The sequence below is a fragment of the Dipteris shenzhenensis genome, chromosome 19, assembly GCF_047967505.1.
Source record: "Dipteris shenzhenensis isolate YYH24624 ecotype China chromosome 19, Dip_SZ_1.0, whole genome shotgun sequence".
NCBI lineage: Eukaryota > Viridiplantae > Streptophyta > Polypodiopsida > Gleicheniales > Dipteridaceae > Dipteris > Dipteris shenzhenensis.
Genome location: NC_141614.1, coordinates 21,506,165 through 21,578,253, shown reverse-complemented (window position 1 = coordinate 21,578,253; position 72,089 = coordinate 21,506,165). Strand labels below are relative to the sequence as shown.

The window sequence follows — 72,089 nt, the reverse complement described above, 5'->3', positions numbered from 1 at the left end:
GGGCTAATACTTCAAAGGTGATGATACTAATGCAGTTATGCCCATAACCTACCAAAACCAAAAGGTGGATGCCATCCTGGATGGGGGAGCGGGTGTGAGTGTATGTACCCAAGGAATGCTAGGAGAGGTGGGGAGAACCTACTCTTTTGCAAACCCACCTGGTAGTGTAGTTAGCTAATAGTGGAACTTTTGAACCCTTGGGAGTCCTCATCGGTATTAACATTAAGGTATTCGGCTTCACATACCCCATTAGATTTGTAGTCATGGACTTTACCCAATAGCTGAGATATGAAGCCATCCTAGGTAGTGAGAGTGCTCTCAATGGAAGCAAGAACGGAAGAGGGAGAGAGAGAAATAGAGAGCCACACAAGTTTTGGTGGGTGCAGAACCACCCTAATCTTCTTTTTCATTCATTTATATATGTGCTTGAGTATTGTACATAACCAGGGTAAAGGCACAATGAACTTTAACCCCCACAACCTCCCACTTAAAGGACAATGTGCCTTTAAGGGAGAACAACCAGTGAGCATACTATCCAATGCCCATCAATACACGACAATACTCAAACCGCTGACTAGGTAGACTCTTCATCAGCATATCTGTAGGGTTATCATCTGTATGAACCTTGACAAGCTCTATGCACTTGTCCTCAAGTACCTCCTTGATGAGATGGTACCTAACCTCAATGTGTTTGGTCTTTGTATGAAAGATCGGATTCCGTGCTAGCTGAATAGCACTCATGCAATCACTATGCAATGTCGGTACACCTGTATGAATCCCCAAATCTCCCACTAGCCGATCAAGCCATATAGCCTCCTTGCAACCCTCTGTGGCTGCAACATACTCATTATAAGTCCAAGTGTAAGTAGCTCGATAAGTATTTCGAATAACTTGTGAAATGAAACTATAGGTGTAAATTGGGCAAAAGTAATCTAAATGTGGTGTCATACAAGAGACAAAGAGAGCCTCCATATTTAGAGAGAGATACCTAACAAAAGACAAAAGCTTTAGGATAAAAGACAAAAAAACATTTAGGACCTCCACAAGCAAACAAAAACCTTAAACCCTAAACACATTAGAAGCCCTTAAACTTCTACTAATCCACATTTAAGTCTAGACAAAGCAACACACTTCTGTGTGCGAGACATCCATGACACTGCACCACCTGCAAAGGTGAACACATATCCAGAAGTGGATCTCCTACTATCCACATGCCCTGCATAGTTTGAATCTGTGTACCCAAGTACACGCATATCTCCTCTACCAAATAGATGCACATCTCCTTGGTTGATGCACTTAACTACCTCCCAATGCCTCTTTCCTAGATTAGCCATATACCGGCTAACAACTCCCACTACAAATGCAATGTCTGGTCTAGTAGCTATCATAGCATACATAAGACTCCCAACTGCTGATGCATAAGGAACCTTGGCCATCATGGCTCTCTCCTCATCTGATTTGGGACTATCTGTGTGACTCAGTTTCACATATGGAGGCAATGGAGTACTCACTGCCTTCCCTCCCTCCATATTGAAATGCTGCACTACTTTTGTAACATACTCTTTTTGTGAAAGCCAAAGGAGTTTCCTACTCCGATCACACGTGATGCGCATACCAAGAATATGACCTGCAAGTCCCAAATCCTTCATATCAGAGGCCTCATGCAGCTTGGCCTTTAATGCATCTAGCTCATAAGTATTCTTGCTAGCCAATAGCATATCATCCACATATAGTGCCAAGATTATCAGGCTATTATCCTTAGCCCTTTTAGTGTAGAGGCAATCATCAATTTCACTCCTTTTAAAACCCTGGGACTGAATGAAAGCATCAAACTTCTAATACCATTCTCTAGGTGCTTGCTTAAGACCATAGAGACTCTTCTTCAGCTTGACAACTAAATGCTCTTTGCCCTTTTCTTCAAAGCCTTCCGGCTGCACCATGTAAATTTCCTCATGCAAATCCCCATGCAAGAAAGCTGTCTTGACATCCATCTGCATAAGCTCCATATCCTCTGGTGCCACTAGTCCAAGCATGCATCTAAGTGTGGTCATCTTCACAACCGGAGAGAATATCTCATTAAAGTCCACACCCTTCTCTTGCTTGAACTCTTTAGCGACCAAATGCGCCTTGTACCTAGGCACATCATCACCTGTGACTTTCATTTTTTAGACCCATTTACATGGCAATGCTTTCTTTCCATGTGGCAAAGAAACCAAGTCCCAAGTCTTATTCTTCATAAGTGAACTCATCTCTGATTGCATAGCATACTCCCACTTGCGTTGATCCTTGCGCATCATAGCCTCTCTGTAGCAAGAAGGCTCCCCACAATCAGTAAGCATCACATAGTCTACCCCTGGAACAAGCCTATCAAGTGGTCTAGACACTCTAGATGATTGTCTCAAGGGCATTTCAACTTGCTATCCCACCTGCATATCAGCCACATTTGGCTCATCATTTCCACCAATAGATGATCCATCATCTACCCTTGATTGTATACCTCTGGGAGTATTTGGTGGTACCATTTCTTACACATCTGGTGCATGGACAGCTTGCTTCCTATCGACATATGCAGGTGGATTCACATCTTGGAAAGTGATTCTCCTCATTTTCGCATCCCTCATGGGTACCTTATGCATCTTCTTCTCATTGAAGACTACATCATGGCTGCGTATGATCTTCTTTGCTTCTGGATCCTAGAGACGATAGCCCATCTGTCCACTTTCACCATAATCCAGAAAGATGCATTTCCTAGAATTAGGATCTAGCTTCTTTCGAAGCTCTTTTGGCACATGTGCATATGCCTCACACCCAAATATACGCAAATGAGAGTAAGAGGGCTTCTTGCCACTCCATGCCTCTTCAGGAATACCACCATCCAAACTCTTACTAGGTGATCTATTAATCACATGCACTGCAGTCTTCATTGCCTTAGCCCAAAAACCACTAGAAAGACTTGCATTGGAAAGCATGCATTGTAACCTTTCTTGAATGGTACGGTTCATCTTTTCTACAACTGGATTTTGCTCGAGTACGAGGGGATGTGAGCTCCCTCTTAATCCCACATGTATCACAGAAATGCTGAAAGTCATGAGAAATTTACTCTCCACCATTGTCAGTCCATAGGCATTTAAGCGTTCTACCTGACTGATTCTCAACCAAGGCCAGCCATTTTTGAAATACTTGGAACACATCACTCTTCCGAGATATAGCATAAGCCCACACTTTCCTAGTTGCATCATCAGTGAATGTCACATAGTATTTAGCCCCACCTAATGACCGTGTAGGCATGGGACCACATACGTCTGAATGCACCAAATCAAGCTTTTCAAACTCTTTCTTTCCCCTTCTTTTATGGGCTAATTTAGTCTGCTTCCCATAGAGATAGTGCTCACAAAATTCAAAATCAGAGAAACTCAAATGTGGTACATAACACAAATGGCATAAGAGTTTCATTCCATTCTGGCTCATGTGCCCCAACCTGCAATGCCACAAAGAAGTGCTTGGCTGCTCGGTTATTGCAACAACATGATCAAATACCCCTGATACATGTAAGGGATACAAAGTCCCACACTTGGCACCCCTGGCCAAAAGCATAGAGCCCTTCTAAATTTTCCAACTCTGAAAGACAAAAGTGGTGAAAACGAGCATCATCTAGGTGACCCACTGAAATGAGACTCTTGGTGAACTTAGTCCCATGTCTCACATGTTTCAAAATAAATGTAGACCCATTTGCAAAAGAAAACTTTATGTCACCTACTCCCACTATGTCACATGCATAGTCATTTCCAAGATGCACACACCCTGTCTTTCCACCGTCATAAGTGGAGAACCATTCCCTATGGGGAGTAACATGGAATGAAGCACCAGAATCCAAAATCCAATCTTGGGAATATGCATCATCTGAAGTGGTAAGCAACTCTGCAGATAAACTAGACATGAAGAGAATGTCATTGTCACTATCATGTGTGACTGCATTGATCTCCTCGATCTTCACTTTTCCTTTGTCCTCCCTTGGACTCTCTTCCTTTTGATTTGCACCCCAATTTGCATTCTTTTTCTTATCCTTTTGCTCTCTTTTCAGCTTGTAGCAATCCTTTTTCATATGGCCCTTCTTGCCACAGTGGTAACACTCAATGTTCCGTGCCCTGGATTTGCTACAAGACTTCCCTCTTTCTTGAGACTTCCCCTTGAACTGTGATCTGCCCCTTTGCACATTTAAGGCTGCATCCTGCTTGTTGCCATCCATAGACTTCCGTCTAATCTCCTCAGCCAACAAGCTACCCACAACATCATCAAATTTCAGTACTCCACTAGGTGCAGAGTTACTGACAGCTGTACGGAAGGTATCCCATGAGGATGGCAATGAACATAAGAGAAATATTGCCTTAGCCTCCACATCAAAATTCATCTTCTGAGCCTGAAGATTGCTGAAAATAATATTGAATTCATTCAAGTGAGAAGCAATGGAGACCCCTTCCTTCATCTGTAGCTCAAACAACCTCTTTATGGGGTAAACTTTATCAGAGGTAGTTTCCTTTTCATAAGTGGCACACAGTTTCTTCCACAAATCTTCTGTAGTCTGCTCATTTACTACTGTGAAATAAACTGACTCTGCAAGATGAAGTCTAATAGTAGATTTTGCTAATGCATTTAACTCATTCCAATCATCCTCAGACATATTTGCAGGCTTAGCTTCAATCCCTGCCAAGGGTTTAATCTACTTCTTTTGAATAAGCACATCCCTTATTTGTTCTTTCCACAAAGAAAAGTTTGTCCCATCAAACTTTTTAATGCTAAAAAACTCCTTTTCAGACATGGAAGAGGAAGCCATGATGCAAATGAAGCAAAAATACCAAATGCTAGTGCCTACAAGAGAGAATCACACCAAATACCAGGTGCCCAAATGTGTATGCCACAATAGAGTGAAATATCACCAAAACTCATGTCTCAAAGCATCTGACTCATGTGCATATACTATGCATCCATATGAGCAAATCTAGCCCCAAAAGAAAATGCCAACTACGATGGCAATCTAAAATGCCAATAAGTGCCAAATGACTCAAGCATAAACACTGTCCACTAGCATATGCATTAATAATATCTCATCCAAGAGAGCATAGCACTATCAATGCATCACCTGCAATGTGTCAAAGCTATCCGTCAGCATAAAATAGCATCCATGTGCAAAGCGTCCATAAAAATAGCATCCCACAAGACAATTTGAGCCTATAAGTGCATCCAATAAGGACGCAATGCATCCAAATGGCCTATAAATCATCCACTGCAACCCAATGCTCACCACGAATGAGCGCACACTGCTCAAACTCACTGCTCAAACTGTAACCAGAGTGATCTGCATAAGGTATACTCAAGAAATCGTAGTCCCACGGTAATGACCGCTACTAAAAATAGAACCTGAGATGCCTCAAAACATGGGTGCCATTGCTTAATCGGACTCAGCAAGAAAATCTGCAAATATCTCTCTTCTGCCGGAACTCCAAAATCCCAACCGAAATGGGAGTCAATACTTATCCACTGCCATGTGGCATAAATCTAAGGTTTCAAAACCTTAGAATGAAAAATGTATAACAGAGAGACGAAATCGAATACACAGAGATCTATAACTCTGAAAATCCTCCACCGAATCGCATAAGAACTCATAGGTAGGGGTTTTTGGGCGTCTAAAACGCAATGGGACAGACAGTTTTGGAAACCATGGTCTCAATCACTAGGTCCAACACACGGACTGAAAAACGTTTTTGGAAATAGAGCTGTTTGTAAACTCCATCGGAGTGCAAATGATGAGCAACATAGAAGTTTTAGGACCTCCTGAGTCCACTGAAACTGAAGATCTGCAAATGGTTGCTCCAAACTTGAGTTCCAACACCCGGGCAGAAAAACGCAAAAACTGACATAGTGAGTCAGAAATCCAATGAAATGATCCTAGATTCAAGAATGAAGGCATTTCCAAGCTCCTAAAGTGAAGTGGACACCAAAAGCAAGCAATAGTTGCCTCTACAAGTCAATACGGAGGCTCTGTCATCGACGGCAGAACCGGGAAAAGCTCAAAAAAACGACCTTTTTTTTTAAAAGACTTAACAAGCTCTCAAAACCACTTCGCAAAGCCAAAGTGACTTTCCAAAGGTTCCTCCAAGGTCTTTGCACACTCGGATGCAAGTAAAGTCACCCATAAAGCTTCGCATAGAGCTTCTCCTTCCTCCCACAGAGAGCTGCTAAGCTTCAAGCATTCACGCATGCTCAGCTAGATCACCCAGGCTCTGATACTAGTTGAGAGTGCTCTCAACAAAAGCAAGAATGGAAGAGGGAGAGAGAGAAACAGAGAGCCACACAAGTTTTGGTGGGTGCAGAACCACCTTAATCTTCTTTTTCATTCATTTATATATGTGTTTGAGTATTGTACATAACCGAGGTAAAGGCACAGTGATGTTTAACCCCCACAGTATGCTCAAGAAATCATGGTCCTACGGTAATGACCGCTATTGAAAATAGAACTTGAGATGCCTCAAAACATGGGTGCCATTGTATAATCGGACTCAGCAAGAAAATCTGCAAATATCTCTCTTCTGTCAGAACTCCAAAATCCCAACTGATGAGTGAGAAATGGGAGTCAACACTTATCCGTTGCCATGTGGCATAAATCTAAGGTTTCAAAACCTTAGAATGAAAAATGCATAACAGAGAGACGAAATCGAATACACAAGGATCTATAACTCTAAAAATCCTCCACCGAATCACGTAAGAACTGACAGGTAGGGGCTTTTGGGCGTCTGGAACACAATGGGATAGACGGTTTTGGAAATCGTGGTCTTAATCACTGGGTCCAACACACGGACTGAAAAACGTTTTTGGAAAACAGAGCTGTTTGTAAACTCCACCGGAGTGCAAATGATGAGCAACATAGAAGTTTTAGGACCTCCTGAGTCCACCGGAACTGACAGATCTGCAAATGGTTGCTCCAAACTTGAGTTCTAACACCCGGGCAGAAAAACGTAGAAACTGACACAGTGAGTCAGAAATCCAATGAAATGATTCCAGATTCAAGAATGACGGTGTTTCCAAGCTCTTGAAGTGAAGTGGATACCAAAAGCAAGCAATAGTTGCCTCTACAAGTCAATACGGAGTCTCTGTCATCGAACGGAACAAGGAAAAGCTCAAAAAACGACTTTTTTTTTTTAAAACACTTAACAGGCTCTCAAAACCACTTCACAAAACCAAAGTGACTTTTCCAAAGGTTCCTCCAAGGTCTTTGCACACTCGGATGCAAGTAAAGTCACCCACAAAGCTTCCCATAGAGCTTCTCCTTCCTCCCACAGAGCTGCTGAGCTTCAAGCATTCATGCACGCTCAGCTAGATCACCCGGGTTCTGATACCAGTTGAGAGTGCTCTCAACGGAAGCAAGAACGGAAGAGGGAGAGAGAGAAACAGAGAGTCACACAAGTTTTGGTGGGTGTAGAACCACCCTAATCTTCTTTTTCATTCATTTATATATGTGTTTGAGTATTGTACATAACCGGGGTAAAGGCACAGTGACCTTTAACCCCCACAGGTAGGCCCTTCTTGTGAATCTCTAGACTCATACAATATTGGTGCACTGACAACATCTATTTGCGGCATGAGGAGCAAATTGTGCGAGTGGACTTGTGCACCTACAAGAACCACCCACTGTCAAGACAACTATTTGCTACAGAATCTAACACAACCAATCGAACCGCATCTCTAAAGCTTTTCCAAACTTGTGGGAAAGAAGAGGATGAGAGGAAGGCAGATGAATTTTGGTATGCCCTCTCCTTGAGCCACAATTCTCTTAGAACTGGATGCACATTCTGGCAAGCATTGATGTCCTAGAGAGAATAGGGTTTTAGGATCTTTAACATGCTCAAACCCTATGAGGTGAGCAAGGGGACAATAAGGGTCAAATCAGACCTCCACTGGCTAATGTATGTTGGTGCCACTACCGCTCACTATGAGTTCTCCTCCAATTAGGGAGCACGGGTGAGCAAGGTTACCTCCCCAGTTAGCTCCATAAGTGCCATGAAGGAGCCCCCTTCAGGTCTAAAGTTCCCAACATCCAAAAGCCCGAAGGCTCCTACTAGGGCTAAGAGGAATGTCCCCCAAGGAGGAGTGGAAGAAGAGGGAGAAGAGAAGGAGGATCTACAACAGGTACCTACCCATTACAAGGCCTACACGATCAAGGATCGCAAGATCTTATGCCAGTAGGCCAAGAGAACTCAGGAAGAAGGCAAGGATATGATGGCCCAGCCAATAGCAGATAAACCTAGTGCTGGAAGGTTAGGGCCCCCAACCAGTATTCATCTCTTAGACGATCTCACCCTAATAAGGAGAATGCTTTAATAGCCCTCCTTCAAGAGTACAAGGACTACATGGCATGGAAATATGCAGACATGAAGGGTGTGCCCACTAAAGTCGTGCAGCACATGATACCCATGCGTGATGATGCCAGGCCAGTGCAACAACGTCCCTACCCTATGAATCCCAAATATGCGCTCATAGTGAGAGAGGAGATCCCAAAACTCATAGATGCAAGATTTATCTATGAGATTTAGCATACAGACTGGGTGTCACCCATCGTGATAGTCCTAAAGAATAATGGAAAGATTCCAGTATGTGTGGATCAGAACAAAGTTTGAAGGGGCAAATTGATGTGTGTGTGTGTGTATGCCTATGGGCTTGGAGTCCTATGCAAGGAGTGTGTGAGTGTAGGTGTGCTAGAAGGTTCTAGTGACTCATCAGTTAGGTGTGTCAGGTTGGTGTGATGAGTGAGTGATCATAGGAGGTGATTGATTGAGATAATCATGGAGATGATTGTGGATCTGGGATCTACCTACATGGAGGCAGTTTCCTATATATGTAGACACTTTTGGAATAAATATTGACATTTGTTCCTTATTGCCTCCTCTATGGATTCATACGTGGTATCAGAGCTTGCTGAAGATCCTAGTGCCTTTGAAGAGATTCTTTGAAGATTCCCTCAAGATTCTCTCTTCTTCCCCAAATGGAGTTTTCTTCTTTCTTCCTTCCATGAATTTCCTTAAGCTCATTCTCCTCCTACAAGCCACCATTGCTCCATCCCTTTTAGGTGTAGATTCCCCTAGTTAGGGTGCCCTTCCACCTGAGAGAAATTGAAAGATTACGGCCTCTACAACCCATGCTTACACTTGCCCTATCTCGCACCATTTTTGATGATACAGCTTGCTGGAGCCACCATTTCAAAAACGGTCTGAGGTGCACTTAGAAACCCTATGGGCTACTTGTTGGTGAATTTTGAGAGCAAATGGACCAAGGAATTAGGAGAAACTACAGAAAAACCAATCGCATTTTTCAAGGAGACATGTTTTTGGAGGTGGAGAAGATGCTACCGCCCCTGGAGGTGTGAAGCTCTTTTTGGTCTAATACTTACATTGAGTCTTCTACTCCCAAGGATCATTAATTGCATAGAAAATGCCCTCTGGTTGATGCCCTATGGTGTGAGGTAGCAATCCTCCAAGGTTACTCTATTTCTGCAAGCATTTCTTAACTATTTTTTTGAAAATAGATGCTACACTGCTCTTTGAAGTTCAATTGATGTTGATTTCTTAACAAAATGCCAAACTCTCAATCTTCTTCTTCAAGTGCCAAGAAGACTACAAAGACAAAGTACAAGATAAAGAAGACCCTAGTTAAGAGGTTGTGGGAGAAGCCAACTGGTTATGAATATGCCAAACAATTAGGATTTTCAGAATTCTTATCTTGCAATTTGCATCTATATGGTGAAGGTGATTTTTTTGTTCAAAAAGATTGACCTTTTGTAAAGGAATTAGACACTGCCATTAATTTGGTAAGACCTTCCCAAAATGGCTTCCAAACTAAAAATAGATAAGTTTGAAAGAGAGGGGTTCCACACTTGGCAAACAAAACTAAAGTTTATTCTCATGAAAAAGGGAATATGGAAGGTAGCGAATGGAAAAGAAAATAAACCTACAACTAGAAAAGGAGAAGCTTCATGGCTTCCAAAAGATGAAAAAGCACTTGCTATAATTGCTCTTGGTTTGAGTGATTCCTTTATTCATCACATTGATGGATGTGAGACTGCTCATGCTGCATGGACTCATCTTGAGCATGTGTTTGGAGCACAAAGAAGATGCTCTAAGTTTAGCTTTCTTATCAAGTTCTTTGACTTAAAATTGGATAGAGGGGAGTCCATCTCTTCACATCTAAATTCAATGAAGAGCATTTTGACACAGCTATCTGGCATCAAGTTCAATCTTGATGAAGATATTGTAATTGCCATCTTACTTAGAAGTCTCACTGAAGAATATGGCACTATTGTAACCACACTCACCAATATTCTAGAGATAAGTCTGGTAGAAATTGAAGCATCACTCTTGGAAGAGGAGAGAAAGATCAAACAAAAAAGTGATTACACCTCATAGGACCCATGAATGTTAGTAGTGTCAATATGATTCGATACAATGGAATGGCACCTACCCTTTTAATGGGTAGGTGCAAATGATTGTAAATGCATTAAGTAGTACCCACTACGAATGTCAAAAATTTGAGTGAGCTTTTAGCTTCACTTGATATTGAAACCCACTTTCTCTTCTTCAATATGTGTGACAAAAGAAAAACCCCCAGTTTTGTCACATCTTTTGGTGAAGACACTAGGTAGGTTTGCTTAGAATGCTTCTATCATAACCTCATTGTCTTACTAGATTGAAGGAAGGGAGGACATATTTGGAAAGAGAAAAAATCATTTATTTCTACTCATGTTTTGGTGCAAAATGTTCAACATTCTAGTGTTCCATGGATTACAAGGAGAAGACTCCGAGAGTTACCTTTGGGAGTTCAATTGAGCATGCTACTTGATAGATGGTCTATGAAGGAGTGGACTAAAATACTTCTAGATTTCTTGGAGGGCATAGCCTTAACTTGGCATGAGGCTTTACTAGAAGAGACCAAGGGTGATTGGAAAAAGTCTATTGGAGCACTAAAGGAGAGGTTTGGGACAATGGAGTCACCAAATGCCTTACTTGCAATTGGTTCAAATTTTCCAAAAGAAAGGAGAGTCAATTGCTTGCAATTGGTTCAAATTTTCCAAAAGAAAGGAGAGTCAATTTCCACATTCTCAATGAGGTACGAGGCTTTGTTCCTTAACTATCAACAGGCTGCTTTACATGTTGTTGCATCTTCTTCTTCTTTTTCTTCTTCTTTTATGGGGAAATATAATAATTCTTTGGCAATGGAGCACATTCAGATGAGCAAGTTTGTCATGGCTTTGGATCATGGCTTTCATGGAGAAGTTCTAGAATCTTGGTAATTTTAAAGAGGCCCTTTGTGTTTCTATGAAGAAAGAGGCTGGTCTTTGAATTGAGTCTGCATTCCACCCTTCTCCAAGTGTGCCGACTTCATCACCTCATGTAGAGGTAGCTTTAACATCTCAGGTCCCAACCCCATCATTAGATCACAATGTTGCACCACTTATGGAAGAATTTTCTTCTTTGAAGTTGCACTTAGTCAATGTAAGGAAACCTAGGGTTCCATGGGATAAGGATTAACCTAGGGACAAAATCACATGTTATGAATGTCAAGAAAAGGGGCACTATTTTGTCGATTGTCCAAATTGAGGAAGAGAGGGGATAAAAGTTTAACACTTCTAGAGGAAACTTGTTCCGAAGGGAAAGAAGAAAGCTTGATACCCTTAATGGAGATACCATTCTTGGACACTACGTGGCTGAGAATCATGCCATGTTTGACCTAAAATTGGCACTTGAAAGCCTAGCTACATTTCCACTTTGCTCCAAATGCCACTAAGATAATCAATTTGCATTCTACATATTGCCTCCCACTTGATTCCTCCGCTATTTTTCTCATCTATACCATTTTTGTTAAAGTTGATTTTTTCATACTATGGAGAAGGAAAAATAAGCTCAAAATGTTCCTAAGAAACCCCTCAAAGGCTATGAAGATAGTGGGAGAGAGGGAAGGAGTCTCACTTGTGGCTTTCTCACATACACAATGGGGGAATACACACAAAGGTGGAGGCTGAAAACAGTTTTCCTCTTCTCTTAGTTGTGTAAGCCAAAAGAACTCTAGTACAAAGAAATAGAAGAACCCTATATGTGGGTCTCAAACCAAACTCAACTAACTAAGGTGGCATACTAACTGAGCCACAAACTAGAGTAGATAAGGATAGCTGTCATCCAGCTATTATTCGTGGGCGGTGTACCAACCGCGTCTGCAGCTAACAAGTTGGTGACATAAATGCACAACGGTCACCCTGGCATATCGCGAGTGGAGCTCGATATCTCAACAAAGGCATCACTATGAATATCATTAAGGAGGGGACCCCTTGTCTCAATCAAGAGGGAGCATTAGATAAAAAAGTTCCTCCCAATTTATTGGTTAGAGTATCTCCTTCTTGTCCCCCTTAGTTCCACGTAGGGACGAATAAAGGTAACTTGACCAAGACTCTAAGGATCCAATAAAAGGGATCATGAATTAGAGCACTTGCAAGCCCATTTTCAAGGGAAAATACCCCCTTCTACTAACAAAGTTGGTGTTAAAAAAGTTAGAAAAATTAAAGAGATTTCTCGGACAAAAGAATAAGGAAATCACTTTTCTATCCTTCAAAATGAGATCGAGTGATTATGGTCTTCTAGATATTCAAGAGATTTGTTAGATGTACATTAAACTATTAGTTCAATCAAGGAGAAGAGAAGATAAATGCCTTTAATATTTTGTTTCATCTTCTAAATCTTTAAGTCTTTGCTCAGTAAGTAACCAAAAGGCTTGTTCTTTGGATCGCATAATAAATAAGTGGAAAGCTTGTTTTCTAGCTTTAAAAAAATTAAACAGGTAATACCTAGATAGGGGATTAATATAGGAAACTATGAGGATGTTTGGTTGAGAATGGCTTTCCTGAAGGTCCAAGTTTTTGTTCACAATCCTTCCAGCCACTCAAGAAAGTGGCTACCCTAGCTTCCAACAAATTCAAGGCTCAAAATTCTTTCCATTATAGTGACAAGAGGGTTCTTATTTGGTCACCACAATTTATGCCCGTAATAGGTTGGAGTAGTAGGCCAAAGACTAGGACATGATTTCCTCCCTTAAACTCAAGAAGAAAAATTTGGCAAGAGATTGGAACACGGTGGAGCAAGTTGCGAATTGCTCCCACCCAAGAATAAACCAATCCTACTTAGGATCTTCTCCTTGGAATATGCTTTTGGACTGTGTAGGCTTGTCTACTTGTGTAGACTTCCTTCAAAAAAATGCATGAAGGAGTTCACATGGAGTGACAAGCAAGATGCTCCTCTTTTCAAAGCTACTTGTATTGAAATTTACATGTCACTGGTGTGCGTGGAAATTTTTCCTTCCAAGCGATCTTTACAATCCCTCTAATAGCCCCTTTTGACTTAATATTTCCCACTTAGGTAGTTCCATCTTTGATGAGGGTTGAAAGTTTTCCAGTCATGAAATTGAGGACCGTTTGCAATGATGGGATGCTAACATGCCAGTTTCAATTAGATTTGCTTCTCACTACTACAAGAAAATAGCCAAGGGTATGCAAAACCTCTCAGTTCATCTTCCTAAATTCGATTCTTCTCTTCTATTGGTTGTTGGTATAAGTTGGTGTCATGATCCTTGCGAAAGAACCACATGCTGCCCATTTAAACCAAAGAAAAGGCCAAGAAATGCTTCACTATAATAATATTTGCATTCCAACCTAATATCTTCCCCTCCATTTGGCCTTTTTTTTTTTGGGGAATATAAGTTTGGATAGAGGAACATATACACCCAAAGTAGCTCCCAGATGCCTAAATATATGAGTCAAAGGTATCCAAGTGAAACCATATTTAATTGAGCTAGCTAGGTTGAGAATCCTTAGTCAACCAGATCGCATTACACCTGGAAAGGCTATATTCTTAGCTAGTATCCTATAGAAGAGGATCAATTACCACCTCCTTTGCTGCAAGGAGATGGTGTCATCAACAAGCATTTTCATTATGAGTTGCTTCTTAGAAGGAAGCCTAAGACCCTCAATTAGGGATGCACAATCCTTATTGCAAAATCCTTACACCTAATAGAAACAAGATAAGATTCTATTTTTATAAGAGTAAAAGCAAGGACTTAAGGGATGTCCTTATCCAACTGACCTTCTTAGGTCAAATGTCCAACAATACTACCATTAACTATGACAGTAGTAACATTATTTGAGAAAAGAGCCTTGATGGTGTCAACAAATCTACTACCACATCCCACATCCTACAACATCCATTTAATGAAGTCCCATTGAACCCTACCATAAAGGTCAAGGTTCAATAATAGTGATTGCCCTAACCACCTAAGAGCATAGTCCACTGCTAATTCAAATATTTAAAACATTTTCAAATATATATCAACCTTGAATAAATTCATGCTGCTCAGGTCCCACAAGCCCATAAATGATCCTGTTTTCTAATGAGGGGTATATAGTCTCAGACATACATTTTGTTTGGCCTTTTAGGAATAAGCTTAATCAACCCCAGATTGACCTTATTCAAGAGAATACCTCTCTTAGATGCTATATTAACCATTTTTATGAAATCTGTAGCAAGAAAATCCTAGATTGACCTTATTCAAGAGAATACCTCTCTCATTTCATTTGGCCTTTTAGGAATAATCTTAATCAATCCCAGATTAACTTGATTCAAGAGAATACCTCTCTCAAATGCTATATTAACCATTTCTATGAAATCTATAGCAAGAAAATCCTTAGGAAGGCCATCAACCCTAGGGACCTTCTCATCCTTTAGTTGCTTAAGAGCCTCAAAACCTCTTTTTGGTAGAAAGGCTTGTTTGACCTACATCTTTTAGATGGGGTAATATTTATTTCGAATTTCTCAAAAGAGACTGGACCCTGCCTTCCCATTCTTGATCCTAGGGAGGAGCTTGCCCTAGTATACCCTTTACATGATTAAGATATTTCCAGTTTAGTGAGGATTGATGTATCATCCTCACTAATTCTATCCACTCTTTCCTACATCTACCTTTCTTTCACCCCTTGAAAAAAGACTTTAGAAGAGTAATCTTCTACTCCAAGCTTCTAAGCTATTTTGGCTTGGACCTTTGGAAAGAGGGCTCAACATGTTTTAAAGGATGGAAGAGCTAGGTTGTAGAAAGATACACTATGTGCCTTGGGAAGATATAGCCGTGACCAAGGACAATGGAGGTCTAGGTGTCCCCTCTCTTAAATTCAAATATTCTTCACTAGACTACATGGTTGATTAGGTTGCCCTTTTCTAAAATGCCTTAGGCAAAGCTTTCTCAATGGTTCCTGGAAGTTTTGGAAGAAGAGTTGGCTAATGGCATAGGTTGAGTTGGTAGGGCATTCCTTTCTCTCTTCTCCCTTTAAAGGAGAAATATAAGGAACTTATGGTATGCCTTTGTTAGGCTTGGAACCTTCTTGCTTTAAGACTACAATGGAAAGGAAGAAGAGCACTCAAGGTGGATGCTGCACATAGCAACGCGATATTTTAGGGAACAAAGAGTTGTGGCATACATGCTCTCATCTACTGAACAAGACTATTGGATGAAATTACAGATTTTGTACCACACAACTAGGATTCCAATGTGTCATTAATACCAGAGGGTGGGTTCTTAAGGGCAAACAATTCTGCAAAGTATAGGCTGCTCACACTATTAATTTAACTTCTGAGTCATGTGGGTCCTTGCCTTTCTAAAGATGTCCATGCATTTGGGGATGCTCTAATGCTCCTAACCTATGGAGAAAGAGATGCAAAATATTTGGAAGGGATGCTTCATCCCTTGGTTCCGCCTCTTGATGTGGAAAATAGTCATGCAATGACTACCAATTTATGGGTGGTAAACTTGGGAGGTTTCTTGACTTTGACACAGCTGACCCTGTATGTAGAGGAGCAATTGAATTCATGCTTCACTTATGTTAGCATTGCCAATTTAGTAGGAAAATGTGGAGCATTATTAGTGTAGTCATTTCTCTTTCATGGTGGATGAAACATTGCAACATCAGATTTCCTAATGCCTTATTTGGGGATGCTCACCTATTTAGTTCAAATCTTTGTCAAATATGGCTTGTAGTTACAAGAGATTTGCTCTACTCTTTACGGATTGTGAGGAACAACATGATCTTTGGTTGGAATCTATCAAGGAGATGTTAGGACCTTTCTTACTAATATCAGCCTAGTTTTTGTAGGCAAGCAGAGTGATTTAGCTAGAGGCTCTCTAGTTGAAATTATTAAATACCTAGTTTAGCCCCTCGAAGTTAGTTTCCAGTCATCAACCCTATAGGATTTTGCTTTGTTTTTTGTAAAAGGGGTATTTTTTGTCTGAGTCTAACCAACCCCTAATAAAAAACAGCATGTTTATTTGAAAGAACACAACAAAAACCATATTGATGCAGCTTGGTAGTCATACGTTGTGCGGGTAATGAATTTCTTGAGTTCAAGTCCCCTCATTGAATAAAAATTCAAAGCTATCCCTTTAACCTTAGATGAATCGGGTTCTACCTTCACACCTAAGAAATCATATGTTGGGACAAATTGAAGTAATGGGATTATACCAAAGGTTGCAAGGTCTATAGTTATGAGTGTGATCACATGAGTGAGTGTGTGAACACATGTTTGTATAGGTGTGCCTGAGTTAGGTGTGATTGAGTGAATCTAGGAGTGTGGTGTGTGATTGAGAGATACTGGGAGAAATTTGTAGATCTAGATGCTCTAGTGAGCTCACATATTATGTGATACGTGGATGTAACGAGTGCCTATATATTGGCCATTTGTCTTATGAATAAACATACTTTTTCTTCATCACCATGTTTCCATTGATGCTCCAACATGTGGTATCAGAGCTTGGTTACCCTCCTTGAGCCATGTCATCGTCTGCCCAACCTCTCTTCTTGTTCATCCCTTCTTCCTCTTTGCCCATTTTTTGCTTAAGCTTGTTCTCCACCTTTGATGTATCATTCCACGAGCCCTCTAAGCTAAAGATTCCTCTTGATTGGGCAAATCAGTTGTCTAGAGGAATTAGAGAAAATCCCTGCCATCTGGCCGTGCATTCACTTCACTGATCATTAAAATTTCACGCAATCCTCTCTATAAGAATCACCATTCACAAAATGGTTCAAGCTACTATTGGGCGACGTTATGAGGAGGATGATGATGAAGTTTGAGCACCAATGCTCTAGAATACGAGGAGAAATCACAAAAAATCCAGTCGACAATGGCACATTTCTCTCAAACGAGCTGACACGGCATTGCACTTCCTTGCTAGGGGCTATTATTTGGTAATAGAGCTTCCATTATGTTGCAACATCCCTCACAAAGTCAGTTCAAATTGGGAAAATTTTAGCCTCCAATCTCTACTTGTTGCTAGATTCAACTTTTGAGAGTTTTGTGGTTTTGAGGGTTGACCAAGTCAACTAAATTTGGGTCTTTTTACTTTGACTAAAAGTTTTTAGTATTGATTGTTCTTGAGTACTAGAATTCAATCATTGGACTTGTGGGAGTCACATTCACTTACAAATACTCTACTTGATGTATTGAAAGCCTTGATCATTGATTTGACGACTACCTCTTGTGAGTCATCCAATTTTAAGCATATTAGTGTGAAGAAGCCCATCAAGAAGAAGGAAAAGTTTGTTAATAGGAAAGTTACCAAGCTCCAAGCCAAACCTTAAGTTCCCTACTACTATTAGTGTGCAAAGAATTTTCATATTTTCTTGCTTGCAATATGCACTTGTATGGTGATGGTCCTTTCTAAAGATTTGTAAAGGGATTAGACATTTCCCTTATTGGTAAGACCTTCCCTATGGCTACCAAAACAAAGATAGACAAGTTTGAGGGTGAGGGATTTCACACATGGCAAACCAAACTCAATTTTGTTCTCATGAAAAATTGGATTTGGAATATTGCTATTGGGAAAGAGAAGAAGCCTACCACTAGGGAAGGAGAATTATGGTTACCTAGATTGAGTGAATCCCTCATTCATCACATTGATGGTTGTGAAACTGCACATGCCGCATGGAGGCACCTGGAGACTGTCTTTAGAGCATAGGGGAAATGTTCCAAGTGTAGTCTACTCATTAAGTTCTTTGACCTAAATCTAGACAAAGGAGAATCAATATCCTCACATCTAAACTCCATGAAAAGTATATTGACTCAACTAGCTAGCATCAAATTTGACCTTGATGATGATATTGTGATTGCTATATTGCTTTAGAGTCTACCTAATGAGTATGGTACCATTGCGACTACTCTTACAAATCTACCAGAATCCAATTTGGTAGATATTAAGTCATCCCTCTTGGAAGAAGAAAGAAAGATCAAGCAAAGGAATGGATACACCTATAAAGAGACTAAGACATATCTAGTCAAAAGCAACTTCAAAGGATCTACAAGCAAGAGCAAGATGAAGTGCAATTTCTATGGAAAGCTTGGTCCTTTTGAAAAGGAGTGCTACACAAAGAAGAAACTATCAGCAAATCTTGTGGAAGAATAAAAAAAAGAAGAAGAACCAGAGGATATTAATGCTCTCATTGCTTTCACCACCCAAGTGAACCTTGATGAGGGTGATGACCCATTTTCTTCTAAGTTGTTTTGTGTGTGGTCAATAAGGGTTCTCTGCCCTGGGATGCCCTCCTTAAATGATTGTTAGTCTTATGTGTGAGTTTTACCTTGTCAAATTTATGGGAATTTCCCACACATAGTCATTGTCCATTCTCCCAGTTGTTGTAAACCAAGAGCCATCATAGGTTGGGGTCATGAGTGTTGTTACTATGTGTGAACAAGCCATGAAGCTTCTCTCATACTATTCTAAGGCGAGGTCATCGATTTGTGGGGGGGTATGTTGGGACAAATTGATGTAATGGGATCATACCAAAGGTTGCAAGGTCTATGGTTATGAGTGTGATCACATGAGCAAGCGTGTGAACATGTGTGTGTAGGTGTGATTGAGTGAATCTAGGAGTGTGGTGTGTGATTGATAGATACTGGGAGAAATTTGTGGATCTAGATGCTCTACTGAGTTCACATATGATGTCATAGATGGATGTAACTAGTGCCTATATAATGGCCGTCTCTCTTATGAATAAACACGTTTTTTCTTCATCACCATGTTTCCATTGATGCTCCAACATCAAAATTGAATTTCTCAATTGAAAAATAAAGGTCTTTTCTATTACATTTCATCTTAGGTTAAGTTATATGTATGAAATAATTTATTGAGATTAAGGGAATTTACAATAGGTAGATGGGAAGTAAACATGAGCAAACTAATGGAGAATTTAGGTGATACCATTAGGCTATATGAAGACATTGTGAAAGGAGTATAGCAAAAGGGTTTTAAGTTCTTACCCTCCTAAATAAGAGGGGAGGGGCCCCCTCACTTCATAAATAGAGAGACATCCTCATTAATCACTCTCCTCTTTAACTCTCCCCTTGCCTTTCCACACTGCCTTTTCCTAGTTATTACATTTTTCTTTTCCATTTTATAGATAGAGAATCCCTTCTACCTATTAACCATAGACCAATTTTTTCCACGTGGTAGCTTGAAGAGTGTTAGGAAATGTTGCCATGTGCCACCTTCGACTCTTGGACTATCACTATCTTCTGAATTACCACCCTTCAACACATGGAATTTTACTAACTATAATAAGCTCTTGGACTACCACCCTTGGGCTCTTGGACTACCACCCTTGGGCTCTTTGACTACCATGCATGGACTCTTAGACTACCACGAGCTCTTAAAATCCTCACAAGGTAGGTGGGCTTGGCCTAAATAAGTCTCTTAGATAGGAAATTCCAAACTCTAAAGAGGCCCTACATCAAAGGGGAACCCTTCCCTATGAGAGGGCTCTCTCAAAAATCCATCTAGGTGACGACTACCACTGTCCACTTATCTACAGGGTATCTTGAGAAGGCCTCATTGGAGCCAGAGCTTCTAGGGCTCAGAGTCTATGGTGAGACACAAAGCACTAGCTTGCCCAAGAGGCTCTACTCCACACTACTAGGTCAATGGTACATCCACCTAGGCTTGTGGCAAAATCACTATCTATCATGTCACCCTAGCTCTAGTGTATTGAGTGCCATCCGAACCTACCTAAAGGAAATTGTGCACCAAGAACCTAAGTTGCCCCATGCATCCCAATGCACCAACATGAGGCTATGCACTAGGCTATGGCCAAAACAATCTAGTTGGTGACCAAGGTCCTACCTTCTAGGGAGAGTTTGTCCAAGCTCAATAGACACGTTTGCAGCTCACACTCTCCAGTACCAAGGGCAATCTACTGCTTTGCTAAGATGTCCATGTCTATCTGGAACTCAAGGTATCTCACTATCTATTCCCTTGGTATCCACCTAAAACCAAGAGTAGAGAGCCCAAGTCTTAGACCTCTTGGACCTCCTCAATGTCACTATAAGGAAGCCCAATGATTTGTTTCAGGCCCTCAAAGTCTTGTAGTTAGTGGCTAGGGACCTCCTGACTACCTCAAGGCCCTTTGTCAAGCACTCCATGTAAATCATGTTAGCACGATCTTTATGCTACATTAACTCATCGCCTTGATACAATGTTTCTCTAACACATCCCGTTGTGAGCCAGGAAATGAAGCAAGCACTCGGGTGTTTAATAGTACATGATCGAGTCAAGTTGCTTAATCAGACACGATGATAAAGGACTAAAAGAAACATAGTCAAACATACAAAGACAAGGTTGGAATCCAGAACACCAACATGAGGAATCTAGTGCTTAAAGTTCTTTGGGGAGTACTATAACTCAACCAATGGGTATAATTGAGCCAAGTCATTTATATATCAAAAGTTTGGAATCAACAACTGACAAAGAGGGGCAAGGTTTCCCTTATAAATCCTACTTCTTGCCAATGGACTACTATCCTTGGACTCTTGGACTACCACTGTTGAATTGTTGGACTACCAACAACCCATATACAAGCACACGCACCACATATACGTATGGATGTGTGTACATAACACAAATATGTGCACATGTATGTATGCACATAGAAACACACACATGCACGCTCACAAATACACATACGCATGTGCACACACACACACACACACACACATTTTTAAAGGTGAATTCCATGGATGTTTATATTACAAGAAGCAGTCTCTAAAGAGGAGACATACAATTACAATATCAAAAGATTTGATTGTAAGCCAAGTAAATAGAGTAATCTATCTGACGAATAGATAGGAAATCATAAAGGGATTGCCTGAGCAACATCCAAAAATAGTGAACCATGGAAAAAGTAAAATCTCCAAAGACTCTATGATTTCTATCGTTACATAGAGTGTAGAGTGCCCAATATCGACCCCAAGTGATAGAAAAGATCAAACTCATGCAAAGAGCCAAAAAAGATTGCTAAAACAAGCAGTAGAAAACCAAGCTCAAAGACGCTATTGAAGAAAAAGAAGAAAGTCATGAGTCATAGGGCAATGCCAGAAAAGATAGAGCAAGGATTCCCTTGGAGCCAGACATCCATGACGGATAGCAAGAACAATATGTCTACATGCCAGGAGCTGGCCAAAGGGAATAACACCAAGAATCACTCACCATAGAAAAACATATTGATAAAGAAGAAGTTTGCAGGACCAAAGCTGGTGCAATCTTTTACGCCACCGTTTGGCATTACGATTTATAGACCAAAGTTGATTCCCCTGATGTGGACTTCAGGGAGTAGGCATTGGAACCTTGTACAAATTGGCCATGGGGACATTAGCCATCTATAAGGGGTTTGTGGTAGAACCTTGGCAGTATAATTCCAATCGGTAAGATGTAAGTAAGCTCCAGCTTTGGTACCGGTAAGAAGCAATGAAGCATCTAGGAAAGATAGTGTCAAAGCGGCCGATAATGCATGCCCAATCCATACTGCTTGGTTTCCAATAGAAAGGATTATAAAATACCATCAACATGAAGCACATCATGTATGAATCGGATCCTTTTTTATGAAATAAAGTAACAGCATCGTGGTTCTTGCAATGCAAGGGGACAATCAAACGCCTTTGACCATGCAGGCTCTTAACACACAAGGAATTCCCGTCAAGAGAGTTGTGACCATGCCGTTTGAGATGAGAAAGAACTTCTTTCCAAGATAAAAACATTTGAGAAGCAAAAGGGCATCCTTTAGTCAACCATCGATATAGCCCATAATGAAATCCCATTCAGTGGGATGCCAGTGGCCATCAGTAATCTAATGGTCTTATGGCCATGCTTAGAGTGCCAGAAAGTCTCCATAAGTGTAGACATGAAAGAAGTAATATCTTTCTTATCAAACACCATCAAAGGCAAGAAGAATTGAATGTAGGTAGCCAAAATTGATTGTATAATGCAAAGTCGAACATGAAGAGTCCAACTCTATATTCTAGTTTCCTTTTGAGCTTTGCAAGCACCCAATCCATTTGTTGGCATCGAGTGATCATCCATTCCAAGGGATGACCAAGATGACAGACAAGTTGATTAGGCAACAGGAATTTCCCTAGGCCACAAAGAGCAATGCCAGTCTTTGGAATGCAAAGGCAGAAGCTTTGATTTTTGAAAGTTTACATGCAAACCAACAACATTCCATACAAGGATAAAGCACTCATGAGTTGCGAAAGATCCCTCTTAAGGACTTATGACATGGTGGGAGTTTTGTGGGAAATGGGAACTTTAATCCCAAGATGGCATGTGGTCCCCCACCTTTTTTCCCCATTTTTTCCCCACAAAACCCGGGAACCCTTGAGCTCATGGGAAAAGAAGCTTTTAAAAGTTGAAAATGACATCTACTCCAAATTTCCACCAAACAATATTATATTCATAATAGGGAATTGACTTTTCCCACTAAAACCTTTTTCCTACCATGTCATAAGGGCTTTAGTATGCATTAGAGTGAAGAGAATCAATATCGTAAGCTTGCACAATCATGGGCTTTCTTTTGTGTATCTCTAGACCATGCAAGGCACAAGATGATCAATATAGCAAAGCATCGGATGAGTTGCTAATGCATAGAGCAATAATGCATTGAGAGGGCATCCCTGTCTCACTAAGTGATATAAAGTCCACTAGAAAAAATGTAGGCTGCTTTATTGCCACTATACAACTAATAAATAACATGCTACGTTCTATTACTAATCCCAAAGATTACATGGTACAAGTACACATATGTATACATGTGTGCATATAGGCATGGGGTTCGCAAACAGACACACACAAGTGTGCAAGCACACACATATACATGCATATCTATACACAACACACACATAGGTAAGGGTGCACACACATGTACATACACATACACACATGCAAGTGCGCACATACACACACATTTTAGTGTGTGTGAGCAAAAAAACACTATATAACACATGCAGATATGAGCGCGTGCACACACATAGGTGCATATGCACACATGGACAAGCACATACTCATGAAAGCGCACATACACATCGCATACACTTTTTAGCACTACTTTGCATGCTGTGCTCTCCTGACACTCTTCTTAAAAGGTGTCTCTCTAATCATTTTTTGCCACGTCTTCCCTTGCCCATGCCTTTCTATTCTAATTTTGGATCTCTCTCTCTCTCTCTCTCTCTCTCTGCCCCCCACCCCCCCCGGTGGCCAACTCAACTCATGAGCATCCTCCTCTATCAATAGGGCAGTGCTATCGAGCACAGCATGTGCTCTCTTGTTTTTTTTGTAAGAACATGCATACATACATACACACACATGCATACACACTTTTGTTTGGCATGCCATAGGTAGGTCTAAGTGAAGGCGATTCAAGAAGCAGCGAAAATCTCCATTTTTTATTTTCCAAAAATCGCTATTTTTTATTGGTCCACTTGCTATTTTTTCCTCTAGAAATCCTCCACATTTTTAGCATCTCTTTCTCTCATCGCTCTCAATTCATCATCTTCTCTCTCTCTCTCTCTTTCTCTCTCTCTCTCTCTCTCTCTTTGTCTCCCTCATTGCTTTCAATTCATCATCTCTACCTTCTTTCGCTATTTGGATCTCGGGCAGGCCTTATGAATGATTTATTATCATTCACCTTGTTTTTCTTAGTAAAAGCGCACATGCGCGCGCTCACATACACAATTCCCCACATGTACATGCATACGGACATGCATACATACACACACAACACACATACATAAGTAGTTCTGTGCTTATTTGATCAAACAATCTTTGATTCAATCGATCTAATGCAGCAGCATCGAACAGCAGATAGATTAAGAAAAACGTACTATAACTTTCAAGTCATGATTACTTGCTCGGGAGCGCTCTCATTGCCAATAGATGAGCACTTATGAGAAGATTGCACGATTCGATTTGTCATTTCAAGTGAATGGGAACATTGTGGCAGTTCGCGCAGAGATTTTCTATTCGGCTTTCTTATGGTGGCTTCAGTTCCTCTGCGAACAAAGCCCCTGGCCTTACCAAGTTCTCCCTCGTTTCTCCCCACATGGTAGGCACGTCCATCCGAAGATTTCCACAAACCCTCTTGTATTAATATGTTTCTTATTGAGCGTACTTTTCATGACGATACGTTTGCTTTACCGGGAACCATAGGAGCTCATTGTGAAATAGCAATTACAGGGTTAAGGAAACTTGTGAATAAACCGCATTGAGCAAAAACTTCGAGCAACTTTGATACCACGTCGTGGGCCGTTCTACGGTTCCTTACAGTTCTTACGAAACACAATATTCTCTATCTTTATGAGGTACCAAACATTCCAATTTATGATGATGGAATAGGGTTCTCACTCAATAGGTTTATTTAGCTCTCTGCTGACAATTATATTTACATTCAACATTTCATGGATGTTTTCATAGTCTTTGACCTAATCTAGAGAATTCCTCACATTTGCTTTACATTTGTTTTGTGGAAGTGCGCGCATCCACATATCTATATATACGTGTGTATGCATTCCTGCATGTGCATGTGCATGTGCACGAGCGCACACGTGTGGAATATGAATTGAATGCGTGCTGTAGCAAACCCGCGTAGCAGAATGTTGGATCACACTATTTCCGAGATCTCTCAAGGAGGTAGAATAAGCACTCACAGATATGGAAGAATACAACAGTATAGGCTCCAAATATATTTCTTTATCATGCTCCTCAATAGAGGCCTGGAGCAAGTACAAAAGTGAGTCGAGGTATACGCCACACCTACAGCCAGATGGCTAACTATTTGCAGGCTAGATGCTGCTCAAACTGAGTACCAAAAGGTGGCCTCCAGCTCTTTCGACTGGTAGATCTCTTCCTCTCTGCTGTGTGCCCTTGATAGGGGCATCAGTGGATTCCCTGAGGATTAATCAAATGGACCAACAGGGCCTTTTATGTAGGAGAGGGCAAAGTCTGACCTCTGCCCTCCTGCAGATCTAGGCCGACCAGGCCAGAATGCTGGCATACCTGCCAGCTCAGCCGACCTTAATAGGGGACAAGTACTTGCTGATTGGGCTGACCAACTCCTGGATCAAACCCAAGCTCTTATGGTGGCCCTCAAATCTCCTCCAGCCAACTTGTCCCTGGTTGGGTATGCCTGGCTGACCCTTGGTTGGTCTCCATCCGAGTGTCTCTAGTGTGGCTGTATAAGGCCACACAGCCCCCACTCCATGCCACCCCCCTCGTGGTCCCTTCCATGGGTTGTTTTCAGAACAGTCCCTCGTGGGACATTGCCTCAAATCTGGGCATCCAAGCAAATCTCCTGCACAGCCCAATCATGGACATGTGGTCCACCTCTTGGTTTCATCTGCCCACATGGATGCCATGATTTTGCTGCCCATGTAACAGATCGCATGCAGCTCTATACCTTCCCTTACCTTTTACTGGTGTCAATTGTTAGAAATTACCCAACAAAGGATACACACAGCGGAAGACTTATAGTAATGCCCAGGAGCTCACACAGTGTGGGTGTGGGTATGTGGAATCACAAACTTCTTTACTTAATGTGCGTCACATAGATTAGCAGACTCATCAATAGACAATGAACCAGCCAGATAGAGAAACCACCAAAATAATATTTCCGTCCAAAACTATGGACACAATACAAAAGATATAGATCCAGAGTCCCACCAATGGTGTGGTCCTCTGATCTTACCACAAGGTCCTCCTATCAGCCAGTTATCTCTAGACTCGAGCCCGCGTGCTCCACCTCGAGCGTCTGTAGACTATCCGTCTAGTGTGTTCTTCTCCACCTTACTGCCTGTGAATCAGCCTAGGTGGGCAGCCCTTGCCAAGCTTTGTCTGCAGCACACAGGTCCCCTTGGTCCTTGTGAACGTAGGCTCCAAGATAACTGTTCCACTGCTCCAACCTGCTTGTGAATGGCTGCTCCAGAAGATGATGATCTCAGCACCTTGCTGCCCTAGAAGACAGCCAAGGTCCAGCCCTTCCTGGCTAAGTCTGCAGCCCTTGTTGCACTCTCTCACCTCCTGTAGATAGGCCCAGAGAGTAGGCTTCCTGCTGCTCCTTTCTGCCCTGGAACTGCTGACTGCTGGATATTGAATGAGGCCAACAGCCTCTCCTTATATAGGCCCTAAGGCCTGCTGAGAAAACCGACCAGTCTGTACCAATCTGGGCCGACTGGACAGACCAGGTTGGCTGGCCCAACTGACCTGGTTGGCTCAGCCCAACCAGCCCCAATAGGGCCCTTTACTGGCCCCACAAAATCGCCCTCCTGGGCTCTCTTTTCCAGGGCTTGCTAGGGGCTGAGCCCTTGGCCAGCCCTAGATAGGGCTTGGTTGGCTGGCTTTGCCCAGCCCAGCCAGCCCTCTATATGGGCTGCCATGTGCTGCCCCATCCCCCGCCATGTCAGCGCTTATTCTCCCTGCTGGTTCTGCCTTCTGCCAGGCTCTCTCCAGCCACGTATGCACCACCGTACTGTTCTGTACATTGCTGATGTTATCGCGCCTTTTACCTGGGACACCTCGCCAACCATGAATGCTCCAGATCTGCTGTCCCAGATTCACACATCCAAGTAATCTCTCTTTGGGCGCATCCTGCCGTAAGTCTCCCTCCCCCACGCTCTCCTCATTTGGGGGCTTACACATGGGGAGGTGACCTTTCCAACATCAATTCCTGTTGGCCTTCTCATATGGGGGGGCTCACGTGTGGGGAATCAACTCTCATACTCTAACAATAACCCAATGTGGGCCAGGCTTGCCTGCCCCATCCCCCGCCATGTCAGCGCTTATTCTCCCTGCTGGTTCTGCCCTCTGCCAGGCTCTCTCCAGCCATGTATGCACCGCCGTACTGTTCTGTACATTGCTGATGTTATCGCGCCTTTTACCTGAGACACCTCGCCAACCATGAATGCTCCAGATCTGTCCCAGATTCACACATCCAAGTAATCTCTCTTTGGGCGCATCCTGCCGTAAGTCTCCCTCCCCCACGCTCTCCTCATTTGGGGGCTTACACATGGGGAGGTGACCTTTCCAACATCAATTCCTGTTGGCCTTCTCATATGGGGGGGCTCACGTGTGGGGAATCAACTCTCATACTCTAACAATAACCCAATGTGGGCCAGGCTTGCCTTCTCCTAAACAATATAGGCAGCAAACAAATGTTTTTATCATGCTTTTCAATAAAGGCCTGGAGCAAGTACAAAAGTGACCCGAGGTATACTCCACACCTACAGCCAGATGGCAGAACTATTTGCAGCCTAGATGCTGCTCAGACTTGAATATCAAGATGTGGCCTCCAGCTCTTTTTAACTGGTATTTCTCTTCCTCTCTGCTGTGTGCCTTTGATAGGGGCATCAATGGCCGCCTGAGGGCTAATCTAATGGGCCAAAAGGGCCTTTTATATAGGAAAGGGCAAGTCTGACCTACACCCCCCGTCAAGAGATGCTCCATCAACTCTCATGAGAGAGCACTTACAGACAAATCAAAGGGTCCTTTAGTATCAGTTTGCACACTCGCACATCTTGCTCTTCCAGGTACTGCTCTTCGATGATGTGGCACAAAACACCAGGTCCTTTGAAAATGCTCCATCTTGTCTGAAGCCTCTTGGAAAAGCCATTGGATGGCTCCTGATTATAGCAAGAAACCTCGTCTTGGAACATATGACCAGCTGGCATTGCAATCTCTAGCCCAGCCAAAACCACATTACTTAATGCCTATCGCACTGCCAGCATGAGGTTTTTTGTGTCCTCATCTCTGCTCATTTTCTCAGCAATAAAGCTATAATTCTCACTTCTTTTTTCATGCAATTTCACACTGGCTTTTTTTAAAGAGGTCCATGATACCTGCAAAAATGATCTCTCTATTGTTTCAAAGAATGTTTGGCATGTGATTGTTAGAAGATGAACAATGGAGCAATAATACGGCAAGTTGCTTTGGTCAGCTGACTTCATGTTGTTCATATCAAACAAATAGAGACACGAGAATTGGATGGAGTTTTTGCAGTTCTAATTAAGAGTTCATAGCAAATGATCAACAATGAATAATCAAGCAATCACATAGCATGGGCTTTGGAAACATATATTGCCCTGATTGCTTGTGGTTTGTATCAATGGATATTGAAGCAAGCAGAGATAGAGTAGCTAATAAAGTCCTCATACTTCTGAATAAATGTCCTGGGTGATTCATTTAGGGTCTGCAAAATGAATATTTAACTATTCTATGTGGGCTTCTCTCTGAAATGACAAATGTACTATCAAGGCAACTGTAATCATGTACCTGGTCAATAAAATAAGGGGTGTGATCCCCCATTCAACATTGTGGGCAAAGTGTAATCAGGCAACTGGTCTTGGCATGATGGGTGTGGCCCTCAGTGTGGAAAAAGCATGTGATTAGGTTGTTAGGAACTCATTCGCAACATGTGCTGCACAGGAAAAATTGATCCGAATGTTAGGTATCTCCCATTTTTAACTCCCACCCCCAAGTCCCTTTTCTCCTCTTCTCGCTTCGCAACATTCGCTGTACTGGAACACATTCACAACATGTGCTGTAGAGGAAAGAGTTGATTTGGAACGTTAGGTATCTCCTGTTTTTAACGCCCACGCCCAAGTCCCTTTTCCCCTCTTCTCCCTTGCCATAAAAGGGAAGGGGCATGGGAAAATCATACATGATCGATAAGTCTCTTTCTGTGCTGCCCATATGCCTCTCATGAACTCCATTGCCTGCTTTCGGCACCATTGCCTAACCTCCCTTTATTTCATTGTATTGTCTGTGCAGCTGCTGTCTGTTTGTACTTCCCAACTCCCTTACCTGAGATTTATCATCTTGCTGACAATCGCTAGTCACACAGCCTTATATAAATTGGCAGCTTCTTTTTAAGTTAGCTTTTAATTTTATGCTTTGTACATGCCAACCTTCTGGTATGAAGATCTGCATTTTTTTGGGGAAGAGTCTTTGGGGGTTTGCAGCTCACTACTGAATCAAGGTTGTCTGAGCTTCGGGGTTTTGTCGCTACTGCAGGCAAAAATGGAATTTGATGATGGCAAGACATTTCACCTTTCTGCGGAGTTTCTTAGGGTGCAATCCCCTGCTGCTGATGCTAAACGCAGAACTGTATCAGGAGAAAAGGTAGACGAAGCGCTATATGAATATACTTTTCTGAAGTTTTCTTTTGACTATCTATGCACAAAAGGTGATTTGGAAGCTCCCGAGTCTTCTGAGTTGTGTGTTTTTGAAAAATTCCAGGCAATGTTATCCATCTGAAAATTGATTTTGGAAGGTTCTGAAGTAAAGTGGATGCCTGATGGGTGGCCTTAAACAATTCTTGGTGTGTATAATTTGTGCATGTGAGGCTTATTTATGTGGACGCTCCATGCTGCTTTACAAATGTGGCTGTCCATGATGAAGTTTTTACCTTGACCATCAGCTGCATTAAACCTTATACGTTTAGACAGATAATAGTCAGAGAGCGGGGGAAATGGAGCCCCACAATCATAAACTTCATCAAGATACCACCTCTTTGGGAGATGGGAAACACCTTGGCATCAAAGAACGAATCATCAGTGATCAAGATTTTAGTGTCTAAATTCTACCGTTCATTCTTGATACCATTTGAGAGAGAGAGAGAGAGATTATTAATGTCTTCTGAGACTCAAGAAAAAACTATATACAATAAAAGCTAAGGGGTGGGGCCACTAAAGTGGGCATCCACACCCAAAGGCTGATGTCTGAGACGAGAATATCAATAGAAGAATACACCATGTGTCTCTGCGGAAAAGTGCGCAAAAGACTGTTCGTATGAGAACCAAAACACCAAACAAGAGGAGGAAGATCTCTATTAGTGGTCTAGTCGGTCAGCTAAGCATTAGAGTGATAGAACCTATGTATGCTGTCAGGGGGGCCAACTCCGTAGGGCGACTGAGGATAAAACAAAACAGATGTTCTTAGTCGACAATGGCTCTGGGGAGGGCCAGCCTTGTCAAGGAAGTCAGTCAATAATAGAGTGGTGTTAATGCTCAGCCTGATCAGCCTGTCTGGGCCCCTCTCAACTCCTTTGTGGTCATCGAGAGGTAGCTTGTCGTCTAGTGAGTGCCACCATCAATCTAGTCTTCTTCTCTCCAAGTCAAATAGTAAAGAGGAGATATCTGCGGTCTTTATGTGTGAGTCAACTCGAGGGACGAGTCTGTCATGCACGCTTTGTGGGCCCCGGTGGAAGAAGTTTGTGATCATCCTTTGGTTGGGCTCCAACGGGCCCTCCTAGTCTTGCCTCTGCAATCGACGGAGTTTGTCTTTATGTTAATGGGCCTCGAGTAGGAAATTTGCCAGGCGTTGTTGATTGCTAAATGGCTAGGAAATTTGAGAGTGGTCCAAATCCACTCCTGAATAGACAATAATACCGTCACGGATCTCATAGTATACATGGCGTTTGAATGCAAAGTGCTCCTCTGTTTCAATATCTAGCATGCTGCATAGAGTGCAAATTTATCTCGTGCATGGGGTACCCTCTGCTTGTCCTGCCTCAATACATCGCTGGTGCTTGGAACCGCCCAATTGAGAGTATAGCCAAGGAGATCGACAAAACCCTCCTTTGAGATCTGCAAGCAGTGATCTTTGTAACAAGCTGAGTTTTACTTAAAGCCCTTGGGATGCTAGCTAGGTCTTGTAGGTAGAGCTGTAGGAGGTCCTCTGTCATGTGCACGGATCGGTATCTGACGTGTACTAGGTACACAGAACTAGCTCAGGTTAGCCTGGGGAGGCTTAGAGCTAGGCAGGCTTGATTCTCGGGTTGAGTGGCAAGGGTACGAACTATTTATAGGTCTTCGCTATTTTTGGCGCCGGGGCCCGAGTCTATAAAAGAGGCCCAGGGGGTTCAGTTCTCAGTGTGCAGTTGGGAGCAAGTCTCGTTCCCAGGTGCTAGGTCTGATCTTGGATTGTGTCGCGGACGCGCGCCTGCATCTTAGCGTAGCCCAAGGCCCAGTGGCAGATCCAGGGCTTCACAGCGCCACCTGGTGGTATGGGACACCAGGCTGGTTTGGGATCTGATTGGGAGTTCGTGCCAGTAGCTCAGCTCGTGGCTCGGGGGGGACATCTTCTGATTCGGGAGCACATCCCGTAGATGTCACGGTTGGGTGGTGAGCAGCCTGCTCAGTTCTGATGTTGTGTGTGGTTATTTTGCAGATCAGGGGTTTCAGGAGTGCTGGGATGTGTCAGTTGGTATCAGAGCCAACTCCTGAGGTAGGAACTTCTGATGCGAGAAATTTGACGGATTTCTCTTCCAGGTATGCCCTGAAATTCGAGATTTCCTGCTGCATGTTTTGCTGTCTACCTGGAGAAGGAGGGGTGAAGAGATATCTGGAAAAGGCAGGAAGAAGGAGAGACCTGATTACGAAATTACTGAAGAGTCTACATGAGAGAGGGAGTGAAATTCTAGCTAGGAGAGTGTGGAAGAGAGGCGAAACAGGGCTGATAAGTAGGCGATGGAATCGAGATCCTGGTCAGGGCTGCACAGAGGTAAGTGCCGCTGGTAGGAGAGGCTGAGGAGTTGCGCCATCTGATGGTGCAGAAAGCGGCCCAGGCAGGGGGTGCGTCAAGCTGAGCAGGGTGCGGTCGATGGCATCTAGGGGTGGCTGAGGTGCGAAAAAGCACCACCTTCCAAGCTTGGAAGGTGGCGCAGGAAAAAGCATCGACCCTCCAAGATTGGAGGGTGTGCATGCTAATTTTAGCCCCAAGCCCAATTTTGGGAGGCCAGCTTTTCTGGAAAGCGTGGCTAGGCTTTTCTAGGAAGCACAGCCTCCAGAATAGCTGGGCTAACTTCTATAAAGACTGGCGAGACCTCAAGTCCAGCCATAGCCTCAAGCCTGACAGCGCAAGAGCAGCCTGCCCCTACCAGAATTCCGCCATCTAGTTACGGCTGCAACAGCAGCAGCCCTGCGACCTGCCTCTGCCTGAGATCCGCCTCCACGAAACGGCTGCAACAGTAGCAGCTGTTCCGTACTGTACGGCCTGCAGCGGACCTGCAACAGGACCTCATCCCCTACGCGCGCTGATCGTTGGTGCACGATATCTTCTTGTTCCAGTCAGCTTCTCTGATTTCGCCATATCTTGGAGGGACGGTTTCTTTCCTCTACTCTTCTCCTTCCAGTTTCGATTCTCCCAGCTATTTCTCTCAGCCTGTAATCGAGTTAGTATTCAGCCATGTCTGATGCTCCGAATCCCGAGTTCACTATGGGAGAGCAGGAATTAGATTACACTCCAGTAGGAGAGGATGATCAGGGTCTCTATGACGACCTGATCACTAAGAAAGCCTTCAGTGAGTTCACGACTGCTCTAGATGGTAAATTTGAGCAGGTCAACGCTAATCAGTCGGGGTTGACACAGCAACTCCAAGGGATACAAGCTACCTTGACTCTTCTGGCTAGCACGGTTCAGGCACTCACGCATGTGGATGCCATGGCCTCCGTGCTAGGCCCGAATATCACTCCGGATCCCTTCCCAGGTGACCAGAAATCAAGAACAAAGGAGGTGGTTGACACTTGGCTGCACAAGTGGCAAGTACACTTCCAATTTCACCCCTATCCAGACGAGAAAAAAGATTCAGCTAGCAGCAGGGTTTATGTCAGGTAAAGCCTTGCTTTGGTGGAAAGAACTCCAGCCTAAGCCTGACACTTGGACAGAATTTGAGGGTATCTTCAGGAAGGAGTTCCTGAAGAAGGAAGATGACTACGATATCGTCGGCAAGCTCAAAGCCCTCGATATGTCAAAATTGAACTTAACTTTTGAAGTCTATCTTCAGAGATTTAGGGATCTGCAAACCAGGGCCACCAAAATGGATCCTGTAACCTTGTTAGGTTTTTTCGTGGATGGTTTGCCAGACTCCTATAAGTTACAGATTAAGAATAACAAGTGCACAACATTGCAGGAGGCCATGACATATGCGCGCATATATGATGATACCATGGCCGGAACCAAGGCAACCACAGTTACCGAGACCAGCGGAAAGAACAAACGCAAGTTCTTTCAGCATGCGACTGGTATTGGGGAGACGAAGTCTACGGACAACGCCTCCAGGAAAAGCTTAACTCCTGCGAAGAATGGTAAGGCCCGATTCCTTTGCACTCTCAGGCTCAAGAAAGAGGGCCGGTGTTTTTATTGCGAGGAGCGGGGCCACACGAAGAATGAGTGTCCTAAGCGGAAGAACCAGAGATTGGTGCTAGGACCGAAGCTCCAGGCAGGTCCGCGTACCGCAGCCAAGGGAGCCAACCAGGTTACGATGACAGGTATTTCAGTAAATGTCATTACCTGCCCCCTTTCTTGCAATTGTACCTTTAATACTTCGTTGTTTGGTTCCCATGATCTTTTTCGAGTTTATGGAGAAGTTAGGGACCAACGGGTTCACATTCTCTTTGATCCGGGCAGCTCTCACAATTTTGTTAATTACAAATTTGTGCAGAAGATGGGGCTGTCCACAGTACCTAGCGACCACACCTACGAGGTGCAGCTTCCAGCCGGGAAGCAGTTTTGGGATCGCAAGGTTGAAGCGCTTCCCATCCGGATTCAAGCCTACACGGGAGCTCTCACATGTTACGTTATGCATCTAGAGCATGTAGACTTGCTGATCGGGATAGAGTGGTTTAAAACCCACAATATCCAGATCGGATGGACGGAGCATACGCTTTCTTTTGAAGACAAAGGCACCCAATTTTGTATTCAGTGTGATAAGATTATCCCTTCTCAGGGACCTATTGTATCTGCGATGCAGCTTCGGAATATATTGAACACTTCTCATTATGATGTCTATCAGTGTGTTTTGATTCCACTTTCTTCATTTATTGTTTCTGTAATTAACAAAAATGAATTAAGTGTGTTTGAACACCAAGAATTGAGAACGTTGTTAAATAATTTTAAGGACGTATTCCCAGCTCAACTGCCGGAAGGGTTACCTCCAGAAAGGGCAGTAGATCATCGCATAGACTTAGTCCCAGGGGCTCAACCTATCAGTGTACCACCGTATAGGATGAGCCAGTAGAGGAGGATGAGTTAGCTATCCAGCTTCAGGATTACCTGAATATGGGCTATATCCGCCCAAGTAAATCTCCTTGGGGTGCACCTGTCCTCTTAAGAAAGAAGAAGGATTCTTCCTGGAGGATGTGTATAGATTATAAACGACTAAATAAAGTTACAATTAAGAACCGCTATCCTTTACCTCGTTCTGATGATTTGATAGACCGTTTGGCCGGAGCGAAGTATTTCACTAAGATTGATTTGCGTACGGGTTATCACCAAATCCGTATCTATGCTAAACACATAGATAGGACCGCATTCCGGACTAGGTATGGTCATTACGAGTTCCTCGTATTACCTTTTGGTTTGACCAATGCTCCTGCTACTTTTCAGCAGATGATGAACGATTTGTTCAGAGATTATCTGGGCAAATTTGTTGTCGTGTTCTTAGATGATATCTTGGTATATAGTAAAACGCTTGAGGATCATATAGGACACCTTCGGGTTGTCTTACTTGTTCTAAGACAGCATAAGCTTTATGCCAAGATGAGTAAATGTGACTTCTTTATGAAGGAGATCATTTACTTAGGACACAAGATTTCTTCTGAAGGTATTAGCATTGATCTGGATCGTATCCAGAAGGTTTTAGATTGGCCTATACCTCAGACTGTGAAACAACTTCGCTCTTTCCTAGGATTTACGGTATTTCTTCGGAAGTCAGTCCGTGATTATTCACAAATCACGGTACCCTTGACCAACATATTGAAAGGTCGTGGACGCAGGTCTACTCAACCGATCCCTTGGAATGATGCAATGAACAAGGCTTTTGAAACCTTGAAGTTATCTATCAAGGAAGCACCCGTTCTTGCATTACCCGATCCTACCCGGCCTTATGTTTTAGAGGCCGATGCGAGTGATTATGCGATTGGGGCAGCTCTATTCCAAGAGGGCAGACCTGTAGCTTTTGAGAGTAAGAAGCTAGACGACACTCAGTATCGTTGGCCCACACTCGAGAAGGAACTTTATGCGGTGGTGTATGCTCTTAAGGTTTGGAGACACTACTTGTATGGTTCAAAGTTCCTTGTATTGACTGATCACCAGTCAATTAAGTATGTGTGTGATGGATCAGACTTGAGAGGAAGGAAAGCCAGATGGGCAGAGCTAATGCAGGATTTTGATTTCGAAATCCGTTATCGTAAGGGTTCGTTGAATAGTGTGGCGGATGCCTTAAGTCGAGTTAAGTTTGTAAATGCTTTGTCATTTACGGAAATATCCTCAGACCTATTTCAATCCTTGAGAGGGCTATACGCAACTGATAGTCATTTCAGTTCTTATTGGCAGCGAGTCCAGGATGGGAGCTCCATGGCTGACTAGGACTCAGGGATTGTGCCACCTAGGATACAGGCGGCGGGAGGTCAGTGGATGATAAGGAACGGCTTGCTGTTCCGGAATGAAAAGATTTGTGTGCCTGATGTTCTGGACCTTAAATCCAAGATTCTCTGGGAGTGTCATGATGCTCCTAGTGCGGGACATCCAGGTATACATAGGACTCTGTCTCTTGTGAAGCATACCTTTTATTGGCCTAAGATGCGTGCATTTATAGAGAACTATGTGGTAGGTTGCCGAGTTTGTCAGGTTACTAAGGCTGAACACCTTAGGAGCGCGGGCTTATTACAGCCATTACAGATTCCAGGTAATAAGTGGGAAAGTATTTCCATGGATTTTATTACTGGTTTGCCTCGTACGCGCAAGGGTCATGACTCTATTTGGGTCATAGTTGACCGTTTGACAAAAATGGCTAGATTCTTACCTACAAGAACAACTATTTCAGCTGTTCAGCTGGCTCACGAGTTTGTGGACCACTTGTTCAAGCTGTATGGTTTGCCATCTGACATAGTCAGTGACAGGGACTCAAAGTTTACAAGTAACTTTTGGACACTTGTATTTGAGAAGTTAGAAACTACTCTAAGTATGAGTTCCTCGGATCATGCACAATCCGATGGCAGTACAGAAAAGGTCAACCAGTTGGTTGAAGACATGCTTCGGGCATATGTATCTAAGAGACAGTCTTCGTGGGAAGATTATCTACCCATGATTGAATTTGCTTACAACAGTGCAAAGCATTCTAGTACAGGTTATAGTCCTTTTATGCTTATGTACGGGTTTCAACCTAAGTCACCAGTTATGGTTGGATTAAAAGGGATTCAAAATGATGCTGCTAAGAATTTCTTGCAAGACATGCAGGAAATGTTGTACTTTGCCAAGGAGTCTATTAGAAGTGCCCAAGATCGGGACAGATTTTATGCTAATAGACATCGTTCACCTAGAGAGTTCTCTGAAGGAACGATGGTATATTTGAGAATTCCTAAGGAATCCAAGAGCCTAAGTACTGGTTTGGTTCCGAAATTATCCCCCAGATACTGTGGCCCATTCAAGGTCATTAAAAGAATTGGACCAGTTGCATATCGACTAGAATTGCCTCCTGATGTTAAAGTACATCCATTCTTTCATGTCGGTAGACTGAAAGAAGTATTGGGTGCAGATGATCAAATTGTTTCTCCTCATGAGATTATAGAAGTTACAGATTTAACTTTTATTCCTCACGAACCTGAATCAATTCTTGAATTTCGTGAAAGACAGATTCGGAATCGTACTATCACGGAATACAAGATTAAGTGGAAGGATCGTGTTGAGGAGGATGCAACATGGGAGACATTACAAAACCTCCAAAGAACATTTCCCGATTTCTTAGCGAACTCAGGAGTGAGTTCTTAGAGGAGGGGGAGTATGTCATGTGCACGGATCGGTATCTGACGTGTACTAGGTACACAGAACTAGCTCAGGTTAGCCTGGGGAGGCTTAGAGCTAGGCAGGCTTGATTCTCGGGTTGAGTGGCAAGGGTACGAACTATTTATAGGTCTTCGCTATTTTTGGCGCCGGGGCCCGAGTCTATAAAAGAGGCCCAGGGGGTTCAGTTCTCAGTGTGCAGTTGGGAGCAAGTCTCGTTCCCAGGTGCTAGGTCTGATTCTGGATTGTGTCGCGGACGCGCACCTGCATCTTAGCGTAGCCCAAGGCCCAGTGGCAGATCCAGGGCTTCACAGCGCCACCTGGTGGTATGGGACACCAGGCTGGTTTGGGATCTGATTGGGAGTTCGTGCCAGTAGCTCAGCTCGTGGCTCGGGGGGGACATCTTCTGATTCGGGAGCACATCCCGTAGATGTCACGGTTGGGTGGTGAGCAGCCTGCTCAGTTCTGATGTTGTGTGTGGTTATTTTGCAGATCAGGGGTTTCAGGAGTGTTGGGATGTGTCATCCTCTCTAATGTCCTGGTTCACCGCGTGATAGGTGAGCAGGATGGATGGGCCTCAAGGCTATACTATAACGTTGGCAGCCTATTAATATGGAGTCCTAGGCTTGTGAACCATTTGCGCGTCTGAGCATACCAACTCCTCTGATCTGCCTTCGCCTCTAATGTCATAGATGAGATCAGGGCCAGCCAAGGTAGCCTGTGCCATCCTGATGTAATGGTGTCAAAGTCCCTGACTTTTATAGGTATGTGACTAGCTGAAGGATGCATCAAGCTGTAAAGGGGTAGCTCCAACTGTGCTAGGAACAAGATATGGTGTGGGACTGATGGCTTGCTATGGATCATCCGTGCAAGAAGTAGAGCCCGTAGTCTCTTGACATAGAACCAATCTGCCTTTGATAGATCTACCCAATACATGGACTACCATAAATACCAGTTGGGTGGAAAAAAGTCAGCACATACATCATCTCTGAATTCTACATGGGGACCAAGTGATACGAAATTGGGGTTGGCCAAACCCTAACTCCTACTCACACTATCAAACTCAAACATGGAACCGAGGTCAATTTATTATGAACTCGCCTAATCTAAACAAGTCCCTGGACAGTGGATTCGTATGTGTGAGAGCATATTTTTATACTATGGTCTACACCCACTGTTGGGTGCTGATGATGTCAGTGGGGATGTCTTAGTAGCTAGTCCCTGCTATGCATGATGGAGTTTATGGTTTTCAATCTTATGAGTGACTATCGTGAGATTGAATTTGCACTATGTTGTGTTTTTAGAGGATGAGTTTGGGAATGTTCCTGGATTCATCTAGGTATATGCTTCTGCCGTATTAGCGGACATGCAAATTTCACCTTGTGAAGTTTTCGACCAAGTTGCGGCCTGCTGGTATTGTGATAATTCTTTCTATCTTAAATGGTGCATTGCCCTATCAGCTAGATTTAGATTTAGATGCTCGTTTGGGAGAGACTAAAATGAAATCGTTTAGACTTCAGAAGCAGTTGTAGCTTGAATGAAGAGATTTGGACTACTTTTTGATTAGCCTTCTTCTTTAGTGCTAGCCTTTGTCATGGCTGAGTTTGTCCTTCACCTCCGGAGTGCCGACAGAAACTCAGTACGAAGACTTTGTATAAATGGATGCTCAAGTATGTGTGGGTGTGTGGATTCGTATGTGTGAGAGCATATTTTTATACTATGGTCTACACCCACTGTTGGGCACTGATGACGTCAGTGGGGATGTCATAGTAGCTAGTCCTTGCTATGCTTGATGGAGTTTGTGGTTTTCAATCTTATGAGTGACTATCGTGAGATTGAAACTGCACTATGTTGTGTTTTTAGAGAATGAGTTTGGGAATGTTCCTGGATTCATCTAGGTATATGCTTCTGCCGTATTAGCGGACATGCAAATTTCACCTTGTGAAGTTTTCGTCCAAGTTGCGGCCTACTAGTATTGCGATAATTCTTTCTATCTTAAATGGTGCGTTGCCCTATTAGCTAGATTTAGATTTAGATGCTCGTTTGGGAGAGACTAAAATGAAATCGTTTAGACTTTACAAGCAGTTGTAGCTTGAATGAAGAGATTTGGACTACTTTTTGATTAGCCTTCTCCTTTAGTGCTAAGCCTTCGTCATGGCTGAGTTTGCCCTTCACCTCCGGAGTGCCGACAGAAACTCAGTATGAAGACTTTGTATAAATGGATGCTCAAGTATATGTGGGTGTGTGGATTCGTATGTGTGAGAGCATATTTTTATACTATGGTCTACAGTGTACACCCACTGTTGGGCGCTGATGACGTCGGTTGGGATGTCATAGTAGCTAGTCCCTGCTATGCGTGATGGAGTTTATGGTTTTCAATCTTATGAGTGACTATTGTGAGATTGAATTAGCGGACATGCAAATTTCACCTTGTGAAGTTTTCGTCCAAGTTGCGGCCTGCTGGTATTGCAATAATTCTTTCTATCTTAAATGGTGCGTTGCCCTATAAGCTAGATTTAGATTTAGATGCTCGTTTGGGAGCGACTAAAATGAAATCGTTTAGACTTCACAAGAAATTGTAGCTTGAATGAAGAGATTTGGACTACTTTTTGATTAGCCTTCTCCTTTAGTGCTAGCCTTCGTCATGGCTCAGTTTTCCCTTCACCTCCGGAGTGCCGACAGAAACTCAGTACGAAGACTTTGTATAAATGGATGCTCAAGTATGTGTGGGTGTGTGGATTTGTATGTGTGAGAGCATATTTTTATACTATGGTCTACACCCACTGTTGGGTTCTAATGACGTCAGTGGGGATGTCATAGTAGCTAGTCCCTGTTATGCGTGATGGAGTTTATGGTTTTCAATCTTATGAGTGACTATCGTGAGATTGAAATTGCACTATGTTGTGTTTTTAGAGAATGAGTTTGGGAATGTTCTTGGATTCATCTAGGTATAAGTCCTCGGACACAGCAATTAGTCAATGGGTCCTCATTTAGCTTCGGCTTCTCAAAGTCGGGCAAGTGCCGCATACCCTCTGCTCAATTAGGCCTACATAGCTATAGTCTCATTGTGAAAATTGGGCCCTAAGATTTCAACTTCCATCAAAGGTGGATTGCTCTCAATGGGCAGCTTCCCAAGATGTGTTGAAACCGGCCTCTAATCACTCAGAGGGCAGTGGAACTAAACCTTTAATCACTTCAGCACTTATTTACAGCTCACAAAGCATATATCACAACCATTAACCATTGCATGATCACCATTTGGGATTTACCCATTTGTTCACAAACAAAACCACTGAAAAAGGGATGGATGCTAGAATGCCCCTGCTCAACAAACATAGACAAGTACACCCGATTGGCCCCAAACACCGTGGCGTCCCTTCCGGTATTTCTTTATATTTCACAGTGAAATGATTACAAGTTGCATCTGGGAGACCTTCCCTGCAACTGAGCACGCAGCCCCAATTCACTGAGCCTTCACAAGGCTTTCAAGCATAGAACACCATCACATAAGTGCACTTAACCCATAGGCTCAATCCAAAGGCATTGTCTTTTCCGAGTGCAATTCGATTGGCTGTCCAGATGCAATCACACTACACCCCAGCTGCACTCTCTTTGAGTGGTTTTCGGATGGCATTCACAAAGCTTTTTAAAGCTCCAAAATAAAATCAAGAAAGTACCCAACCAAAGAATGACTCATGTAGCACTGCCTGGGCACCTGTGAACCTAGAAAGAGGTGACACACGAGGCCAACCAATAGCTTATGGCAAAAAGAAATTACAGCAGCAAAATCATAACTCACCAAGCCGTGAAAACTCGAACCAAGTCCTCAATCACCAAGAGGACATAGTAGCCAATGCCCAATTGCATTCTCAGCCAAAGAGGAGTGCAAAGGCATGAAGAAAGAGCATTTACAAGAGCCAACAAGCAAGAATTCCACTGAAAAATTGTGAAGAAGTGGGAGTTCTTGGGCTCAAAAGAAGCGTGCTTCAGAGAGGAATGCATTGAGAAGGTTTTGGAGAAGATTCATCGTCGGAAAGTCCTCCAAAACTGAGAAAATTTCACGGGGGCCTAAGTACTATAATGTACTGCAAGACTGTGACAACTTTGGTTTTAAAAGTCCAAGCGTGGGCTTAATAATGTGTAATTAAACGCGGCATGGTGTCTAGCACATAAGCGTGATTAATCCCTAGGCCCAAAGGCATTCCAAGGAATTATTAAAAGAGTGGTTGTTGGGAAATGATGAGGTGGCATTTTTAATGGGCCCCCTAGAGGGCCATGTACCTTCAGTGGCCCTTAGAGTTACAGGTGGCTCTAGTGCCTTCTACATGCTCCTTTGCTATTCCTAGACCTTCTTGGGCCTTCTAAACTTCACATGTGTGGTTTTCTCTCTCATCTTCTTCCTTTGTTGCGATTTTGGACTGGTTTTTCTTCCTCCTTAAGCTGAATTCCGTTTTTCTTCATAACTCCTCACCCGTTTGGATTCCTCGACTTCCGTTTGACCCGATGGCTTCTCCTCTGCCTCTCCTTCGCAGTGATATGCTTTTCCCTCCGTGCGTTTGGTAGAACAGGCAGAGCTGAGCACTTCTTTTAGCTAGTCGAATTTGCAAAAGTGGCTTTTTCTGGACCTTTTTGCTTCTACAGCCTCCTGGGCCTCTCCTCTTGCAAAGGCATGAAGAAAGAGCATTTACAAGAGCCGACTAGCAAGAATTCCAAAAAAAAATGCGAAAAGAAGCACTTCTATTGCGAAGAAGTGGGAGTTCTTGGGCTCAAAAGAAGCGTGCTTCAGAGAGAAATGCATTGAGAAGGTTTTGGAGAAGTTTCATTGCCGGAAAGTCCTCCAAAATTGAGATCAACCAGCGCGTGAGACCACTCGAAATTCAACAGAAAGCTGTAGCTTTGTAAGAGGAGAGGCCCAGGAGGCTGTAGAAGCAAAAAGGTCCAGAAATAGCCACTTTTGCAAATTCAACCAGCAAAAGAAGTGCTCAGCTCCGCCCATTCTACCGAACGCACAGAGGGGTAAGCATATCACTGCGAAGGGGAGGTAGAGGAGAAGCCATCAGGCCAAATGGAAGTCGAGGAATCCAAACGGGTGAGGAGCTATGAAGAAAAACGGAATTCAGCTGAAGGAGGTTGAAAAACCAGTCAACAAAGAGAGAAGATGAGAGAGAAAACCACACATGTGAAGTTTAGAAGGCCCAGGAATGGCAAAGGAGCATATAGAAGGCACTAGAGCCACCTGGAACTCTAAGGGGGCTAGTGAAGGTACATGGCCCTCTAGGGGGCCCATTAAAAATGCCACGTCATCATTTTCCAACAACCACTCTTTTAATTCCTTGGAATGCCTTTGGGCCTAGGGATTAATTACGCTTATGTGCTAGACACCATGCTGCGTTTAATTACACATTATTAAGCCCACGCTTGGATTTTTAAAACCAAAGTTGTCATAGTCTTGTAGTACATTAAAGTACTTAGAATTTCATGCCCCCGTGACATACCCCTCTCTTGAAACAACAAACCACAGTTTGCTGCCCCAAAATGCAGGAGCGAGCATGAAATATACCATGAAAGAGTATACAAGAAAGGCGCAGCTATAGTATACAAAGACAATGAAAATATGGCTAGGAGAGGCATGCATCCATCCATATACTCTACTTAAAATCTATGTGATCCTCGGTGATCAATAGTCGAGATGCATCAATATCATGAAGTCTCACAGCAGAAATACTGTCAGCTCAGTATCTCGGATGAAACATACAGTGTCATCAAGCGACCTCATGAAATCACGGTGAGCCCGTCTGTACTGAGGGAGTGGAGGTGCTACCCCCCTCTCGAACACTAGGTAATGCAGATGCTCGCTTTGTTGAACTACCTGTAGGAGTCTGGACCGCAGTTGGCTCTAACTGGAAAGCATCAAGGTAAAGCTGCAATATCCCATGTGAATCTGCTAGTTCACCTTCCTCCATCCATTTCGCATCAAGTGATGGGTAATTTTGAAATTTTACCAAGTAGCGACGGATAACTTTACCCTTGAGCTCTCTATCTCTGTGTGCCAGAATCTGCTCTGGGACCAGAAGTTCATCTTGTTCTTCCACTTCTAGGCTGTACCTCATCAGGTAAATCCTCGGGAACATCTCCATGATATTGCTTTAACAAGCTCACATGAAAGGCATTATGTATCTTCCAATGCAGAGGCAACTTCAGCCTGTAAGCTACCTCGTTTATCTTTTCAGAAACCTGGAAAGGACCATAGTAACGCACGTTCAACTTTGTGTACAACCTTTCCTTGCCTTTCTTATTTTTCAGCCTTGCCTTTTGAAAACGCAGCAAAACCCAATCACCTTCTGTGAATACCAATTTCCTGCGGTGCTTATCTGCTGCTCTTTTCTGCTTGTCCTGACTTCTTTGCAAGGCATATTTGATCTTGTAAGCCTCTTCAAAGCTTTCCACAAAACGATCAGCTTCAAAGATTTTCTCTTTTGTATGCAAAATGGGAGGTATCTTCCCGGACCTTCCACTATTTCAAAAGGTGCTTTACCTGTGGATGTGTGCACCGTATTATTGTAAGCATATTCCAGCAAAGGCAAATAATGCTCCCATTTGCTTTTGTGGTCTGAGACATAGCATTTAAACATATCCAAGATGGTAGAGTTTTCCTGCTCTGATTGTCCATCAGACTGAGGGTGAAAAGATGACGAAAAATTCAGCATAGTGCCCATATTTTCAAACAGGCCTCTCCAAAAGAGGCTGGTCATCCTCGGATCTCTATCACTGATTATGGATTCAGGCATCCCATGATACTTGAAGACATGCCGCAGAAACAATTTGGCCATTTGATTTGCTGTAATTTTCTTTCTTACTGGCACAAAGTGGGCTTGTTTGCTAAACCTGCAAATTATTGTCCACAATCCATCATGTCCGGTGGGAGTACGTGGAAGATTAAACACAAAATTCATAGCTATGCTTTGCCATGGTCTATCCGGAATTGGCAAAGGGTGTAACAACCTAGGTGCCTTCTGCCTGTCAAACTTTACTTTCTGACAAACCATGCATCTTCTCACATATTCTTTCATATCTTTCCTCAAAGATGGCCAAGAAAGTATTGCTCCACTGCTGTAATTGTTGCTGTAATTCCCCTATGTCTTGCATATGGAGGAGCATGACTTTTCATTATGACTTTCTGTCGCATCTAATCAGTGACAAGAGTCGTCCATGCATCAAAATGAAACCCTCTTTCAACATATAGTGATGATACCTTTGACCATCAGAAAGCTGATCATAAATAGTTGAAAAATTAGCATCATTAACATACTGATCTTTCATCACATCTAACACATTGTTGTAAGCAATGCTCACTGGGTTTCTTGGAGACTGCTTCAGGCTGTGGTTTCTTGGAAAGTGCATCAGTCACGACATTTTTGTTACCCGGCACATGTACAATTTGAAAATGAAACATTGAGAGAAAGTTAGCCCATCTCATGTGCTTTTCAGATAATTTTCTCTGCGTGAGAAAATATCTAAGTGACTGATGATTTGTCTGCACATAAAAATCAGCTCCAAGAAGGTAATGTTTCCATGTGGTCAAAGCATGTATCACTGCTAACATTTCCTTCTCGTATATCTGCAAGTACAATTCAGCATCTTTGAGAACTCTACTCTCATATGCAACCACTGTGCCATCCTGCATCAAAGTGCCTCCTATGCTGTTCCCACATGCATCACAAGTTACAGCAAAGGGTTTTGCAAGATCTGGCAAGATAATAACGGGTTCAGAACACAACTTTTGCTTCAGCTCTTCAAAAGCTGCATTTTCCTTTAGTCCCCACCAAAACGGTACAGCTTTCTTCTGTAAAGCATGCAAGGGAGAAGCAATTTCTGCAAAGTACTTTATAAACCTCCGATAGTATGAATACAACCCAAGGAAGCTTTTGACTTCATGTAGATTTTTCAGAATTGGCCAACTCCTTATGACCTTTTGTAGGATCCATCTTGACTCCATCCTTTGACACTATATGACCGAGAAAATGAATCTCATGCATAAAGAACTCACTTTTCTTAGTGTTTATTAACAGCTTGTGTCTTTTCAACTCTTGAAACACAATAGTGAGGTGTTTCCTGTGCTCTTGCTCATTTTTAGAGAACATAATGATGTCATCGAAGAAAGTGTCCACAAACTTTCTGTGTGCTCTAAAAAGTCTGTCCATCATTCTATTGAAAGTGGTAGGTGCATTAGTCAAACCAAAAGGCATCACAAGGAACTCATATAAGCCAAATGAAGTGCAGAAGGCAGTCTTTGTAGACATCTTCAGGCCGTATCCTTATCTGATGGTATTCACTTTCAAGGTCAATACGACTGAACATTGAGGAACCTTCCAACCGATCCAATATATCATCAATGCGTGGAATTGGAAAACGGTTCTTAATTGTGACTTTATTCAAAGCCCTATAATCAATACACATTCTCTAACTGCCATCCTTCTTTTGCACAAGCAACACAAGGGAACAGTAAGGAGAATTACTTGGCTGTATTAATTCCTTTTCCAAGAGTTTCTTCACTTGTGACGTTATCTCTTCCTGTTGTGCCTTACTGACACGATAGGGAGGTATATTAGGCGGTGAGCTTCTTGGAATTATATCAATTTGATGATCCTCGGGCCTCTTGGGAGGTAATTCTTGAGGAAGTGCATCTGAGAAACAATCCTGAAAATCTGAAATAAAAGCAGCCCTTTCTCTATCTAAAGCAGAAAGAGTAGAGCCTTCCTGAACTGGTTGGCTATTCTCTTTGACAAAAATCAAGTACGCTGAAATATGACGCTTTATTACATTGGAAATACAAGAAGTTGAAACTACAGGGATGGACTCCCCTTTCAACTTTACATCAAGTACATGATTTTTGCCTCTATGAGTTAGAAAAATCTTCTTGTTTCTCATCTATACATCAGCCCCCACTCTGTACATCCAAGGCATCCCAAGCAAAGCATCACACTCTGGCAAAGGCATAATGTAGAAGTCCTTTGCATCGTGATATCCCTGGATATGCATCCTCGACTTGCCAATGATAGGAGTGACAGGTGTGTTGAGTTCAAGGTTGGCCATATCACACATGCCAGATGGCCCCATTTCCTCAAGCTTGATGCCAAGCCTTCTTGCCATATCAGGAGTTATGAAATTTGCCTTTGCCCTAGAATCAAAGAAAAACAAACAAGTCTGATTTCTGATTTTTCCCCATGCTCTGCACATCTCAGTCTTTTTCATTTCCTCTTCGTCATGTGCATGTGGCAAACTCCCAATCACATCTGGAAGAAGTCCTACGGAAGGTTTAGGTCTTTTGCCCTTCCGATCAGCCTGTTTATCACCATTCTTATCAGCATCTGACCTATCTCTTTTCTTGGATGGGCAATCATAAGAGCGGTGTCCCTCTCTTTTGCATATAAAACATTTGTTTTGCTCCATGAGTGACTTTTTCTCTTCATCATATAACTTGGTACGGGGCTGTTTATTAGGCTGTCCACGCCTTTGACCAGCTTTGAATTGGGCTTTTCCTCCCTTTTGAAACGGTCGTTTGCCATAATTTTTATTTTCAGATTTGATGTCCTTATCTTGGTGTTTGGCAGCCCGTTTGCTGTCTTCTTTCTTGCTGTCCATAAAGCCCAAATTCTTCTCTTGCATCCATGCATATGCTGTCCTTGCATTCTCAATTAATTGAGTCATAGAACCCACCTTGGTTTTGATGCAATAATCACGTAGCTCACTAGGCAATTCACAACAGTACCTCTCTATTTGCTCTTTCAAAGAAACATGCCTGTAAGAGCTCAATGGCAGCAAAACATCCCAAAACCTCTATGTGTAATCATCAAGATTCTTGCAAAGTTTGTATGACAAGTCATGCCAGTGTGAAAGTACTTCAACTTCAAAAGTTGGAGTAAGCCAAGTAGAAGAGAACACTTGCTTAAATTCCAGCCAAGTAGCAGGTGCATCTCCATGAAGCATAAGGTTGGTGTACCACTTAAGTGCATTGCCTTTCAAAAATGTGGCAACCTTCCTCATCTTGGATGCTTCTGTAAACAAACCCCCAAGAAATGCAGCATCAAACTATTGAAGGAATGTGAGGGCTTTGTACTTGTCTTGTATTCCATTATATGTCTCAAACTTGACATGAGAACCACCATCCTTAAATTCTTTATATACTTTTGATATCAGCTGTCCCAAAGATGGCTGTATTTTTGCAGCATTCCCTTCACTAGGAAGAGCCATGCTTGGCTGAACATTAGGCATGGGAGCACATGCCGTGGCTTGCATGCTTGGCTGCATTCCCACATTGTCATACATGGCTTGCTTTCTATGCCTAGTTGGCGGTGAAATCAACATAGCATCAAAGATAGAATCTGTACCAAAGTATTCAGGTTGCTGCCTCAAATATGGCTGAGGTGGTTGAGCCACATTTATGGACTGCACATTATTATTTTGAGGAGTAGAAGTACCCAAACTGTAAACTACTCGGTGCTTTCTATCAATTCAGACAACGGATTTTGTAGAGGCGTTTGAATGAAATGATTGCGAGTTGCCAAACACATATACTTGAACTTAAGAGATTGCAATTAAGCTGGAATTAAGACTTATACAGCTTAAACACAAAGTGACATCATTGGAAATTGCAATATGATTGAGGGGCCAAGACGAGCCCCCCCCCTTATCCAGGCTTACTTTATTCTTGAAAATGGAGATACAAGACCAAGGTGCAATGCACCTTCCAAACTGATGAACTCAGTGAAAACCTAGGACCTAGATACAAGACTCAAGAGCATATGTGCAAGGTAGACAACAAAAAGGAGGACTCCAAGCTCAGGTTTCAACTCTTGGCTTGCCCAATCCACAAGGAAGAAGCCTGCAACAATCACCACTTACATCCAACATTAGAGACAAGCACTAGTTTCTAGAAAGATAGTAGAAACAACATGAAATAGTGCTGTAAATGAGATAAACTTGACAATACAGGCTCCCTTCGTGACTTGACCCTTTTGTAGATGAAGTCCTTGATGCCTCTGAAGCTACCTTGGGTGAGGAGAGTGTGGAAATGGGGCTCGAATGAGAACAGCTTAGAAAAACAGCCTGTAGGCTAGAGAGAGAAAGATTTTATGGAGTGATAGCTATAGAGAGAGAGAGTGCCAATGCTGATCCCAAGGGAGGGGATGTAAGAGAGGAGCTGCTGCTGTTCCAGAGGTGCACAGAAAGGCAGATTTCTGCAAGGGGAATGGGCTGGAACAGTAGAGAGAGAAATTTTGCAGTAGAGAGAGAGAGACTGCAGCAGGAGAGAGAAAGGGGCTGTGGCTGCTCCAGGCTAGGAGAAGGAGAGAGGATGCTGCTGCTGTTCTAGAAGAGCTGAGAGGTGGCAGATTTCTGGAGAGGAGGGGCTAGAACTGTAGAGACAGAATGTGCGGTTGTAGAGAGAGAAAGTGCTGCTGAGGTGAGAGAATGGCCTGGGGAGAAGCTGGCTGCACCCAAGGAGCTCTGCATCAACCAAAAGGAGGGAGAAGAAAAGTGACGAATTTTATGTAGGGAATGAAGGGGAGAGGCCTTCTTTTATAGGCTCAGCCCCCCCCCCCCAAGCTTAGAGTGGAAGGTGGACACTTGTCCCAGATTTTTGGTGGGCTGCAGTCCCAAAGAGGACAGCCCACTACCTGCCCCAAATCTACCAGATTTGGGGCCAGACACTTGGCCTGCATGCCCTGCCACTTGCCATGCATGCTGCCACATGTGTGGGACAGGTGGACTGACCTGCCAACTCAGATTCCATGTGACCGTCTGCCACGTGTCACTCCCAAAAATCCTAAAATTTCAAAGTTGTCGAATTCTGATCGCACCCACGGGTTCCTAACAGCTTGGACTATCTATTGACGTACTCTAAGGTCATAATTGATCCATACTGAGCTCATTTGTTTGTCGTCTTATCTTGTAACTCCATTACTGTTGGCATGCTGCCATGCCCACACCCAAAGCTCAGGGAACATTCTCTTGAATGGTTCCTAGGTCGGTATGCAATCTGTGCATTTGATTGGTCCCATGTTTGGGTACTCAGGTGGGGTGTGGTTTCCAGATGTCCCTCTCAAAGAGAGGCCATCACTCTTGTGGGTCACTAATGCCCATAATCCCAAGCAAGGGGGTCCACCTTCAAATGCTAGACCTAGTCCCCATTGACCGTAACTGAACAGTAGGAAAACATTTCATTTCTTAATAAGCATACTATTAAAAAACAAAAAGAAATAGTACCAAGCAAGTGGATACATGTTGTTGAAGCAGGATGACACAAACCAAAGCCTTGTGCTGGCTGCTCATACTATTGCACTGGTTGTACTTTTTGTACCTCTTTCTCAAGTGCTCTTTTGGGGGATTCCTCTCTCTTGGAAATCACTTTCTGAGTCATTTTTGATGGCTGTCCCTCATGGGAAACTGATGCATGAGTGTGCGGTCCATCATGAGAAGCTGATGCATGTGTGTACTCACTCTTTCCGTGCTTGTGCTTTCTTGATTCCTTCTTCTTCTTGGCATTTGTTTGCACAATCTGAGCCAAATTTTGAGTCAGCTGAGTCAAAGCAGTCACTGCACTTGCAAGCTGTGCATTCAACATAGTAGCATCATCTGACTCACTGCTAAAACTAGTATCACCGTTGAGCTCAGTTGTAGCTTCATGTGTGGCCTGCTCAAAAGGCATTTGTTGTGCTCCCTGCAGTTGTACACTAGCTGGATCATTAAGGCTTTCCTGCCTTCTCCTTTGAGGAGTTGTGGAGCTCTCTTGCTCATGGGTACTCACCATGTTTATGGTTGTAATATTCAGCTGTCAAAAAGTGCAGCAAAGACATCCTTCCACCAAACTACCGAGGCCCACCTCTTGAGGAAGAGTGCGGCAATGGAACCAATGAAAGCGGCCTCTAATCACTCAAAGGGCAATGGAACTAAACCTTTAATCACTTCAGCACTTATTTACAGCTTACAAAGCATATATCACAACCATTAACCATTGCATGATCACCATTTGGGATTTACCCATTTGGTCACAAACAAAACCACTGAAAAAGGGATGGAGGCTAGAATGCCCCTGCTCAGCAAACATAGACAAGTGCACCCGATTGGCCCCAAATACGGTGGCACCCCTTTCGGTATTTCTTTATATTTCATAGTGAAATGATTACAAGTTGCATCTGGGAGACCTTCCCTGCAACTGAGCACGCAGCCCCAATTCACTGAGCCTTCGCAAGGCTTTCAAGCATAGAACACCATCACATAACTGAACTTAACCCATAGGCTCAATCCAAAGATATTCTCTTTTCCGAGTGCAATTCCATTGGCTGTCCAAATGCAATCACACTGCACCCCAGCTACACTCTCTTTGAGTGGTTTCTACAAATGTCACAGTCTTGTATATTAAAGTACTTAGAATTTCACGCCCCCGTGACATGTGTTGAAGCTCATAACCTTGGTTTTCCCAAGGTTGATCTATCTCATAGCAATTGGAAGAGTATCCAAGTGTCATTGGAGACCTCTCTTGAGGAGGAGAGTAAATTCACATCATTTTCATACAATAGAATCAAGATCAAAGATCTAGCTAAGGGTGAGCCTGCTTCGCCTAGTGTCATGATGAATGACTTGAACTCTTCAATGTAGAGGCGAAACAAGGTCAATGATAAAGGATAATAAACTCTCAAATGTAGCTTAGTGATCTGTGGTAATGTGTTTCATCTGAAATATTGCCTGTTTTGCTCTCTTGTCATGTCCATTTTCTGGCTTCCATCGATAACAAGCGATTTTAATGCTTGACAATGGACTTTAGAAATGAAGAAAGAAAGTGATCTCACACTTTAAAGGCTTTTGGTTAAGTATGGTTGCGAGAAAACTAGAGAAATTTCACATTTTTTTAATGTAAGCAAGCAGGCCCAGCAGTGGGTATGAGAGCCAGAGGAAAGATGGGGAAATCTTCCCTCATCCATGTGAGCTAGAAGATATTGTAGATTTGTTTCTTATGACCATTTCTCTGCTCCCATGGAACTATGAGAAAAGTTAATGAAAAACACAATTTATTAAGTTTGAAAGATAATAGTCTCGTGCTTGGGATGAATAGTGTTTTCACAAAAGCAAAAAACGAGATAGACATTTCATATTCTGTATCTTCATGTTGAGAGAGTAAAGAAATGTAAGGAGCTGTGTTAATGATGATTTGACATCTCATCTCCAGAGCCAAGCGAGTCTGATGATTTCTGGAGGCTTTGTTGTTGCATAACTTGTTTCTTTGCTAGTTTGGATCAGTGCCAATAGAATAATGGTTTCTACGTATTGTGCTTAGGATTCAGGTAGTGCTGGAACTTGATTGCAAAAGCAGTGTACTTTTGGCAGGTGATTGCGGGAAGAAGAAGTGTTGGCATTATGTCTGTTGAACAAGTGGGTAACTATGGCTTGAGGTATATTGTATTAGACATTAATTTCTTGGCATTTTATGTCCTTTTAACCATCTTGAAATCAGCTACTGTATGTGCTTTTGAGCTGGAGGAGCCTTTGATCATCTTTATTGTTTTTGCCTGGTTCTGCCAGGATTTCTTTTGATGACTTGCACAACACTGGTATCTATCCTTGGGATTATCTGTACCATCTGGGAGTGAACAAATTTACATTGATGAGACAGTATCTGAATACCTTAAAGAAACACAACCTGAGCCGATCACCTTCTGCAAGAAAATGAGCTAGTGTCCGATCCCATAGAAAGAATCTGATAGAAGTTTCACGATATTGATTTTGAGGCTATCCAAATGATGCAGGGCAGGGAAAAACTGAGGATTTGTGAACCAATGTGTCAAATTTTTAGCAGCGGAGTGACTGAAAGAGTCAATTCTATGTCTGCAAATGGAGGCACTATATTGAAAAGTAAATGGTCGGTAGGTTTCATTGTTGTGTTTAGAGTGCGCTTTGAGGTAATTGGTTAAAAACTTATGCATATACACATGCATGTAGAAATTCTTACTCTCATTGTGTAAACGAGCTGGCAATGAAAGTTCATTCTATATATGAAATATTTTTTTGGCCATTTCCTTTGTAGACCTCTATTTTTTTTATTGTAAGAAAGTACCACCATTGTTTATTACTAATATCAAGGTTCTTTGCTCCTTTGCTTCAAATATGCTACTGCTGTGCTTAAAACATTTCCGATCCTTTTGCCAGCTGTATTTATATTTTCACAATACAAGTTTTTTGTTTTTTCTTCACTGCTCTATACCGTAGTGGTAGGGCTCGTGGTAGAAGAAAGATCATGGGTTCAAATCTTTTATTGAGAATAACTTAAGGATTACCAACCTCGATCCCCCCCCCCCCCGCTCCCCCCCCGCCCCCCCTTCTTCCCTTCTTCTTTCAAAAAAAAAAAAAAGTAATGCGAACTCACAAGTGAAATTAAATGCCTCCAAGCCATAGGTTTGAATAGATTAACCAATGTTGTACAAACATAGGTTAATTGGTGTCTATGGGCCAGAACAAAATGTGAGCCATTCTAGAGGAGGAGATCAAGATGGCATCATAATCAGAGACCATAAAGTCTCACAAGGGGTCACGAAGATGACCATCATTAATTCATTGATCTGGTCTAACAACATTCGTGGTGGTCAGATCGGTCGTATCCAAGTTGCGACTAAGACAAGAAAGAAGTGCAAAAGTGAAGATCAAGTAAAGATGGAAGACAACGGGGATGAAGCCTCATGCGAAGCTTACAAAGGTCAAGAGGATATCCCCTCCTCTTTTGCAACTATGTCGTCATCGTTAGCCACTTCATCAGGGTTGGTGATTGCATTAGAACCGGATTCAACACTTGCAATTGGTGTGGTTGCTACCTCATCCATGATCTATAACCCCAGTTTCTTGTCACTTCCAACTTCTACACCTGATGAACACCTTAGTTTTAAATTTTCTTTGTTGATGCTTTGCACCGTCGATGTCCTTTCCAACTTTCCTCTCATCTTCTACACCTTTTCTACTATCTTTGTCCTTGAAGGCACATAAGTATTGAAGGCTGCATGTTCCAAGAGTGATACCTTTAAAGGAAGCCTTTATGCTTGACTTTAGCTTATCAATGAGCTAGGTGTTGTGGGGCATCAGGGCAAAGTTGCAATATTTCAAGTTGTTAAAATATATTTGCCTTACTTGCTACAACCTTTCCATGGAGATCATATCTTGCCTTTCTTGGCTTAATAATAAGCTAGGAGTTTGGAACAATAGGGCAAAGTTGTGATCTTGTAAGCAATTAATATATCTCTGTCTTCTACAACACGTTTAAAACGATTCATGTATTATAAAAGTGTAAAAGTTGTTGCTTTTTAATGAACTTATGAAAAGTATACTTGTTACATTCCCAAATTTGGGATTGGATGCCGTATTGTCCTTTCTCTTGTCGACCATCCTTACCATCATCACATTGATTGGATGCATTATCGTGGTATTTCCCATTGCAACTGGTACAAGGCCTCAATGCCTTGTGGTCTCCAGAGTGTCCCTCCCACCCCTAGGGTTAGACATCGATGTTAATACAAGAAATGCATTACTTTTTATCTATGATTTTTATTTTTATACAACAGGTTTACAATAAGTGAGTTCACCCATCCCATTGTATTTTATAATACCGTCAAATATATTTATATCATATGGGATATGTATGTTTTCATCCTTATGGGAATCCAAAACTTGGGTGGTAATCAAGAACTTAATGATTCATTATCTAATTCATGTTTCTTTTAAAAAGTGCAAATTGACAAGTACATTGAAGTTTATACATTGCAACCACATTTTTAAAAATTTGCTTCAAATTAGAATAGAAATAAATAAGGCGAAAAAAGAATTACAATAACATATATAAATGACCACATAGCAAGATGATAAAACATACACACATTTGTGATCAAGTTATAGTCATTTAGGATATTGAATTGGCATATCCTCATTAGCATCGCTATCACTAGAACACTATTCCATTTTCTCAAGCACAAGATTATCGTGTAAGGGGATTGGAAGATAGATGGTAACCACTTTGCAAGACCACCATCAATATTCTCTCCCCTCATCATCCAATACTCTTCCGTTTGCACAATGGAGGAATGGATGGATGTGAGAAATTTCATAGCAACAACTTGCAATTGAGGTATTGATGCTCCACACTCTTCCTGCCATCTCATGCTAGCATTCTTTTTTGTATTCTAAGATTTGCAAACAACCCAAGAGTATCCTTCATCATTCTCAAAGATCTGCCCTAAGATGCCATGCCATGCCTACTTAACCTTTATGTCTATTTCTAGTCGATATTTTCATCCGGTAGGATCCAACAAGCAACCGTCATAGTGAAGGATGTTGTGAGCCTGACAAGGCCCATCAAGGCAAGTTGTAAGGGTCTCTCCTTGACAATCTTTCTTCCAAACATCATATTTTGTGGTCCACCAAGCCATGTACATATTGTCCCTGCTTCAACCTTTTACATAGAGTTGATGGATCGTGAGCCAAATAGACTTCATTCATCCATTGCCTCATTATTCTCTTCCAAAAATGTGTGTTGGCACATATTTTTTAGGTTATTGAATTCCTGACGAAAGATGGAAGAATATTGCTCAAATATCCACTCTATTGATTCTGCGCTAATGTCCCAATGACAGTTGGACATAATTTAGCAAAGTGCTTTAGCATGGTACTAATAAGTTCTGAAGAATGTCTCAGTAGGTTTTAGAAACTCCAAAGGTTTGAATGAAGGTTGTTTGTTTATGAAAATGCCCAATAATCTTTGTTGATTAACAAAGTATAAAACAACTTTACAATCCTCATCCATGACTATTTTGAAGACGGGCCTTGGTTTCTTGTATCTATCTTCGAGAACAAGATCAAGCCGGTGACGAGACCATGGAGAGGCCCAAATAGTAGGATATTTTTCATTTAATAGTTTTTCCATTTTTTAATAATTATTAGCATTGTTTGTTATGCTTTGGATGGCATTATTAGGTGCCAAGTCATGAATTCCTTTATTGTCTCTTCAATGATGTACTTTCCTATCTTTCTATGCCCACTTGTGTTGATAGACTTACAAAAAATACTCACCTTTGAATGTGATTTAGCATGTATAATTTGCATGTTGAGATAGGCCACCATATGTGGGCCACACAACCAGCTAGACTGTTAACAGGTTGATATAGGCTGACATAAGTGAGCCTCCCAACTGATCCAAAGTCATATAACTAAATCAATTAATCTCTCTCTCTCTCTCTCTCTCTCACACACACACACACACACACACACACACACACACACACACACACACACGCGCGCGCGCGCGCGCGTGCATGCACGCACGCATGCACGCATGCACGCCTGTGCACGTGCACGCACATGTGCACACACACGCGCGCATGCGTATTGAAACTTGAAATAAACACACATCAAGCGAACGACAAAGGAAGTTTTTTGAAGAATGTAATGCTCCTATCATCATGGAGTGTCACTTCTGAAACATGGGATCAACTTAGTAGAATACTTTGAATTACAAATGTCCGGTGTTAACAACCCCTCTACAACTAGGTGGTATGCCCTTTAAATCTTACTTTCTCACCAACTACCATGGTCCACAATATGTGATGATGTCAAGTGTTTAAAATAAGACGTGTAAACTACTGACCACTAAAGAACCTTAGGTTATCCTCATAACCTAATTATGCGGTATGTGCATAAAGAGCATGTACATGCAACATGTCCATAAAGGGCTTGACAGATGCGGCTTTGACTAGGAGTTGGATGACTTGAACTAATTGTTAGAGGTTGCAATGTTATCAGAGAAGGAGCTACCGGACGACCACAATAGTAGCACTTTGGCACGCCCAAGGGATGGATGAAAATCTATGAACCTTCATAGAGCTTGAGAGATAAGTCAGGTGCGAATGATGCTTACTTGAGTCAGAAATGACTCAAACGATGCTACCCTCTTGTTGAAGATCTCGAAGGGCAACAGCTAGTTGGAAAGGATGATGGTGGTATTTTCAACATGTATTTGGGCTCCTATTAAATAGAGCTGAGAGTGCAAATGCTAATTATGACACAGGAGTTTGTGTCACCCTACACCAACCAATTATATCTCCACCTACAACTAGTCAAGATAGAAGTTGTGCTCAAAATGTTCCCCAAAATGCCGGGTGCTAGACTTTTAGGAATACCCTCCATTGGATGGAGGGATCATTCAGTGACCAGTTCATCATCACTCTTGGTGAAATAGAAAGAGGGGCAACTGGTCAAGTGGGCGGAGGAGGCAGTGGAGCAGGAAGTGAAGCCAATGGAGCATGGTTGCATACATGCACCTGTGTAAGCCGTGAGACGAGGTTGGGTACCATGGAGGTTGTGGTACTGCAACTAGGCGACCAACTAAGGAAGGCTATGAATGTTGAGGCATGCTTCCTCGATGATCTGGCTCCGAAACATGAATCACTTGTTGGATAGTTGCCAAATTGTGTCGCAAGGCTTGTTGTAGAGCTCTTGGGCACCCATTTGTAAATCCACAATCTCTGTGATAATCTTAGTCTTTTCCTCGTTCAAGTTTAGAATCTACTGCCACTGTGGGGTTTCCTTTTGGCCATGAGTCTTCTTTGGCAGCAGACACAGGGTCGGTTCTTGACAGCCAGGGATGGTTGGTCATAGGTCTATGTGGGGGGACAAGATCTTTCAAGGTAGCAACTTGATGTGAGTGCAGCCTCCTTTGCATCACTTGAAGTTCTTGTTGCATGGACGGGATATCCCTTCTCATACTCTTTCTCTTCCTTACTCCATGCCTTGCTCTCTAGCTCAATTTGGAGCTGGGCAGCCTTCAGCTTAGGGTTATGCACATGGCACGTTTGGAGTGATGCTGACGTTGCATTTTATATTTATTCGCATGAACCAAAGCCCTTCAACATTAACTGCATCTGATGAGTTGATGGGAGCTACAGGGAGCTACAAAATGCCATTTAACTAGTTGCAGGAGTTGAAAAGTTTGTAAGTGGCAATTTTTCATTGGCTGGGACAGAGAATTGATAGCACTTCAATGCTTTTCAATCGATTGTCAGCCAAATGCCAGCTTCCTATTGGTTGGAGGCAAAAGAGAGAACTGGAGCTCAAAATGAGCACCTTGAAAAATGAGGTGCAAAATGGAAGACCAGAGGCGCTCCAAATGTGCCTCGGTTTCTGTGCAAGTCCAAAAAATTGCCCACCAGTGGCACATTGTGGGCTGTGTGGGCATTGAGCCTTAGTCTTGGATGCATCCTAGTTGTGTTGGAGCACCAATATCTGCTCCATGGATGATTTTTTCTTATTACCTCTGTTAAGAAGCGAAAGTTTATATTGGTGTCGAAAGTTTGAATGCCTTGATAAAAAATAAAGGTTTGAATAATTCGCCAAGATTTGAAACTTTTATGTGAAAAATTTTAAAGTTTCACCGAGATTAATTACTTTTTCTTTAAAATTCAAAAGAAAATATATTAAATTATAATATCTTTTACAAATATTGTGAAACTAAAAAAAATAGCTCCATAAACTTTCACCAAGATTTTATATTGATATAAAAGTATAGCTTCGATAAAAACATCCCTCATCTGCTCCTTCATTAATTTCTTGATCCTGTGCTCGACCTACTCCCATTGGCCCACTACCACCCATGTGATGTTGGCTAGCATACTATGTTAAATTACACGGCATAGCAGAACAGAAACTGAACAAAGAATAGAGAGTACACAGCAAACTGGAGAGGAACAAACTTTCCTTCAATACTGATGTAGTACAGATGATGGCTCCCTGTCCACTCGTACGCTCCCACAGTGGAGCTTAGATGGCAATCTAGATAGATACTAGGTGAAGAGCTACTAGCTGGAAGATCTGATCTAATCTGAATTGATCTAATCTAATGGACTGGGGAGGTCGCCTCTTTTTAGCTATGAGGGCGGTAGTCGGATCAACGTAGTTGGTGGAGTCGACCAGTTGACCTAGTCGGTGGAGCCAACCAGTCAACCTAGTCGATGGAACCGACTAATCATTCATGGAATATTCCCTATACCGTCGCCTCGAGCGCTCCCGCCCCCGAACCCCTACCAAGGGGGCCGCTGGCCCCTAGGCCCCAACAAGAATAAGGGGCTCCCACACAATCACCTTTCTACCATCAACAGTCTCATTGATAGACCTCATTTGACATGCAAGTTAGGATCCATCCCGTGTCCCGGGCTCACACATGGATTCTCCTCATATGGGGGCCTTACAACTTGAGCACCTTGGACCATTGGTGGTTACCAGGAGGGTGGGGCATTGAGCATATCTAACACCCCCCCTCAATGTCCACCCGTAGGTGAACTACCTCTCGGCCCAATGTTGAGTCTCTGAAGATGACCTTGAAGCTGATCCTTCCTGAGTGCCTTGGTGAAGATATCTGCTCCATTTTTCTCTGTTGGATAGTAGACCAATTCCACTATCCCATCCTCAATCAAATCATGCACATAGTGATATTGAATCTCTATATGTTTTGTGCACGCATGAAACACTGGATTTTTAGCAATGGCCATGCAACTTTGATTGTCGCACCTTAGCACAGTTGCCTCATCCTCTTACACTCCCATGGGCCATAAGATCCTCCTCAGCCACACTTCTTCACATGCAACAAAACATGCTGCCTCTTGTAGTCAGCCTCGGTAGAAGACAATGCCACTGTTGGTTGTTTCTTACTGATCCAAGAGAAGATACCTGAACCTAAAGAGAAACAAAATCCAGAAAATGATTTCCTGGACTCAACATCTCCAGCCCAATCTGAGTCACAATCACCAGCCAAGGAAGTGCCTGTACCATAGGTGATGCCATAATCAAGAGTGCCCTTCACATACCTGAGCATCCGCATCCCTGCATTCTAATGATTCTCCTGGGGCTTATTGGAAAAACGCCAATAGCAAAACTAATGTCCGGTCTGGAGTTGCACAGATAGATGAGACTACCGACCAACTTCCTGTACCTCCCAATGTCTGCTGGTGGTGAGGCATCCTCCATTCTCGATCTACAAGTGCTTCCTCCAAACTCACAGGCTCCTTTACTTCTGCAATAATCTCAGCCATCAAGGCCATATTGACTATGTGAGCAGAACCCCATTGCTTCTCGATTCTCTGAGACCGCCTTGGTCCATCTGCATGTTGCTCAATAGACATAGGCATCTAGTTATCATGGTCGTAGAGCTGCCTTACCCATCGTGGAAATGGCTTTTTCGGTGGTGTAACAACAGGTTTGTGACTTATACCTTCATCATCTGATATTTCCTCCTCCTTTATAGCTCTTGGGATAGGTCCATAGTGAATTACCTCTTTGCTTGATGATAAAGTGGAAGAGCTCTTACAACTTATAGGCTTTCTTCTCATCACAATAGCCTAAGAAGATACATTTGGTGCTTTTTGGTTATAGCTTGTTTCTCTCTTTGTATGGTACATGCGCATAGCATTCACACCCAAACGTTCTGAAGTGGGAGACAGATGGCTTCTTACCGCTCTAAGCCTCATGTGGTGTTTTACCTTTGAGTGCCTTTGTATAGATACGATTAAGGATGTAAACCGCAGTATTAATAGCCTCAGCCCAAAAGTGGTTTGGCAGTCCAGCAACTTTCAACATACACCTCCCCATCTCCACCGTGGTCCGCATTCGGCATTCAACAACCGAATTTTGCTGAGGCATATGTGGTGTCGTCGTTTGTCGCTTGATCCCTTTGCTCTTGCAAAAATCTCCAAACTCTGTAGAAACAAACTCACCACCACCATCCGATCTGATTTTCTTCACTTTAATTAAAATCTAGGACCTTCTAGTTCCTTTTAAAGCTTACCTCCCTGTGCTCCTTGCTTGCCCTTTTGGGGAGACAAACACTATGTTTTTTGGATTAGTATGAGGAATTCAAGCATAGGAACATGCAAAAAAAAAGTCTAATGAAGCCTTCCATTTTCAACAAGCTGTAGCCATTCTTTAAATTTACTAAAAGCTTGAGCCTTTTCACGAAGAAAGTACACCCACATCTTCCTATTATAGTTGTCGACAATCAATAAAAAATAGGAAGATCCCCCCAAGGCCTGTGTAGGCATCTTACCGCACAAGTCAACATGCACCAACTCTAGAGGAGCGTTTGCTCTATTCTTGCTTTCTTGTGGGAATGCCTTTCTCTGTTGCTTGCCCATCATGCAAGCTTCACACGGTTCTTTGATTTCTGTGACTGCAGATAAGTAGAAATGATACCTTACTTCTGCATCTCCTTCAGCACTGCAAATCCGATGTGGCTGAATCTTTCATGCCAAAGTCTGCTTGTGCCTACTCCAGCGGTGGCTGTAAGAGCACTTAGCTCATACAGGTTGTTCCTCCTTATATGCCAGCAAGATTGCCTGCACTATCCAGAATTTTTGCTCTTGTCTTGTTGAACCTCACCTCATGGTCAAGGTCAGTTATGGAAGCAACTGATAGCAAATTTCTCTTTATTTGTGGAACATACGTAGGATAGGAGCTGGGTCGAGAAGTGTGGATTTCATTTTCACAGCTTTTGATTAGGTAGGTCTTTTGTAGCCCCGAATTGCCCAAGTGGAGAGGTCCAAATTCTTATTCTGACGGGGCATAGATTTGCCAATTCTTGGCATGGGGGAATGATTTCCAAGTAAGAAAAAGCACGAGCTTTTGAGAATCTAAATTGATGTTAAGTTAATGATAAAGACAAAACCCTAAACATCAAAACTTCAATAGAGAACAATTTTCCACCTGAGCATACAAGAACAAAAATATTTAAGACATCTAAGTTGAGAATTGCAAAAAATTTGAGAGCTTGCAAAAATTATAACACATTTGAGAATTTATAATAATATTGAGTTTGAAAAAGGAACAAAATATTGGAAAAAGATGTCGAATCCATCAAGTAGTCATGTTTGAGGTCAGGGTCCAAGTCTGTTATCATCCAAATAAACCATATGTTAGATCAACATAGCTTGATTTGGGTAGGTAGGTAATGCATGTGCTCCCTAGCTTGTTATGGATTTACCTAAGAACATGACACCATCCAGATTCTAAAAAATGTCTCGATAATGAAACCAAAATACCATGGGGTATTACAAAACCCACTAAGAACTATTTCAGCCTAAGAGACCCTTTCCTAGTCCTTTGTTGTGGACTATTCCTATTGCTATCTCTTCCTACTCTTCCCCTATGCTACTTATTGTCCCACCTCTCTCCTACTCATTGTACCCATTCCAACATCATTCCAAAGATTTTAGAAGATAAAAGAGGTGCAAATCATAGATTTAAAATAAAAGGAAAAGTTACGATTCTCTTTTATGAACTTTCCCCAATTGTCTTAGTTCCTACTCGATCACTCCATTCTTAATTCAAGAAATAGAGAAGAGTGATTAGAAACTACTCATATTTTTCATTGAATTTTTGTAAATGTAACTAAATAACTAAATAACTTCATAACAAGGCATTTTGTACTATTTTCTAGAGAATGTAACTTAGTATTTGCATAAGTAGGCATTTTCTAGTATTTGGTATCATGAGCAAAAAGGATTTATCAAACAAACATAGCCAAATGTGAAAAATTTCCCTCCCTTACTTTTTGGTAAAGACGCTAGTGAAAAGGTTCTAAAGTATGATGGATGTTTTTTAAAAAGATATAAAGAAAAAATTAAAAACCACCTATGACTCACACAAGATGCACACCTGCTCAAAGAATATATGCACTCTTTAGAGCAAGACAATAATATGTTCTTGCTTACTTTCATATCAAGTAATGTTTAAGTCAATGGCTTCAAAGTTTGAGAATTTCACACTAATAAATAGCTAAAGTATAGATGAAGGTAGTACTTCTATTATATTTAAAATTTCCAACACAAGTAACGTGCTTATCATTATCCAATGCTTGTATCCTTCTTTAGTGTATTTATCATCTCCTAATTTCCTACCAAATTATCATAAATGGGATATTAAGACCATATTATTGAGTACATCTTATACTATAATGTAGTTGTGGTTGCTGATGGAGATGGATACATTTTATTTGATGGTTGTGGAAGAGAAACCCACAAATACCAGTTTAGGATCACCTCATAGTAGTATCATTTTAGTATTTTAGGAGCACATCATACTAGTATCATAGAAAAATTAGAAGAATTGGAGACTAAAAAGGTATCGTTAATGCATGAATTTTCTACATATGCCTAGGATAATGGAGAGAGATTGGCACTTAGATATGTGAACTAGCTTGCCACGTTCATTGTTCAAGTGCATCATATACAACGGAGTGAGGAAAATGTGAATTGTTGAATCCTTATGAACACAGTGTGCAACCACCAGCTTGGGATCACACTACTACACATGGATCCTATTGCGACATTTAAGTATCGACGTTAGCGCGCACGGGGCGCTAATCGCCGATATGGGAAGCGCATCCCGTAAAGCGTCGCTATATAGTGACTTTAAGAAAATGTCGCTATATAGCAATGATTTCTAAAGTCGCTATATAGCGATGTTTGTCAGAAATGTAAGTGTCACTATATAGCGACACTGAGATACTATTTTATAGCGATGTTTTTCAGAGAGCTTTTTTACTCATATAGGCCTTAAAAGTTAGTTTTTTCCAATGACAAAATTTTTAAAAATTTCATACATGTTTGATCTTTTGAGAGAATAAAAGTATGAGAGCATGTACACCAAGCCTTTGAAGCTCATATATTCATGTCCAAGTTTGAGATGAAAAAAATCAATGAAGAGCATTTACATCAACTGTTTCATCTTGAGCCAAGACTAACGTGCCAAACAAGTCTATCTCTAACTCTATACTGAGTTGATCTCCTATATCATCATCGTACTCTAGCATCATACATTCACCTAAAAGTACTTGATCATCTTCTTCAATAAAGTGTGGTGATTCTTGATGATCGTTGTCTTCTTCCTCAATATCGTGATCTCCATCTTCCTCCCGTGCGATGTCATTATGCGCATCTTCCTCTTGGCTCATATTATGATCTTCATCTTCTTCGCTAGATTCATTGGGATCAATTGGATCCAGCATTGGTAGTGGCATCTCCATATCCACATCTCTATCTTCAAAAATTTGCTTACTTCGTGGTGCAACTTGGATCATGTACCACCATCTTAGATCAAACGATCTGGATGAAAAACCACCTATATTGAAGATGGGTGCCAGATGTCATCAATTATATATATGAAATTATGCTTAAGTATATGTATCAATGGATCTTTAAAAATGAAAGCTTCGATTAATTAAATCATTAGTATGCACCTGCTCACAGTGCTCGGGAAGAACAAAAGTATCACTTTCATCAGTCCAATGTTTGGTGGAGTCTATTGCAAAGAAACTGCTACTATCTTTTCTCACTGTCGCATGGGGACCGTTGTAAATAGTTCTAAACCATTTTACATCAAGAATGAAAATACTAAATCGTCTGAAATCAATTTCATAGATTTCGCGTATGGTTCCATAATAATCCAACTGTGAGGAGAGAAGATTGGTATCCGAAGCACTTGCTCAGCTATCTTGTGTGAATTTAGCCATGACTCCACAATCATACGTGACTCTCTTTGAATCGATGCGTTCCACGTGAAAATGTCGTCCATATGACCATAATGCACTGTACTTTTTGTACTATAAAAGAGCATCATTAAAACAATGAAGATGCATCTATTTTATAGCGTATATTGCCACAAATAATTACTTAATTACGTAAAGAGGTAAGAAACTTACATGCATCATACATCCAGATGATAACTCTCACTCGCGCTCGTTTATTATCTCTCCATCACGTTTGGCTTTACGTAGAGCCAGTTGTAGCCAATCAAGTGACATGTGAGTGGGGAGAAGAGCCAAATACCGTGGATATGGTTGCGATCACCTGTACATTACTCTAAATCTCGTCCTTGTATTTATTCTTTCTGCTTTGGCCACTTCATATCTCTCAATCCACTTCTGCATCTCAGGGCTATTGAGGATACAAAACTTATTGAATTTCTCCATTTGCTCTTTGCTCATCTTTCTTTCAATCCCTTTTCCTTGGGGAACCTCGCCAACGATGCGATCATCATCCTTGTTATGCCAAGCTTATGGCATATCGGGATCCGTGGATGCAAGAAACTCCATGATATAAACTAATGACTCTTGCACAAGCCATCCCTTTGCCATGCTTGCTTCTGGTCTTGCTCTTTGTCTTACAAATCCCTTCAAAGTTTTCATAAACCACTCGAGAAAAAACATCCATCGACTATGAACGGTACCTGCAATAGCCACCTCATCAACTATGTGCACAAGCAAGTGGACTTGAGTTGTCATAATGCTCGAGGGAAAGTGCTTCTCAAGCAAGCATACGACTTCGATGGATTCCACCCTAGCCTTCTCGATGCTTGATATGGAGATCTCTTTTTGAGATATCCACCTATTTCACATGTCCATGTAAGATATTTTCATAATCAGTCTACAGATTAATCAGCTTAAATTGAAGAAAACGAAATCAATGCGATTTGATAGTAAGCATACCTCACAATACCACTGATCTTGAATATAGCATTTCTAACATCTTCTTGTAAGCACTCTTTTATTGTAATTGGGAGGATGAACTATCAAAGCAACAAAGAAGTCATGTCAACAATATAACATAATCATAATTACGCTAATGCATCACGATTATCGGTACACTAATTCTATAGCTTAGAATACCTGTAAGACGTTGTGCCAATCATGGGACTTGAGCCCACTAAGCTTATTGTCCTTTGAAAGTGCTCCTTTCAAGCAATGCATGTACCCTATCGGTGTTTGAAAAGAGGCAATGTCCACCTTGATCACTGCCTCCTCCCTTGTAGAGAGGATCCACGTTACTTTTAGGAGGACAACTTTTCTCGAAGCATGCACTTGGGGCCACAAACGAGACATCCTATTCATAGCATGCAAGTCTTCTCGCACTCCTCTCGAGTCTTTGGAACTAACCAAGTGTGCCCAAATAGTAGCCCCCACATTCTTGAAGATATGCATAGGATCCAAGAGATGATTGATTTGTAACTGACCCCAATAAGGAAGCTCATGAAAGATCGATAGCCTCTTCATACCAGGAGGACGTTCCTCTCCATTCGACCTCCAAGCTTGAATCTAGTCACTTGCCTTCAAATATGATGGTGCTGGATCAAGCTGACCTCCACGTGCGAGATGGTCTAGCAGAAGGTATCGAGCATGACCTTCATAAACATTTTTCCTCATATGTTTGGAGTATCGTGCAAGCGATTTCAAACCCAGTACACAAACATGACAAGCATGGTATTTGGTGCAGGCAACATCTTCTGGAGCAACCTATCATAATTCAAACATACATAGGCTTCGAATAATGATGATTCGGTACACTAATCCATACATGATGATTCTCAAAACAAACAATATCCAAATAATGAGTCAAATTAATGCAAGAGCTAACCTCATTAAGGCCGAGACACTTGTATCCGACCACCCATACTTTACTTGCAGATTCAAGATTGAGAGACAAGCACGTAGTTTAGACATCCTAGCACCCTCGTACAATTGTTTTGATTGCAACTCTCACATTTTGACCTCAGACTCTGACATCATGTGTACATGGGATGTAGTGCCCCTAAAAATAGAATCCATCATGTTGACCATACACTTGACATCATCCGGGAGACTATAGTCTTGCTCAAAGTGTGAAGGTATATGCGTACCGTCGTCAGCCTCCTCATCCTATTTTAAGATTTCGTGTAAATATAAGATCTTGTCTCAAGGTTTTGTACCATTATGGTATCCAATATTAACCGCGAACTTAAATAGCCTTGACTTACCGATAATCCATCAACACGTGCAACACCAACAGTGTGTACTGGTTCCAGCTCCTCCCCATACATCTACAAGTGGCGCATGATAATACGATGTTGATGTCGTACTTCTCGCTTGCAATGAGTGCAATGACAATATAACCTCTCCTAAGCCACTTTGTGCTCCCGGGCATTGGCACATCATCGGACGAGCTTCCACTCATCCATTTCATCTGCACTTATAAAATCACAACATAAGTTGCAAGAAATATATTAGCAGTTATAAAATAGCATCTATGAGCTTCTTTTTTAACTTTAAACATAAAGTGTCCTGAAGCGTCGCTATATAGCGACGTTTTGACCTGTTCTGTCGCTATATAGCGATGATTTGCTCTATTCCGTCACTATATAGTGATGCTTTTAATTAAAAGTGTCGCTATATAGCGATTGACCAGCGTCGCTATATAGCGACGTGGTGGGTTAAAACTCGAACCTCGCGATACATGGTGCTTTCTTTAGCAATCTCTATTGTAAGCTACAATTTCTCCTCCCACCTATTTCCAATGACCTCCCACTCTATTGTCCACTCCTCACCACTACTCACCCCTCTCTTAACACTTGTGCTCCCTCTCCACCCTTCTCCCTCTTTGCTTTTCTTGAAAAGAAGTTTTTCAAGAAGGTGAGCCTCTTTGAACAATGTAGGTTCATTTTTTGTGAGATTTTGTTTTGTGAGTGTTGAAGCATGTTTCTCCTTGTATTGCTAAGGCTATGTGCTAGTTTTCGTGCTTAATTTCAAAGGATTGAAGACAAAAAATGAGATTTTGTGAAAGATAGAAGACTCACCTCTTCTAGTCTTTTTTGTATTTCTCTTCCTTCTCTTTCTCCTTGTCTCCTCAATCCAATCTCTTTGAGAAGTTGCTTCTTTAAACTCCTCCTTCGTCTAACTAGTTATTTGAAAAATGGTATGTTTTCTCTCTTTTGTAGGGCCAGTCCACAAAACACCGAGCGGGACGTACTATTCTAGGTAAGAAAGTGCTTTCTCTTTTTTCCTTTTGTTATTTTTGTTATTTGTATTGGCCTCCAGCTAGCACCTTAAGCGCTAGCTGCAGTGATGGGTGTAGGAACCCTCTCTTCCCCTCTCTTCCCCTCTCTTTCCTTCTCTTCTTTTTTTCATCTTTCAATCTCTTTTCCCCTCTTCTTTTTTCCCCTCTTTCAATCTCTTTTTCCCTCCTTTCCTTCTCCTTCTCCTTCAATCTTTCAATCTCTTTCCCCCTCTTCCAATCTCTTTTCCTTTCCCTCTTCTTCTCTCTTTCCCCCCCTCTTTCCTCTCTTCCAATCTCTTTTCCTTTCCCTCTTCTTCCTCTTTTCTTCCCTCTTTTCCCCCCTCTTTTCCCCCCTCTTTCATGCTCAAGCTCTTATCCTCATGCATAAGCATAAGCATAAGCATGAGCATATGTCTCTTTCTCTTATGCTCATGCATAAGCATAAGCATGAGCATATGTCTCATTCTCTTATGCTTATGCTTATGCTCATGCTTATGCATAAGAGGAGACATATGCTCATGCTTATGCTTATGCATGAGCATAAGAGAAAGAGACATATGCTCATGCATAAGCATAAGCAGGAGCATATGCCTCCTTCTCTTATGCTTATGCTTATGCTTATGCATAAGAGGAGACATATGCTCATGCATAAGCATAAGAGAAGGAGACATATGCTCATGCTTATGCTTATGCATGAGCATAAGAGAAGGAGACATATGCTCATGCATAAGCATGAGCATATGTCTCTTTTTACCTCTTTCCTTTCCCTCTTCTTCTCTCTTCCCCCCCCTCTTTCCCATCTTCCAATCTCTCTTCCTTTCCCTCTTCTTCCTCTCTTTCCCTCTTTTCCCCCCTCTTTCCCCTCTTTCATGCTCATGCTCTTATGCTCATGCGTAATCATAAGCAGAAGCATGAGTATATGTCTCTTTCTCTTATACTCATGCATAAGCATAAGCATGAGCATATGTCTCCTTCTCTTATGCTTATGCATAAGAGGAGACATATGCTCATGCATAAGCATAAGAGAAGGAGACATATGCTCATGCATAATATGTCTCCTTCTCCTTCTCCTTCTCCTCTTTTGCTCTTTCCCCTCTTTGAATCTCTTTTCCTCTTTTCCTCCCTCTTTTCCCTCCTCTTTCCCCTCTTTCATGCTCATGCTCTTATGCTCATGCATAAGGATGACCATAAGCATGAGCATATGTCTCCTTCTCTTATGCTCATGCATAAGCATGAGCATATGTCTCCTTCTCCTTCTCCTTCTTTTTCTCCTTCTCCTCTTTTCCTCTTTCGCCTCTTTGAATCTCTTTTCCTCTTTTCCTCTCTCTTTTCCCCCCTCTTTCCCCTCTTTCATGCTCATGCTCTTATGCTCATGCATAAGCATAAGCATAAGCATGAGCATATATGCTCTTATGCTCATGCATAAGCATGAGCATATGTCTCCTTCTCTTATGCTTATGCATAAGCATAAGCATGAGCAAATGTTTGATTCTCTTATGCTTATGCTTTTGCATGAGCATATGTCTCTTTTTCCCTCTTTCCTTTCCCTCTTCTTCTCTCTTTCCCCCCTCTTTCCCCTCTTCCAATCTCTTTTCCTTTCCCTCTTCTTCCTCTTTTCCTCCCTCTTTTCCCCCCTCTTTCCCCTCTTTCATGCTCACGAGTAACTTGACCCGTCTACGACGGGCTAGCGACCCGCTCTGCTGGGTCTCAAGATGCTAAAATGTCTGAAACCAGCAACATATTCTAACAAAAAAAAATGTCTATGACATAGTACTTCAAAATATTACATCCGAAAGTGAAACCAGAGAACTCATTGATATGTCCAAATACACATCCGCATACAAAGTCATAACTGAACATACAAAATCTACAATAGACACACAAACATCCCTAAAGGGAAAAGTCTGCGGCCATGTACTATAGGGAAAAGCTTGCGTCAGCCATGTACTCCACATCCACCATGTCCAAAAAAAAATTCTGTATGATAGAGTACTTCAAAATATCACATCCAAAAGTGCAGTCACATGTCTGAACATGCAATAGCTACATCAAAGAACTGATTGATATATCCAAATACACAGCCGCAAATAAAGTCATAACTGAACATACAAAATCTATAATAGACACACAAACATCCCTAAGGGAAAAGTCTGTGGCCATGTACTGCATGAAAAAGCTTGCGATGACTATTCACTCCATGTCCACCATGGCTATGAACATACAACGGAGTACTAGCATTCGTATCTAGACCAGCATCACATAGAAAGATAATTGAGGAACTATAATTATTGAGCCATAAAACTTTTATACATGTATGTTGGTAAAACCCAACTCATTCTTTAGAGTACTTACTCAGACACAAAGGGCTGTTAACAATGCTCACAGAGGTGTACATGTAGTCCCCATTTTGCCCTTGATAGAAAATTCGTGTCCCCACACATTCATAGTATCCCAGCCAGCGAATAGTGATGGTCTGTGGTCCATCATCCCTATGAAGCCAGCAAGCCAGGACAACGTAATATCCCAAATGGACTTGTCCATCCAAAGGATTGTGGATGTGGAGATTCATTAGAAACCTTGAATCAGGAACAGTCCTAAAAGACAAACAATAGCATGTTTTCCCACTCACATATAATCGAAAAAAAACCTTTTGTTTTAACAAAAAAATAAAGCAATAAACAATGTACACGATTCTTACCCAAGGTAGCTCTCCAGCTCAAGCAAATCCAACAATAGTTGTACACTCTCCAGAGATCCCCAGCCCGCAGGATCTGCAATTTTCTAAAAGTGAGTGACTATACTATTAAACATGTCAACATAAAACGTGGTTGTCAAGCAACTATGTACCTTTTCGATGACAAACGTGAACTACCTAGACATCCTATCACATTGCAAAAAAAGAACGCACGTGTCAATCTACATATACTGGAAAAAAACAATAGGCTTGAAGAGAAAATAGGTTGTAGTATATTGCAAACCCATGACTCAAATGAAAAATGAAATCCAAACATTATCAAGGACAAAGTCATGAAATATTATGTCTTAGTTCATATTTCTATAAATAGCCAACATTCCCGAAGACCTATGACAGTTGGAATATTGAAAGAAGTTTGAAAAAAGCTATACAAAGATTACCGAAATGAAGATTTGCCACCCAAGAAAGTCTCAAGAGGGCTTGAAAGAGCAATGTCATACTCTTAGGCTCTTGCTGTTGCCAATTGCAAAACTTCCTTGTACACAACATTTGTGGTAGAAGTATTATCCATCTCCTCACCCTTGGCATCAGACGCACTCTGCAAAATGAAAACCTTAACAGCGTTTGATGCTCGGATATGTGAAAATGCCATGTATAGTTGGCCACGATTGAATACCAGTGTCACCAAGTATAGCCCCAAAACAAACAATGTTTGGCCCTGTGGCTTATTGATTGTCATGCCAAATGCCAATCGGATAGGAAATTGCCATCTCCTCATGTCGAATGGAAGTTTAAGGTTGGTCGGAATGAATGTTATCCTTCGAATAAACATTCTATCACTAGCACTGGTACCAGTAATGATTTCAACTTCTAACACTTTCATGTGAAACTCTTTCCAAATACACATCCGTAAACAAAGTCATAACTGAACATACAAAATCTACAATAGACACACAAACATCCCTAAAGGGAAAAGTCTGCGGCCATGTACTATAGGGAAAAAGCCTACGCCGACCATGTACTCCACATCCACCACGTCCAAAAAAATTTTTCTATGACAGAGTACTTCAAAAATATCACATCCAAAAGTGCAATCACATGTCTGAACATGCAATAGCTACATCAAACTACTGATTGATATATCCAAATACACAGCTGTAAATAAAGTCATAACTGAACATACAAAATCTACAATAGACACACAAACATCCCTAAGGAAAAAGTCTGCGGCCATGTACTGCAGGGAAAAGCCTACAACATTTGCCACATCCATTGAGGCTATGAAAATACAACGGGGTACCAACAATCATATCTGGGCCAGCATCACACAGAAAGATAATTTGGGAACTATAATTATTGAGCTGGTAATCTAGGATAGCGTAATATCCCAAATGGACTCGTCCAGGACGTGGAGATTCATTAGAAACCTTGAATCAGGAACAGTCCTAAAAGACAAACAATAGCATGTTTTCCCACTCAAATAAAAACTTTTGTTTTAACAAAAATAAAGCAACAAACAATGTACACGGTTCTTACCCAAGGTAGCTCTCCAGCTCAAGCAAATCCAACAGCAGTTGTGCGCTCTCCAGAGATCCCCAGTGTTTGATGCTCGGATATGTGAAAATGCCACGCATTGATGGCCATGACTAAATACTGGTGTCGCCAAGTACAGCCCCCAAAACAGACAATGTTTGGCCCTGTGACTTATTGATTGTCATGCCAAATGCCAATCAGATAGGAAATTGCCGTCTCCTCATGTCGAATGGAAGTTTAAGGTTGGTCAGAATGAATGTTATCCTTCGAATAAACGTTCTATCACTAGCATTGGTACCAATAATGATTTCAGCTTCTAACACTTTCATGTGAAACTCTTTCCAAATATACATCCGCAAACAAAGTCATAACTGAACATACAAAATCTACAATAGACACACAAACATCCCTAAAGGGAAAAGTTTGTGGCCATGTAGTATAGGGAAAAGCCTGTGCTGGCCATGTACTCCACATCCACCACATCCAAAAAAAAAATTCTCTATGACAGAGTACTTCAAAAATATCACATCCAAAAGTGCAGTCACATGTCTAAACATGCAATAGCTACATCAAAGAACTGATTGATATATCCAAATACACAGCCACAAAATAAAGTCATAACTGAACATACAAAATCTACAATAGACACACAAACATCCCTAAGGGAAAAGTCTGCGGCCATGTACTGTAGGGAAAAGTCTGCGATGGCCATTCACTCTACGTCCACCATGTCTACTGTGTCCACCATGGCTACGAACATACAA

At 42.0% G+C, this 72,089-nt stretch overlaps 1 protein-coding gene across 1 annotated transcript; it reads left to right on the top strand.

The window, feature by feature from the left end:
* The first annotated feature begins 24,157 nt into the window (after positions 1 to 24,157).
* Positions 24,158 to 52,278, top strand: LOC147890228 (uncharacterized). Its single transcript, XM_087390770.1, has 4 exons — positions 24,158 to 24,493; positions 29,452 to 29,559; positions 51,601 to 51,665; positions 51,796 to 52,278. Exons 1-4 carry the CDS (start codon positions 24,374 to 24,376, stop codon positions 51,941 to 51,943), a joined length of 441 nt encoding a protein of 146 aa, XP_087246896.1. The 5' UTR covers positions 24,158 to 24,373; the 3' UTR covers positions 51,944 to 52,278.
* Positions 52,279 to 72,089: the final 19,811 nt, after the last annotated feature.

Excerpts from the sequence above, each read along its gene's own strand:
- LOC147890228 (XM_087390770.1), top strand. The coding sequence starts at position 24,374 with ATGGGAACATTGTGGCAGTTCGCGCAGAGATTTTCTATTCGGCTTTCT. Across the intron at positions 24,494-29,451 it reads CCCTCGTTTCTCCCCACATG|GCAAAAATGGAATTTGATGA; the intron begins GTAGGCACGTCC and ends TCGCTACTGCAG. Across the intron at positions 29,560-51,600 it reads GAACTGTATCAGGAGAAAAG|GTGATTGCGGGAAGAAGAAG; the intron begins GTAGACGAAGCG and ends TACTTTTGGCAG.